Here is a 71,112-nt window from a genome sequence, read left to right on the forward strand (position 1 = left end):
TTTTTCTTTTCCTTTTTTTTTTTCTTTTTTTTTTTTTTGGGTGGATAAAAAATGATAGCCTCATTTGTTCGAAGATAATTTTTGTTCCTTTTATCAGTTTGAAATAACATGTTAAAAGTAAATTAATAATTTTCCATAAAATAATAGATGATAAAAATTTTTTTTCCTTTAACTTTTTGGGAAAATAAAATACGGCTGAGAGAGTATAAGTAAGACCTGGCTTTATAATTTTGAACAAAAATGTGATCTTTGATTATTAGAGGGGGAAAATTTGAAATATACATGGTCAAAGAAAAAAAATTGGAATTTATAAATATACTAAAATTCCCTAAAAAAATAAATATATAATTATATGTACTAAAATTATGGATCTAGCGATGAGAGCTGTTGTGTAATGCAAAATTGCAAACCATTTTGATTTTTTATCATGTTTGGAAACAAATAAACTCCTAGCTTCTTATTATATGTCTAGAATGTAGAATTACCCAACACAAGAACAGGTTCAAATTCAAACCCTCTCTCTCTCTCTTATAATCATTTTATTTTCTTTTTCTTTCAAAAACCCGTATCTATTTTAGCCTAAAAACCTTTTTTTTTTTTTAATCTTACATAACCACTTTTCAAAAATATCCACAATTAGATTATTTATTTTATCTTCTAAAAAAATATTAATTTTTCTATTTTACACAATCACTTTTCAAAAATATCCACAATCAAATTATTTATTCAACCTTCTAAAAAAATATTTTTTATTCTACGTTGTATTTTATTTAAATAATTATTCTTCATTCTTTTTTATTATTATCTTCATAGAGAGAGAGTATGCGGGAATTTGATGAGAAATGAGAGCAAGAAAAAGGAAGAAAATAAAATAAAATATTGATACAATATGAATGGTGCTTGTATATATATATATATATATATATAGTTATCATAACTACCATGTATTTTTATAAATTTTTGCATGATCATTTTTTGATGTGAATAAATTTTGAGTTTGATTGATTAAAATGTAGCCCTTATTATATATACTAGCCTCATCACACACGCAAATTTGCGCGTGTGATGAGATTTTTTTTTTTTTTTTTTTTGGGTCTAGTGTCATAATTTTCCTTTCAAAATTTTTTTTGGATAACTTTATTTTGAAGACATGGATTAGTGAAAGAGTGTCATATTTTGTAGGCATTTTAAATGGAATTGAAGATATATTTTTACCGAGTTTTCCTCAAATTTTTTCCCTATTAAATGTAATGTTTATGGGTATTTTTGAATTACAAAAAATACCATTACAAAAAGGGAAAATCCTCTTATATATATACTAGCCACATCACACGCATTTTGCATGTGCAATGAGGCTTTTTTTTTTTTTTTTTTAGGTCTGTATGTGGTGTTGAGGGTAATATCAAAGTGGATTGAGAGGTTTTTTTAATTTTTTGAAGAAGTTTGTTTTGAAGACATAGATTAGTAGGAGAGTCAAGAGTGTCATATTTTGTAGGCATTTTACTTGGAGTTTGAGATATATTTTTACCGGATTGTCCTCAAATTTTGTCTCTATTAAACATAGGGTCTAGTGGTATTTCTGAACCACGTAGATATCTTATACCATGTTTGTCACGACCCAAACTTGATACCTGGATTTATAACCATAATCAACATGCTAATATCAAACTTGAACTTGATATTAACAACAACAAACTAAACATTTTTCACAAAAGCTTTCTTTCTCTTTCTTTTCATTCTTATTTCTTTACTTTATTAATATAAATTTTTTCACTTTATATTTAGAGCATCTACACTATACACAAAGAACAACATAATCCACCGGTCATTCAAATTTCACACTTTCACATAATACATCTTTGATTATACTAAAATATACAACTCTCATCAGCAGATCCTAAAATACATAATACATAGCTAAATATCAAATTGCCAAAATAGGGTTGTACTTGTAAAACTAAAACCAGCTCATTCCAAAATTCGACCAAGGCTCCCTCTACTCCAGAATAATTTTTTTTTTACTAAAATAGTAAAAGCGGTAAGCTACACAGCTCAGTAAGGGTAAGTTACACAAGAATTGAATAAAAATGTATGTAAATCAAATTATTTCATTTTATAAATATTTAGATAAGAGAACATCTTTTCATACATAATATTTTATACTATTCATAATAATAATAAGTTATATATTTTTCATAAAAAAATAATTATTCTCATTTTAATTATCAGAATAATATTACAAAACCTTTCAAACTAAAATTCTTTCATTTCTTACAAATACACCAAACTTGACAATTTCATAAATTACTAATATATATATATATATATATAAACACTAATACGTGTGCTTTATTTAGATTTTTTTTTTTTTTTGAGAGAAAGTTTACACTAATTCTTCTTTTTTTGAGAGAGAGTGCTTTATTTAGATGATTGTGGCGTGGGGTGTGAAATTCTGAGATGGAATTTCAAAGGCGGGGATTGCTAAGGCACACGTAGTCATGTACTCCCGGTTGTAGCTAAACATAATTGTTTACGTATGTTATGAGTTGTGACGTCACTGATGAGTCATGAGCCTCGTGACCATAAATTAGGATTATCCAGAACGTTTGAATCCACTGGAACGATTTATTTATTTATTTATAAGATAAAATATTTACTCTAATCTAATCCAAACGTATATATGTATAAAATTTCTTCTTAGAGGCTTGTACTTCGATCTTTACCCTCATATCCTACAAATACTTATATTTATAGAATAATTATCGCACTAAAAATGTCCAATAATAGAACAATTTCATAGTCTGGTGTTAAATAAACTAAAAAAGGCATAAAATTTGGACCCCACAAGTGTGACCACGTCATCATTTGTTCATAACTTCATCCCATGCGAACATTTGGCCAATAAAGTGAGAGCACTTTTGATGAGAGGCCACTGTCCACACTTGCTAAGAATCTTGGAACAAGTTCACCGTTCACACCTGAAAATGCAAAGACAACAACATTGTAATTGAAATGGTTTATGGTTTCAAGTCATCTTTCTTTGACAATTTTTTTTTTTTTTTAGTTTTTCTTGAGTGATTCCATATGAATTTTAGGTTTTTTAGTATATCACTCTCCAAAGTAGATGCCAAAGTTTTGTACGTCCCGAAAGACCCAAACCTATGAGACAAGCACATGAGATACCGTCTCCTAATGATAGTAAATAAACTTCAATTATCAATATATTTTTTTTTTTTTTCGTTTTTAATTTATGGGAATCAATATGTTCTTTTGAGTTGTGATTAGATTACCAATCATATATTGCATAATAAATACACCAATATGACAGAATGATAATTCACATAAATTTAAAGGATGTAATTTAGTTTTTTAACCCAAAAATTAACGGAAACTTTAGAGCTTAACATCATGAAAACTTGCGACTGATATACACACGCAACATTTTGGCTTCAACAAACTTGGCCCCCTCCCCCAAATTGATGTTTTACTAATTTGCTTTAACCTTTAACAAATCCTAAAAAGTTCCTTGAAAAGGGTAAGTTACATATAGCACTATACGTGGTATTTCCCTTAAATATGAAGTTACGTGTATTTTATTTTGTGGCACTTACTTCTTATGTACTTTTGTAAAGTATTCTGATTCATTTTAAACAAAAAAATTGATGATGTGGCAAGTGGCAACATCACTGAGTGAGAAATAATAAAGAAAAATCAATATAATTGGGTAAATTTAAGCCATGCAAGATTGTAGATGAACGCTTCCCATATAATTGAGCTGGTGTTATATTACCTAAATAAACAAAATTATATGTGCACTTTCTCACATACAAACCTAAATCAACTCAATTAGCCCAAAACCCGATCTATTGTGATTGAGCTTCAAATCCTATCCCCCCAAATCCCCCCTAAATTCGTTGAACCACACCTAATCGTGTCCAATTTCTTAGCCTCTAACATTTTCCGCCATCCTTTAACCCTTGTTGTCCTTCTTTTAAATCATCAATCTAGTAGATTCTCACCATTGGTCACTTTTAATCTTCTAACATCCTCAACAAGCCAATTGATTTTTTGGTCAATCTAACTGTAGTCTCCAGTATTGCATTTCATTTAATAACTCAAGTTAAGAGCAGAGCCAAGACTTTCACTTATGAGAGGCAAATTATGATATTGACATACCAGTCAAGATAAATTCAAAGTAAATAGATACCGTATATACACATGCACGCACAAACATGCATACCGGCATATGTACACAAATTTTTGTTTTTAAAAAAGCATATAATTGTTGAAGAGAATATATCATCTTTACAACTCTAATGAGTATATATATATTGTACAATTTGCTATGAAAATCAGAACATGTAAAAGAAAATCCAACAAATATTTTGAAAACAATTCATAAATAACATTGTAACTTTGAAGGGCTAGTTATTTTTTAGGAAGCCACTTATGTTAACCAACAATATATAGAAAGTTAACAGATGTCTTAAGGGCATCATTTTATGAAATATTTATAAAAACTTTTTATTGGCAAATAAAAAATAATAATTAATTTTTATAGCTTTTTTATATTGATCATAAAAGTGGTATCAAAATGTTCTTAAATTGGTCAATTAACAAATGCCTTAAATGCACCTATTAACAACGTGCGTACGCGCGCGCGCACATAATATATATATGGGAAATGCTAACGAGTTCCTTTAGGGCACTGATTAAGAATCTAGTTATTTTATGGGAAAAAAATTAATATTTTGGTAGATTTTTTCATTTCTCATAAAAGTGATGTTAAAACTTTCCTAAAATGGATTGTTAATGAGTGTCCTAAGGCACTCGTTAGCATAACCCTATATATATATATATATATATATATATATATTCTCCCTTTTGGCGTCTCATTATATTAGCTCAAATTTTCAAGGGTGGAAGGAGAGGAAAATCGTACTTTTGAAAATACTAGACCTTTTAAACAAGTTTTATTTCTTTTTATTTTTTTGGCTAAAATGCAAAGTGCACCTTCTAAATTTGACTAAAATTCATTTCAGTAATCTAACTTTATTTTCGTTCAATTTAGTCTTCTAAATTTCAAATTTATTTAATTATATGTCCAATTTTGTTAAAAAAAATTGCCCTTGAAAATATTATTTTCACATTAAAAAAATCTATAAAATTAATAAAAATATTTTATAGATATTTTATGTTAGATTTTTTTTAAACGTAAATATTTTTTCATTAGTTAATTGCATACTTAACAATAATTTTTTTAACAAAATTGAACAAAACGTCTAAAAATTGAATAACTTTGAATAGATTTTAGCCTTTAGTGTAAAATACAAGTAGGACCTCCTATAATACCAATATGGGCATTGAAAAGTTCAGCAAAAAAAAATATATGGGCATTGAAAAGTGTTTCCACCTGCCCCGTTTAAGATAGAATTGTCTACTCACACACAATCACACATGGCAACATAACGCATTAACCACAAGCTGGTAAAGTGAGTCTTGCCCGGATCCCAACGATCTTTTGCATCTCCTGATCTCCCCGTTGATGTGAAAAGTGAGTCGTTGGGGTGCATTTGGAAGGAGCTAAATTTTTCAGTTATCTCTAATTTAAGTTTATTTTTTTTATTATTTATGAGTTTTTTTTTTTATACTATTTATAGGTTTCAATATACTATTTAGTTTATTTTTTAGAAATATACTACGTCTATAATATTTTCACAACAAATCATAAGTGATTAGTTGTTATTCGCTTGAATTTAAACCTAATACTAGAATTACTTTTTGGTCCCAAATAATAATAACCATTAACAACCTGTCACTTAAAATTTATTGTAAACATGTTGTGAATATATCATTTCTTTATTTTTTTTTACATTTTTTCTACACTTTTAACCCAAAAAAAAGGTTTCGGCTAAATATACTCTTCCAGCACTTAATGGGGTCGCAATTTGCCAATTTGCTATAGTATTTGATTGGCTGCCTCTATTTCCTATACTTTTAGTAGGCCTTTGTTTGTTATGGCAAAGACAAAAGAGCTTGTCAAAAGTGTGGCGGGCCAGGCCCATGTGAAACAATGTGATGGATCCAGTACTATTGTCTTCATTGGAATAATGTAACTATCTTTATAGGCAATAGTATTGCTCCAGAACCTACAAAATTATTTTTCTCGCTACGACCCCAAAAAAATAAATATTTAATTAAAAGGAATAGTAACAAGATTACGAGTCCTTAAACGGGACAAGCGGACAGATTCATGGGGAAGCTCCACAGGACAAAAAGGTTTGACAGATTACAAAAGAAACAAAGTCCATTTAGCGTAAGTATGGACATTCTCATTGCAGAATCTATTCACCCAAGAAGTCACCTCCCTCACCCACCTCCCCCCACACAAAAAAAAAAAAAAAAAAAAAAAAAAACACTAGATCTTCAAAAGCTTAATAAAGTCTTCAACATTTTAGTTTTTTTTTTTATAATGGAAATATTAACGTTGTCATGTTCACATAAATTTTTACTTATTTAGTTATTTTCGTATGTTTTCTAAAAAATTAAAAATTAAAACTTTGACGAGGTGATTGGTGGTGGTCATGTTCTCCACATGAAAATTTTGATTATTCTTTTTTTAATAAAGATAATGGGTGAAGAGAATATGAGATTAAAACCTCGAACACAATACACTACCAAAAAAAAAAAACTATTATTAAAGCATGTTTGGTTGACTGTAATAGGAACTGTAATGTAATAGTTATTTTTTAGTTTGATTATGTTTTTTTTTTTTTTTTTTGGTGGTGTATAATCATTTCTTATGAATAGTTATTCCTTAAAATGAAGAATAATCATTAATTTCTAAATGGTTGTAATAGATATTTCTTAATAGGTGTAATAATTTCTAAAATTAATATATTTCCAAATAAACAAATTTTTATATACACATAAAAATTATAAAAATAAAAAAAATCTTAAAAAATAATTCATTTATCTCTCAAATTAAAAAATTATTTTTAAGGAAATATAAGGGCATGTTTGGTAATTGTTTTTTCCCCTTATTTTCTATTTCTAAAAACAATTTTCTATTTTTGAGACTAAAAAACTTGTTTGGTAACCCAAAATAGTCAGAAAATAAAAACTATTCTCAAAACTCAATTTGTGAAAGAAACTGAAAACATGCAAAAGATTGTTTTCAGTTTCTAATATTCAAAAGTCAATGAAAATACGCATTTAATTTAATAAATCTGTCTCATTTAATGAGTTAACATTGGAGTTCAAATTCTAGTAATAACATATTTTAGTATTTTCTATATTTTTTTAATTTCAACTGATCAAACATGTTTTTGATTTCAAAAATACAAGAAAATTATTTTTTATTTATATTCCCAAAAACAAGTTTTTGAAAATAGAAAACAATAACTGTCACCAAATATAACCTAATTGTATATGGGTAAGATTTTCTTAAAATAAATCTTAAATTTTATTCTAATGTTACAACTCACAACCAAATTTATGAATAATTTTAGTTATTTCATTATAATACATCTATTACCAGTAATAAAAAATATCATTCATGTTATAATCCTCATTCAATGTATCAAACGTGCTCTAAGAGTATTAGCATCCAAATATGTAAAACCCCCAAAAATGTTATTTTATAACTCCCAAATACCAAAAACCATCAACATCCGAATGTTTATAGCTAAAGTTTTTACAACTGTACTATAGTAAATTCTTACTTACTATTGCAAGTAGTTTTAGTGCTTTTTTTTTATTGGTTTTTATTCTCTCTCTCTCAATTTGTCAAATTTGTAGCCTCCGACGGATTTGTTGGGATTTGTGGGTTTTGTTTGCAATGGTGGGTTTCGTTCGTAGTGGGGGTGGGTTTTGATCGCATTGGTGCTGGGTTGCAATTTGTGATGGTTAGGGGTTGCGGTTTATGGAATTAGGTGATGTGGATTTATTGAGTAGTGATAGGTGTGAGTGATGTGGGTTTGTTGAGTAGTGGGTGTAGGTGGTGTAGATTTTTTAGACGGCAGTAGGTGTGACTAATGTGGGTTTGGTGGTGTTGGCGGTGGTGAAAGAGGTTGCTAGATTGCTTCAGAGAGAGAGAGAGAGAGAGAGAGAGAGAGAGAGAGATTTATGAATAAATAAATGAATAGTGTTTGGCTAGATGTGATCAATAAGATATGGGATATAGGGTGAATTGTATAATAAGAAATGAGATATAGGATGAGTTGTAAAATTGTGTGTTAAAAATTAAAATAGATAAAGTAGTTTTTTAGAGTGTAAAGTGATAAATTTGTTAGAAACCTGAACACTAATGTTCTAAGGTATTATTTGAATCTCAAATTTGTTTATTGATAAGAAAATAACATGTGTGTGGGTTTCAATTAATTCAACTAGTAAAAACTCTTATTTCTCGAATAAGAGATACGAGATTCAAACTATGTCTATACCAAAATCCAATTGGTATATTGGTCTACTAATAAAGAGCAATTATCATAGAGTGAACATATTATATATATATATATATATATGTGAACACCCTAAATGTCTCACATAACCCCCACTCCCCTCCCAAAAAAAGAAAAAAGAAAACCTCTACACTATAAAGTATAAAATATATGAAAAATGGTTTTCTAGCTTTTATATACGGACTTGTGTGCTGTAAATATGTATCCAATGCCTACTTATGTAAAACTTACAAGTGTCTATTTGACAAGAGTTTTTTTCCTTTTTAATTTTAAATTATTTATTTAAATATAAAATTTTAAAAGTTCATATTTTTTAATGTACAATTATACTATAGTACAGTTGTTAGGAAAAATAAAAACCTACAAGTCTACAACAAGCACTCTAAATCATATCATATAAACTCATGAAACCTATAAATGTTTGAAAGCCAACGTGTGTACCTATAGGCAAGAGCATTGTGGTTTTAATTGGTTGGCACCTTTTGGTGTGTCTATCGCATTCATGGTTTAAATCCCTACTCCTCAATATAACAATCAAATTATCAAAAAAAAAAAAAAAAAAACTATGTGAAGCTTTTTATATTAAAATTTTGGTCATTTTCTCTTTCTTTCATCATCAATCATGACATAATGTTATATTCTTTCCTTAGAGTCATCATAATGTTATATTCAATTGAATGATTATAGAATTTTGGGATAACATTGTTAGTTGAAAGGTGAAACCCACCGTAAATTCTTCTCTCTCTCTCTTTCATCATCAATCATGACATAATGTAATATTCTTTTTTTTAGAGTCATCATAATGTTATATTCAATTGAATAGTTGTAGCTTCACCCAAAAAAAAAAAAAATTGAATAGTTATAGAATTTTGGGATAACATTATTAGTTGAAAGATGAAACCCACCGTAAATTCTAGTAGAATCATGATTTTTTTGCCATAATTTTTGTCATAACTCTTACTTTCACGTGTTAAATTGTGACTAACTACTTATCACTTTCACTTAAATCGATCATGCATTTTTTTCTCTATTACTCACAATCAACCACATGATTGTGACCAAAATCATGTCACAAAAGTTGTGTTTATAGTTTTTAATCTACAATATTGTCCAAAAAAAAAAAAGTACAATAATGAACAAAGTCCGAATTTTGTCATAATGGGATGTAAAACTCATGTTTTACAATATCCAATAGAAGATTGCCACATTAACCTTTTACTTAAAAGTCAATACATCCTATCACACTTAATAACATCTCAATAAATTCTCAATTAGGTTGGATTTTCTTATGGGTATTAGAATTTGAGATTAAATTCTATAAGGACGTGGTGAAAACTCAAGTCTTTCACCCTCCAATCCCAACATGCCACATTATCTTATCACATATTAAAGAATATGCATAACTATTCTTAATCAATTCTAATACTCATTTGAAAATCTGACCCAATTGGGAGTTTATTGAGATGTTATTAGGTGTGGGAGTATGTATTGAGTTTTATGTAAAAAACTAATGTGACGATCTTTTATTGGATTGTATAAAATATGAATTTTATACCTCATCCTTACCAAATTCGGACTCTCAAAATTAATTGTGTGTGGTTGTATCAATTTTTTTAATATAGATTAAATTTTATAAGGACGTGGTGTAAAACCTAAGTTTTACACAATGAATTTTAACATGCCACATCATCATATTACATATTAAAGAATAGGGACAACCACACTCAATGAATTTTAATACCCATCTAAAATTAAACTTAACTGGGGTTGAAAGTTTATTAAGATGTTATTATGTGAGTTATAAAAAAAAATATTCAATTTGTGATAAAATGATATGGAACCATGTCCTTCTAAAATTTAATCTCTAATCAAAAACCCTACCTACGAATGCAAATACAATACAAATCGCAAGCAGCACAAAACAAAAGATTACATATCCCATGCCAAAAGAAATTCTACACACAAGGCATGCAAAAAATAATAGAAGGAGGTTGGTCTTGTGGGTAGGGTAAGGAAACTAAGGGTAGAAAATCATTTGAATTAAATATTAGTTTTGACACACCATGTTGCAGAAGTGAAAGCATAAATTATAAAACACAATAACGTACATGAAGATTACGTGATTCAACCTAACGGCTTACATCGATAGAGGAAACCTTAAAAGACTACGTCAATAATATATTAAAGTGTAATATAAATCTTGTGTTACAATGAACCATAACTATGTATATATAGTAGACTAAACCCTAGACTAATAGACTTCTAGTACAAGTAGGAGACTTGGCTTGCACACAAAGTAGAATTAGGCTTGGACCTATGTTAATGGGGTAATATATCTCTAACAAATTATTGGAGAAGAAAACCAAGGGTGGCCTCCCTACTTTGAGCCATTTAAAATAAAATTAAAAAAGCTAGATGAAGATAAACCTTTTATGAGAGAGAAACCCAACCACAAAATGAAAGAGAAATGGGTTTGATGGAGAGAGAAATAGGCAAAGCATGGAAGGGCATGTAAACTTGAGCATCTTCAAGAATGAACTGTTAAATTAGTTCAAGTGAGGAAGGATTCAAAGTTTCTAATGTGGAAAACAATCTAAGCATATGAAACAATAAAGACAATTTAAATGGTTTATCTGAAAGTGGAAACCGGCAGGCATCTGAAATAGTTTATTTATTTTTCCATGTTTTAAGAGTTTCCACTATTAAGTTGTCATTTTTCTATGTTGTTTGTTGGCTCTATTTCGTGTCAATTTCTTTGTAATTACATGCAATTTTTTCTTGTATTTTGTGTGTTTTTATTGTAATTGGGTCGGGTTAGAAATTCATGAATAGCAACTGGAGAGTGCAACTCGCGAGATGACTCGCAAGACCAAGCAACCTATGAGTGGACATGTGGATTGCACATGTTGATTCAAATTTTAGTTAGAGTAGAGCAACTTGTGAGATGCTCACAAGATCAAGCAACCTGTAAGTGACTTGCGAGTGGCTTGGTACGGGAGAGAAATTTGTTATTTTAGATCACTTGTTGTACCTTTCTAACTTTACTATATATACCCTAATTTCCCTCATCTAGTTTAAGAGAATAGAGTGTGAGAATTATGTCTTTCATTGTGAGAGCTAAACACCTTAGTTTTTCTACACTTCTTCCTACAATTAAAATATGGGGGGTCTAAATCTACACCAACTAATTATGTTTGCACTTTAAAATGTGATTGGTTACTTATGTCTAATTCATTTTATCTCTAATTAACTAAAGGATTCCCTAAAGGTTCTCATGCTCAAAGGAATGAAAATATCTTAAACCAATGAAATGAACTCAAAAGTTTAATTGGTTATGTGTAAGGAAGGTGTTGGACATCTCACAACATCTATCCTAAGATCGTATTTCATTTGAAAACATCCCTAATTTTTTCACTATTTAAGTGGTTGCAGTTGGCTTTTGAAAACATTTTGAGAGTAAAGTATACATGCATATTTACTAGGAAAGATAAATTGCATTCTTGAATTAAATATTGCTTAACTAACTCCTTCTCCTTTAAAAGTATTTACATTTAGCAATTTAATCTTCATGCAACTCTCACACAAAAAAAGTCACCAAATCAAATGGTTAACCTTCAGAGGAGTGGAAATTTATTAGATACTCCAGGAGTATATTTCCTCCCTCTCACATTGGGAAAGGGGACTTTGTTCGCTTGATTTTGGTGTCCATGAGCCCAATTAATTTAAGCCATGGATAAAGTGTATCTTTTATTTTTGAAATCATTTTGAAAAAGGGGTTTTGATGGAAAAACAAGTTTTTGAAGAAGGAAATTTCATGTCTTTTTTAAGTTTTTGGAAAATGAGTTTTTAAGGTAAATTGAAGTTTTTATGGATTATTCTAGAGAATTGGAGATTTCACAGAGGTTTGAGAAAACATTTTTTTAAAAGGAAAAATTTCACGTGTTTTAGAAAATCATTTTTCAAGGGTAGAGTTTCAAATCCTTTGGAAAATCATTTTCAAATAAAATTTTCTTGTTGGAAAATCTCATGGTTTTTGGAAAACGTTTTTTTTTTTTTTTTTCAAAGAGAGAACCTCATTGATTATTGGAAAACAATTTTCAAAGGAAATGAAACCGCATGGATTTTGGAAAACACTTTTTCAAAGAGATTTTCCAACAAATTTCAAAGGAAATGGAATCTCATGAATTTTGGAAAGCACTTTTTCAAAAAGAAGATTTCATGAATTTCTTGGATATCATTTTTCAAGGGGGAATTTTATGGGCTTGATGAAAAACTTTTTCAATGATGTGAAATCCCATGATTTTTTAAAAAACATTTTCATCGAGTGTAAAATTTCATGTTCTTGGGAGGCTAATTTGAAAAATAGTTTTAGTTTTTTAAAACAGGTTTATAAAGCATTTTTAAAACAAACCATTTTGATGTTGGAGCAATGGAATTTACAATACTAGCTAGCAAGCTAGTATGTAAAGTTGTAAACCCATGAACAAAACTAAAAATCAATCCTGCCACGAAGGACTACATGCATAGCACTCCCTTGTAAGTTGTACCTACTACCTACCAATTAAAAACATATTCATCTAGAAAAATGCAAAATTATATACTTAATTAAGTGAATGTCATGTTTATAATAATTAAAAGTGAATGTCATGTTTATCTAATTCTGCAAAAAGAAAAAGAAAAAGAAAAAAGAATGTCATGTTTATCTAGAGATACGCAAAGTTATTTAGTTAACTCCAGAATCAAGATATATGATATAAATATTGCTTAATTAAAAGTCAATCAATTATCAAAGGCTAGAAAGACGGTCAGTGCTTGGGTTCTTTTATTATACACATTTCTAAACCCCAAATATAAGATACCCAAAAAAAAAAAAAAATCATTTTTCTTTTGGGATAATATAAACATTAGTAGTTAAGGAAGAGGGTAGAGCTTAGTCAACATTTTATATGCATTTGCATAGGATTCTCGAGCAATCTATTTAAAAGTTTAATCTAAGCTCATCAAGATTAACAACTGCTTCACAAAAAATTGTAGTTAGAATAATATTTATTTTTATTTTTTTGGCATTTATATTCGTATAAATTATTGTTTAGTAAGTAACCTGATGCTCACGGTTGCTTAACCTTATATTAAATAATAATTATGGGAGAATCGTCTAAATTAGCCATTAAAATAGGAGTGGTTTAGATCTTGAAGATGGTTTAAAAAGGTAAAACAAAAAGTTGCAGTGGGGATTGAATAAATATTTAATCTTATAAGATATTGTGGACTTGTATTTTTTTTTTATAAGATTGTAGACTTGTAATTGTACTGTGTATATGGCTTTGGCTGCCCCTCCATTTAGTATGTTTGGTGAATGAGTTAATACTGAGTTTACATTGGATCCATATTAAATTTGATTTTTCAATCATTTATCAAAATTTTATATTCAATCTGGAAAGATATTTTATAAGGTGCACTGCTTTACTGGGGACATGTCACTAAGAACAAGCCAAAAATGGTCAGAAAATTTGTGTTTCCAAAGTTACGCAGTACACAATAGCCTGCTCACATTGATATTGTGTTCAATAACAACAATTATTTCCATTTTCCACAAAAAAAAAAAAGCAACAGCAATTATTGCCTCTTGGCAGTTAATTCTGTGATAATATCAAAAGTATGATTATTACTGATGTGGGGTCCTTTGAATAATAGAGCTAATTTATAGGTGTGTGGTAGGAACCAGGCAGAGCTCATTCACAGCTCGTTTCTTAGGTAATAATAGGCTGTATTACCTTTTTTTTTTAATACCAAAAAAAAAAAAATTTGTATTAGCATGTAATTCTACTTTTTTTTGGATAAATTTTGTGCTGCATTTAAAAAAAAAAAAAATTTCTTGTGTATTTTTAATTATATGGCTTTTTATGAATCATATGACTTATTTAAAATAATTCATATGGATAATTTAGAAAAAAACTTTATCATTTGCAATTGATGGTTTTACTTCATAATTATTAGCCCTTGTCATTAAATCAAAACGTTAATGATTTTCTTTTTGGTGTAGATAAGATTCGAACTAAGATTCTTTATACAATAATAAGATGTTTTACTAATTGAATTAATTAGAACTCACAAAATTGTAGCATAATATGTTAAGAGTTAATACAATTAATTTTAAAACGTACTTATGAAAAAATAAAATACATTGTTGACTAATTTTTTTGTTAAAGTCCATTGTAAATCTACTCTTATAAATTAACCTTTTTTTTTTTTTTTTTGAGGCATTATAAGCTAACCCTTTTAATGGTTAAATCCGTAATTTAGTGATTTGTGATCAATGAAAGATGAAATTTGACTTGGCCATGATTAACGATTTAGGTGGCCAGAAATGAATCATACGGTTGGTATAATGTGATGTTTGGTGTATCATTATGTGGTTAGGCGGAGCAATTGGAATGTATTGAGTATTGACAATGATGAAAGCCATTTAATTGATAGTAAAAGAGTTTGGGTATTCCGTATTTCATAATCATTGCAGTGGGTGGAGTTTCGAGAGTAATGCAGATTTATTTATTTTTGGGTCTTTTTTTTTTTTTTTTTTGAGAAAAATTTATTTTTGGATATTTGTTTTTACTTCAAGATTCATGAATATGCGAGTTTCACTTAGCTACATTAGTAAAATATATTTTCTTCCAAATAATGGATATGGTTGGAATTCCACTCATACATAAAAAAAGAAGAACTAATTAGTATATATCTTAATTTTTGAAAAAAAAAAGTGTATATTTTAATTTGATAATAATTAATAAGCGAAGCATATGAAAATCCTATCGTACCTAAAAAAAAAACATTGCTATGAATTATTGTTTAGATCATATATTAAATAATTAATTGCCAACTATAAAATATACTAGTAACTTCAAATTTTATACATTTATATAAGTTGTTTTGATTTAAAAAAAAAATGTAATTGTACGTCGATAACATGATAAAATAAATGAAGATATGTGAAAATGTCCATTATGATCTATACAATCTCGCAATAACTTGAGAACCTAAAGGGAAATTTTAAATTTGAGAATGGAACATTCAATTGTATATATGTCATTGAATAAGTTAGATAATAATAGAAAAAAGAAAGAAGATTGTTTGCAATGGAATGGTCTAACCTTAACAGGTTGCTAAATTTTGGATATGAAATGTTTAAGATCGTACGATTTATATCACATTAGGATATTTAATTAATAGGACTGTGGTAGGATGGATTGGCAGGGAGCCAAGGACGATCCCTTCATAAAATTTGACATATTAATAATTTTGTAAGACCTTTTGCAATAGATCCATACTCTCTAAAATAAAAGTCCCTGTCTCTAATTGACATCTTAGTGTAAATAGTAAATACAAAAACATACAAGATAAATAAAAAATAAAAATAAAAATGTAAATGAAGATCTTGATACAATTGGACTGAGGCACAACCCTCGCTCTCTTTAAGGACTGCAAGTCCTCCTAGTTGGCAAAGCCCAAGAGCAGTGCAACAACCCTCCTCCCTTTATTTTCCATTAATACATTTAAGCCTAATAAATCACCACATTTATAAATAAATAACTCTTGCTCTCTTTAAGGAGATGCAAGCCATCTTGGTTGGCAAAGCCCAAGACTAGTGCAGCAGACCTTCTCCCTTCACCTTCCCCTGACGTGCGTATTTGACCCAATTTTTCCTCCAATACATTTAAGCCTAATAAATCACCACACTTATATAAAAAGAATGAGTCTCTCTTATTAATAATGTGGGATTCCAAATTTGATAATACTTACTCCTCATTTACCACATTAAATCTCGTATCTTTATATTAGATTTACTTACTTATTATTCTTTAAAATACTAAAATTAACCAGTTAATATTAAAATGCTACAATGCATATTATAATTTATAATAATTCTAATGGTCATCATACTTTGAATTATTCACTAAGACAACCAAAAACTCTATTCTCTTCCCTCTATCCATATGGTATATAAAAAACACATAAGGAAGCACTACAATTTAATGATTAATTAACTTATATTTAAATTTAATTGAATCCATGTTTTAAAATTTTAATCTCATGTTTCAAGTCAGGCAATGAGCTACAAATTTAGATTGAATTTACCCCTGATGATATAGCTCCTCTTGTTACTAGAAATTTGTTGTAATTTGTTTGCATTGAATAAATCTTGGCCTCAGGGTATGGATTTTCAAAAAAAAAAAAAAAAAAAACTCATGTTGATGGTATTGCTATAATGTTTTATAGTTAAAAACTTATTTATATTTCCAAGATAAGTACTTTTATGATTTATCTATTTAAATTTGTTTTGATTTATTTGGGTTATCATTCATAACTTCCCTTTAAAGAAGATTTATTATATATATGGTGATGATTCTTGACTACATTGCTTTGTTACAATGATTTTTCTTTTATTTAATTTTTTTTATTATGAAAAATATTACTTTACAATTCTCAATTAGATCTAGAATATCCTCCCATCAATTTTTTTTTTTAATGACAAGTATCCTCTCATTGATTTCACTTAGGATCTCGATTTTAACAACCATTAACCTAAACATTTTTATATGATTTCTTAAGGGAGGGACTAGGGAGAGTTTAAGGAAAGCAATTAAATTTTACAATAATTATGTAATCCACAAATCCAGTGATATCTAAAGAAAAAATAGATATTACTAGATCTACAATAAGTTTATCCTATGCGTATGTTTTTATTTTTTTTAATGATATCTTGTGTGTATGTTTTATATGTTCGTTTCAATTTTATTTATTTTTTACTTTATTTGGTTTGTTATAACATTTTAAATTTTAAATTTTCTAAATACAATTCACTTTATAACCCATTGAAAAAAAAATTATCATATAATTTTATAAACGGATGCATAAATATTTAAATAAAAAAATATTTTTAATATCTTACTAATTATAGTATATTCTTTGCCTTTCTATTTTCATAATTTATTTTTTATTTTTTATTATGGATTCAAAACTAAGGATAGATACATGTGTACAATGTACATACATGTACCTATTTGCTTTCCTGTTTGGTTTTTTCCGTCCTATAAATTTTTTCGTATTTCCCTCTTCCTCGATTCTCCCCCGACAGCATAAACGTGGGTCCCTTTAATCTTCAAAATAATCAGAGCCAGTATGGGAAAGAAAAGAAAAACACACTGTGCCAAATCGTACTAGCTTTCTCTCTCCTCTGCTCTCTCTCTCTCTCCTACCGCTTCTTCAAGCCCCACCAGTACCACACCCACCACCACCTCTAGGGTTTTCCATAGCCTAAACTTCGATTCCTTCCTCATTCCTCAGCTTTTATGACAGTATCTCACTCAATGTGTAAAAAAGAACACCCCCCCACCTCTTGTTTCAGGTACTTTTCCCTCTCTCTACGGTCCTCATTTCACTTTTTAGACACGTATATATTATAAATATATGTTTATGTTTCAGATTTTGGTTCCTTCAAACTTTACTCATCTGGGTTTTTCTTTATTTCCATTTACGTTTAGTTTAGTGTTTTTTTGTTTTTTTTGTTTTTGTTTTCGTGATTTGGTTGAAGTAGTATTGATGATTTGTTTTTTTTGGGTTCATTTTGATTTGCTTTAGTTTGTTAAATCAGTGATGTGTTTAAGCTTGACTGCCAGAAATTGAAAATTACAACTGGGTTATGCCTCACTTTGTTTCTGATCCATTAATTTGAACAAGTAAATCAATATCTAAGTACATGAAAATGTAAAGCTGTTTTTGCTACAAATGGGTCTACAACTGGGTTTTTTTAGCTGGGCGCATTCAAAATTACAACTAGGTTTTGTTTCTGATCCATTTATTTGGACAAATAATTGAATATCTGAGTATATAAAAAATGTAAAACAGTTCTTAGTATAAATGGGTCTACAACTGGGTTTTTTACTTGGCAAATTGTATTTAGATTTGTGATTTTTTTGGGAGCTAGCTCTACGACGTATTGACATTTAAATTGTGAACAGGACAGACTAAACATTGTAATTAGTATATTCTTGATCTGTAACACCAAAGTTGAATTTTTGTCTAACATTTTTGGTAAAAGACAAAGTTTTGGATGCCGTCCCCTTAGATTAAAGTGCCTAAAATAATTTATTATGTTAAGGTTACTGTAATTTTTATGAGGTGAGGTGACTTTCATGTGTCATCAGATAATTGATTGGATATTGTAGTGCTGCAGTGTTGTGCTTCCAAATCTAGAACCAACTACTTAAAAAGATCTCATTAAAGGCATTTTGTTGTTGATTAGTGGTTTATGCCACCAGTGATTGCAATTTCTGTCGTAGATATGAACAAAATGTACCTTTGCCTTTTATTTCAATTTATCTGATTGACTTTTGGTCAGCTGATGTTATCCAAACTTTGGTTGTCATTTCAGGGTTTAGATGTCATAATATGGAGCCAGTGAAAGAAGTGTAAAAACTATACAAATTGTGAACTTCTCTGATCTACAAACAGTCTAAAAATTACCTGTTCTGTTCTTTTTTCCATGAATTTCCTGTGTCTGAAGTGCTTCTTTAGAGACCTTTAAGGATAAATGTTGCAGGACTGAATTCCATCTTACTGTTTTTGGCATTACATTCAAGTGGCTTTAGTAGAGTAACCCTGTAATGGGTTCGTTTTCTGGTACTTGTGAAATTGTTGAAGCAAGTGAGGAGCTGAATCTAGGTGGTCAACATTCTAGGTCATATAATGACAAAGATCGGAAATTTCCTATGCTCAGACTTGGACGTAAGGATTCCATAGAAGGTGATATTAATCAACTTTTTGAGGCAATTAGTCTTAAACCTTTGTCCAAGGACTTGCGTCTTTCACAAGATGGAACAAGCCCTTTAAACAAAAGTGCCTTGAAAAGGCCAATTACAGTCGGTATGTCTAATTCACCGAGATTTGGGAATTCAGAACCTGTATCGCTGAAACAGGCATTAAGGGAGCTATGCATTTCCAAGGCATCAGAAATGGCTGCTATGAAACGGTTATCAAAGTCAACTGGTTCCCCAGGAGTCTCAGAAGCTGGAAGGATAAAGACATTGTACAATGCAGTTGTGGTTGAAGCTAGTGAATCTGGCCTATCCTTAGCTGAAGGTAAACGGAGTCTGGTCAAAATATCACTGGTGCCAGAAGAAAGCAAATCAAATTCTTTTGGGAAGATGCCTGAGCATTGTCAAATGCCCAACATGAAGTCACCAAGTCAAAGTTCCCATTCCTCTCCTAGATTTACTGCTGCAAAAACACAAAATAATGCTGGTAATATACAAAATGAGATTGTTTCTACATCAAGGATAGTTGGGGATCATACACCAAAGGTAGAGCTTGCACAGAAAGAGAAGCATGCATCTGCACCTTCTCCATCTTCTTCTAGTACTGCTGGCAACATATCAGAGCTGGTTGAAAAAGTTCCTGCCTCAATGAAGTTAGCAAATAAAGCAGCGGCACCTAAGCCTGGGCGGAAAGGCAGAATGCAAGCCGTACCTTCTTCTAGTTCAGTTGTTGGTGGTAGGGCGAGCAAGTTATCCAGGAATACCCCCCGCTCTGTCAAATCAGTTGTTAGGAACAAGACTTCTGTCAAGAAGAAACTAAAGCAGAATTCAAGCTCTGCTGCCTGCACTTCTACTGCATATGACAAAGTTAATAATGACTTGGATTCTAGTAAAGGTCAACTGGTTTGTGAGAGATGCCACTGTACTTTGAAGAATGAAAGTAACGAGTTCAAACAAGATCCTCTAATGTCCCACTCAGCCGGTCCAACCATTGAAGTAAGCCCAAATAATGTCCACTCTGGAGCAAGCAAGCCAGGCATCGCCTCAAACAGCATTAGTAAAAGCAGAGCTGTCGTTATCAAAGCAAAAAAGAACACAAAATCAAAAGAGAAGGGGGAATTTTCCCAAAGTTCAAAAAGTAGTCAAGGTGAGTATAGTAGTAGCACAAGTATCAGTGATGAGAGCAATGTGAGTGGGTCTAGTTGTGGTAACAGGCCTCACATGTCAAAGGATGTGAGGTGGGAAGCCATCCGTCATGCACGAATGCAGCAGGGAGTCCTGGGTTTGAGTCACTTCAATCTTTTAAAGAAGCTTGGTTGTGGTGACATTGGAACTGTATATCTTGCTGAGCTGATTGGTACAAATTGCCTATTTGCTATAAAGGTCATGGACAATGAATTTTTGGCTAGAAGGAATAAGATGCCAAGGGCTCAAACTGAAAGAGAAATATTGAGAATGCTGGATCATCCATTTCTCCCAACACTATATACCCAATTCACAGCAGATAATTTATCATGCTTAGTTATGGAGTATTGTCCAGGTGGAGATCTTCATGTCCTACGGCAGAAGCAGTTTGGCAGGAGTTTTCCTGAAGCAGCAGCTAGGTAAAATACTTAAATGATGGCCCATTTATATCAATTTTTGCCCCTTTTTACCTAACATTATGCACAATCAAGCACAAAATACAAAACCAGAGATAAAACCTAGAAACAATATTAAACCTAACATATTTGAATTAAGTATGCATAAGACTCTAATTGATGTGTGAATTTCTTGGATTTTTTTTACCATGTTTGTGTTGGATCATGCCTTTTGGAAGTTGAATTTAGTACGTAGGCTTTTATATTTCTTGTTCTTTGTTCGTGTGAAGGTTTTAGTGCTATTTTACATCACTTTAGCTATATATGAGATGTGAACTAGTTTGGTACATAAATTGCACCAGTGTGGATTTTCTAACATTAGAAAGTCTTCGTATATTTAATTTTGAGGTTATCTGAAGTTAATAAGCAAACAGTCGTGCTAGTCATCTAGTTCACTCTAATTGATCTATATAATAATTCATTTTCAATTATCATGTGGTTGTTTCATGCATATTTGTTGATTCAATATGATCAAGTATTTACAAAGAGATACTCTTTGAATGGCTTCTTGTTTTTGTTTTTGTTTGTTTGCTTGTTTTCCAGTGGAGTGCCATTAGACCTGTGGGCTACACAACAGGAGATAACCTTCTTTCTCAGTTGGGTTTGATCTTATATTTGTTTGACAACAAAAACTTTACTAGTTGGGCTGACTGACACCTACTGAATGACTTGTACTTGCTGCTCCTTGTGCACTTCTCTATATATACAGTTATAAAGTCAACCCAGCATGGATACATTTGTGTACTACATCGTAATCCATTATGAAATAATTTAGTTTGAATTGAAACTAAGCTAAGCTAATTTAGATAAAAATTAACAAGGCAAATATTTCATACCTCCACCTTCATCTGGCAGCCTGTCGCCCTTGTTGCATCTTGCTGACTTGTTTCTGCTTCCATCTTCAGCAAGCAACACCACTGCTGCTGCTCTCAGCTACCAACAGCACCTGCTTGTGTATTGACTTGGTACCTTCTGGTCCATCTATGAAACCACTCCATTTTGCCTTTTCCATCTTAATCATGTAAAAAAAAACTGATCGTACCAATTTTGCCACTACTGTCACCACAAACTGCAGTAAGCATCTTTATCTTATCAATGTCAGCTGTTCGCTGAATTGCCATCATTACCAAAGATATTCACAAATTGTCTCAACGATGCCTTGACTTTAAAAAGCTCTAAATCTTATTAACTCTTTTGTATTTTTGAACAAATTAAGTGGGGTATGTTGGAAACAGCAGGAAGCGGTGCAGATGACCTAAGGGTCATTAACTACTAAGTAACTCTTTAGTTTGTGTTAGATCCAAACTTCTGTTCCTCATCCTTAACATCAGTTTGTGTTGTGAATGGGAGCTTTGAAGAGCTCCAGCATTTGGATGTAAATCAAATTGGGCACCTGAACGTGTGTTTTATGTCCTCTGAGCCTACATTCTCAAGTCTTTCTGTACTCTTTTTTATGAACATTGAGATTGGTGCTGGAACTTATCTGATCTTAGCAAAATTAGGCCACTAGTACGTTAAAACTAATTTAAAGTTTTTGTGTGTGTGCAGGTTTTATGTTGCTGAAGTCCTCCTTGCTTTGGAGTACTTGCACATGCTTGGAGTTGTGTACCGGGATTTAAAACCAGAGAACATTCTTGTTAGGGAAGATGGTCACATTATGCTCACAGACTTTGACCTCTCACTCAGATGTACTGTGAGTCCAACTCTCTTGAAATCATCTTCATCTTCATCTACTGCAGATCCTGTAAGGATATCCGGCCCATGTACAGATTCTAGATGTGCTGAACCTTTCTGCATTGAACCATCCTGTCAAGTCCCCTGCTTCAGCCCTAGGTTTTTACCTGCTGCTGCAAAAACAAGGAAGTTAAAAGTTGACCCTGCAGTCAAGGTCAGATCGTTGCCACAGCTTGTGGCTGAGCCCACTGATGCACGATCCAATTCCTTTGTTGGTACCCATGAATATCTGGCTCCTGAGATAATTAAAGGAGAGGGTCACGGAGCTGCAGTTGATTGGTGGACGTTTGGTGTCTTTCTTTATGAGCTTCTATATGGTAGAACACCATTTAAAAGTGGTAATAATAATAATGACGAAACTTTAGCTAATGTAGTGTTGCAGAGTCTCAAATTCCCTGACAGCCCACTCGTCAGTTTCCAGGCAAGAGATCTCATCAGAGGGTTGTTGGTAAAGGAGCCAGAGAATCGGTTAGGATCCATGAAAGGGGCGGCTGAGATTAAGCAGCACCCCTTCTTTGAAGGCCTGAATTGGGCATTGATACGTTGCACCATTCCACCAGAGCTACCTGACCTTTGTGATTTTGGATTTGCAACCCCGGCTTCCCAGGAAACATCAAATAAGTATTTGGAATGTAAAGCTGCAGGAGAGCACCTGGAGTTTGAATTGTTTTAGAGAAAGCACTACTTTTGGGAAGAGATGCTCTCTAATTAGGTTAGTTCTTAATTTAGACCTCTCCTCCCCTGTTGTATCTAATATGTAGCCTAAAATGTAAATTTAGTTGAGAATGGTAAAAGCCTGTCATTTATGGTATAGAAAGTTGTAGCTGAGGATTTGATACATGGCTTCATGACTCATGAGATAGCCTGAGTTGCCTTGAGAAATACCACATTTTCAATCCAAGATTACCTCTAAAGATCCTATATGTTGCAATCTTTTTAGTTTATACTTTTGGGGGTCAGTGTATATATCAATCCCAAAAAAAAAAACCCTGGCCATATGGTACTTGCTTTTTTCTTTTTTTAATTTTTATTTTTATTTTTGGGTAAGTGGGGTAAACAGAAACTTGCATGCTTTCAACATTTTATTTTTCCCTATTTTTTTCTTCATAAAGCTCATCATTTTATACATACTTTTGGATTATTATATCATCTTTTGATTGAACATCCTGTCAGTTTATCTATGGAATGCATCGCCTGTGAATCTGTGATTGAGTAAGCCTAGAGACCAAAAACACATATTAAAAAAATTTGGATCCATTTCCGGAATATATTTGATTTCTAGTTGGCCTATGTATTGAAATCAATTCCTGTGAAAGAATTCAGAAATGTATTTGGTTGTAAATATTTACATATAATACAGCATCTAATTTGATTTTCTTGAGCAGTTCATTTTTTTTGACAAAAAGAAAAACCGATTATTGGATCTCTCTCTCTCTCTCTCCCATCTTGGGGTTATTTGTCCAAATCCCTAAAGAGAAGAAGCTGATGGCGAAGTTATTGCCAATAAAAATCAGTCTGTGAATGACCTTTGAATGGATATATACATGAGATAATTACTACTTCGGATTAATACCCCTGTCCTATCCCCACCGCTCTCTTCTACTTCCCGAGCCTATTCACAGACTGGCTTGGTGTTATCAGAGGTAACCTTAGTTACTCATTTCTCTTGTTTGCATGTTTTAAAAACTAAGTAGAGAGAAGGGGTGATCATGAATTGTATATGATCGTCACCTGGACTATATGGTTTTGTTGGAACAAAACATGGTACTTGCCGACTGGCTTGATGGTGTTAGAGGTAACCTTAGTTACTCATTTCTCTTGTTTGCACGTTTTAAAAATTAAGTTAAGTTGGGAGATGGGGTGACCTTGAATTGTTTTTGTTCGTCACCTAGGCGATGGTTTTGTTGGAACAAAACATGGGCTAACGAGCCTGGTAATACTCGCGGACTGACTGGCTTGGTGGTGTCAGAGGTAACCTAAGTTACTCATTTATCTTGTTTGCATGTTTTAAAAATTAAGTAGGGAGAAGGGGTGATTGTGAATTGTTTATGATCGTCACCTGGGCTATATGGTTTTGTTGGAACAGAACATGGGCTAATGAGCCTGATAAAATTCCACTGGATAGCATAGTGGGCATCCAACTACCAGGCTGAATATCAACTTGCAAGAGACACAAACAACGTCAGGGCAGATAGATAGACAAATCTACTGGAGTGCACCTCCCACGAGCTGGTACAAAGCAAATATTGATGCAGCTCTATTCAAGGAATCAGGGTGGGATGGGTGTGGATTTTAGGGACACCAACGGTTTGGTTTTGGCTGCTCTGTCTGAGGTTGTCAATGATGTTCATGATGGCGGAGACAATCGAAGCTTTGACATTCATAAGAGGTATAAAACTTGCAGCTGAAACGAGTTTCAATGCGATTATAGAAGGTGATTAGCTCCAAATTGTCAAAGCACTCCAAGACCCATCAGAAATTTTTTCTCTGCTGGGTACTATTATTGAAGATGCAAAAATGTCTGCTAGGGAGTTGAGTAGCTGGTCTTTGGGGCATGTTCATCAGGAAGGGAATAAAGCAGCTCACAATTTGGCATGCAGAGCTCAACCTTTGGGTCCTGAATTTGTATGTGCGGAAGAGACACCTAGTTTTTTTTTTTTTTTTTTTTTTGAGAAACCAAACCCGAAGGTCTGCTAAATTGAACGAAAACAGAGACTACAAAATATCATTAGAAACCAGAGGAGCTATTTCGCTAGGAATGGATTCTATCCAGACCTGAAGCTCATTACTAGACTTAGACATTCTAGCAAGATAATGGGCAACTAAATTGCCTAAACGTTTTACATGAACAAAGTTACATGAACGGAAGCTGCGAGCCAGAAGCAGGGAGTCCGACAAAACAAGGCCGAACTCTGGGTGATTCGTATCACCTCCACATAGCGCCGATGTTACAATTAAAGAGTCACCTTCAAAAGACGCATCGAAAATACTCAGTTCCAAAGCAAACAGGACAGCTCTTCTACATGCAAGAGCTTCAACCGTGGCAACAGCAAGGGGAAGGGGAATTCTCTCTGAAAGAGCCCCGATAACGATACCTTCAGCATCACGGATGACCACTCCCAACCCCGCCGCCCCCATTTCTTTAAATATCGCTCCGTCATAGTTCACTTTGTAGGACGGGGAGATGGGAGGGCGCCACCTGACACGCCCCACAGACACGGCAGGGGAATGGGGGTTTTTCAGAACCTGAGCAGCCGAGAAGTCATGAAGGAACTGGATGGCCTTGGGTCTGACTTCATGATAGCCAAAGGAGTTGTTCTGCAGGCGATCAGCATTTCTTTTCTCCCAAATCAGCCAGAAAATCACAGCAAGAAGATCCAGATTGGCACTACCACGAACTGAGAAAAACAACTCTAGGATATCTGCAAATTTAGATAGCTTATGCTTAAGAAGGTTTTTACTTAGGCCGTCAGCTTCCCAGATAATCCTAAGAGCAGGGCAGCCCCACAGAGCATGAATAGTATCCTCACATTCAGATTTACAGCCTGGACAAGAAACCGATTGGACCACATGCCTTTTCCAAAGATTGAATAGGGTTGGGATTGCCTCATTGGCTGCCTTCCACAACAGGTGCTTAACCTTGTGAGGGACTTGGAGGGACCAAATACCTTTCCACATTTGGCTACCCCTTGCTGAGTCCGAACAATTAGGAAGAGCTAGTCTCTCTTTTGAAGAAAGAAGCCTATAAGCACTGCGGGTGGAGAACACGCCCTGGTTTGATGGGAGCCAAACTTGTTTATTAGGGGTATTGTGAATGCCCAACGGAATGCCCAAGATGACTTCAGCTTCGTGGGCTAGGAATTCATTCTTAATCAGCTCCACGTTCCAGGAGTGAGATTCTTCATCAATCAATGCACTCACAGTAGAGAAAGGGCAAAGGGACGAGATAGGGGACACGATACAGCTGCTGTGCAAGCTTGGTAACCATTTATCACCCCTGATTTTTATGGACTTACCATCTCCAACACGCCAAACCGAGCCCAAATCAATAACCCGACGAGCTTGAGCAATGCTCTTCCAGGCGTAGGACCCCTTGCTTGAGCTGTTAGCCTCCATGATTGAGCAGTTCGGAAAGAATTTGGCCTTGAAAACCCTATAGAACAAGGAATCCTCATTATTTTTGAGGCGCCACACTTGTTTAGCAAGGAGGGAGTCGTTGAATCTGCTGAGTTCCCTAAAACCCATCCCTCCCTCATTTTTAGGAAGGCATAACTTCTCCCAACTGATCCAGTGAATTCTTTTCTGCTCACCACGGTAGCCCCACCAAAATTTTCTGATCAAGCATTCAATTTCATAGATAAGACCTTTCGGCATTTTGAAACATGACATGGTATAAGTGGGGATCACCTGAATTACCGCCTTGACTAAGATCTCCCTACCCGCTTGGGTCAATAATTTTTCTTTCCACCCCTTAAGCTTCTTCCATATCCTCTCTTTAATCATACTGAACGATTTCTTTTTTGCACGGCCAACCAAGGAAGGAAGGCCAAGATATTGCTCATATCGCTGGACAGCGGGAATAGCCAACAGAGTTATGATCTCAGACCGAATTTGGACGGGAGTATTGGAGCTGAAAAACAGGTTGGTTTTTCCCCGGTTAATGTTTTGACCAGAAGCCCTTTCATACTTCAGAAGAATATCTTGGATAGCCCTGCAGTCGGCTATGGAGGCACGGCAAAAAATTAAGCTATCGTCAGCAAAAAGCAGGTGGGAAATCCGGGGGCCAGCCGGGCAAAGGGATACGCCTCTCAACCGGCCAGACTCTTCAGCTTTTCTCAAAAGGCCATGCAGCCCTTCAGTGACTAGCAAAAATAGGTAAGGCGACAGCGGGTCACCTTGACGGAGGCCCCTCTGAGGAGAAATAATCCCTTGAGGTTGTCCATTTAGCAGAATAGAGTAGGATACAGATCTTATACACATTGAAATGAGAGCAATCCACCTACTGCTAAATCCCATTTTAGCCATGATTTTATCTAGGAGATCCCATTCGACCCGGTCGTAGGCTTTGCTCATATCGAGCTTCAGAGCCATCAGCCCTTGCTTACCAGAGCGCTTGGACTTTAGATAATGGAGAGTCTCGTGAGCTATCAGAATATTGTCGGTTATGAGGCGGCCTGGTAAGAAGGCGCTCTGAGATTCCGAAATCAGCTGAGGGAGAAACTTTTTTAGGCGGTTAGCCAGCACCTTTGAAATCAGTTTATACAGAGTATTGCACAGACTAATGGGCCTAAAATCCGTTACATGCCTAGGACATTTAATTTTTGGAATAAGAGTAAGGAAAGTGTGGTTAAGGGCATTTGGAAGGTTACCTGAGTTCAGCACACCCAAGACAGCATCGGAAACATCAGGGCCAATTTTTGACCAATATTGTTTGTAGAATAGGGGGGGGAAGCCCGTCTGGGCCAGGAGCTGTGTTTGCTTTCATTTGCCCAAGAGCGGCCTGGACTTCTGAAGCCATAAAAGGGCGGAGCAGGACCGCATTCATATCCTGGGAAACCCGGGACTCCACACCTTCAAGAACCTCATTGAACTCAGTAGGATAGGACGAGGAGAACAAAGAATAGTAGAAATCATTAAGAAGGTCCCCCACATTGTCCTCACCCTCCACCCAATTACCTTGGACATCTTCAAGACCAGAAATGAAATTTTTCTTGTTCCTCTCAGTTGCCCGGCAATGAAAATATTTCGAGTTTTGATCACCATATCTGAGCCAATCAGTTTTGGCTCTCTGAAACCACATGCACTCCTCTAAATCCAGCAAGTTGTTAATTTCCTCTCTGAGGACTTTGACCTGGCTATTACCCTGGCCAGAAATAGCTTGAGCTTCCGCCTTAGCCAGCAACTTCCTTTTGCGAATAAGGGTCCCCTTAATATTGCCAAACACATTTTTATTCTAGGAAAGCAGTTGGGATTGACAGTTACTAACCTTCTGGAGGACTTGACTCATAGGATCGCCAACTAAGCACACATCCCAGGCAGCGTGGACCACACTTTCACATCTCTCATCCTTCGTCCACATTTCTTCGAAACGGAAGGGCCTTTGAGGGCGGTAGAAACGGCAATGCACATCATCGGAGCATAACCAGATGGGTTTGTGGTCGGAAGAGAAGCCAGATAAATGGTGAAGCCGAATAGAAGGGAACATGAGCAGCCACTCCGTTGAGGCCACAGCTCTGTCTAACCTGACCCAAACCAGAGGACCATCGAACCTATTATTGCACCAGGTGAAGGGCAATCCAGAAAACCCAATGTCTTTGAAACCACAAAAATCAAGGCAATCTCTAAAGCCCTGCATCTGTTTATCCGACCTTAAAGGCCCCCCAGACTTCTCTTCCAGCCTGGTGATTTCGTTAAAATCACCAATACAAACCCAGGGGAGACTAGTTTGGGAGCTGAGGTGGCGAAGTAGGGTCCAAGAATCTTCCCGGTTGGCGGTCTCCGGGGCTCCGTAAAATCCCGTAAACCGCCAGGCGTCAACAATCCTTGGATTTACCACTGCATCAATGTGATGGGGGGAGAAGGTGCGAATATGAAGGTCAAGCTCATTCATCCAAAAAAGGGCTAGACCGCCACTGAGATTCCTCCTAGGGACAAGGAACATATTATCAAACTTTAGCCGGCAACGAAGCTTCTCCATGTACGACTTATTTTTTTTGGTTTCCATCAGGAAAACCAGATTGGGGCCTTTAGCTCTCACAAGGTCAGAAAGCTCTCGAACTCGCCGCCGGATCCCAAGCCCGCGGCAGTTCCAACTAAGACAATTCATGGTGATTGGCGTGGCTGAGCACCAGCCAACGCCAAAGGAGATTTTGCTTCATTAGAGACAACTGGGATGGACGCTCTGAGTTTTTTTGCATGGGGTTCAGAATCTTCAGAAACGGGCCTCACCCTATTTGAAATACCCATATTCTCATCTAAATAATTATTATTGGGCTGCCTAGCTAAACGAGTCCACGTACCTTGACTTGAAGACTTGGGCTTGTTATTAGGCCCAATTGTATTAGAGATGTCCTGGAGTGGGGGCCTTGAGCAACCAGCAGAAAAAGCAAAAGTATTATTCGGCCCATCTTCCTGCTTCGGCCCACAGTCACTCTCCAAAACAATGCATGCAGAGGGACTAAGCTTGGCAACTTCATACGCGGGAGAGTTCACGGGGGAAGTTTTTCCTGCATTAATTACATCCTCAGAGTGCTTCTCACACGGGGACACAAGATCCGCAGCCAATCCCAGTTCTCTGTCAATCAACCGCAATGTCTTTTCAAAACTTTCCGGGTTATTCTGCAAGGGCTTGGCGTGTACACTACTTTCAGGCGACTCAACCGGGTTAGCCTTTTTGGGGCAGGTGGTCTCGGTAGGTGCAACCTCGACTGCCGAGCCAGAATGCAGAGGAGTTGGACTTTTCAAAAGTGGCGGAGCTTTACTATGATTTGGAGGCGAAACACCTCCACGCTCCGGCACCGATGAAGAGTACCATGGTTTACGGCCAGCAAGATTCGTTTCAGCTCTCATCCATGGGCCAAACTGCCCTTTCTCTATTGAAGACTTATTCCTTTTGCTGAGCCACAACTCACACTCCCTGTCTTCGTGCAGCAGACTACCACACCAGTAGCAGAAATTAGGGAGTCTTTCGTAGCGGAAGGAAGCCCAACCAACTCCGACGCCATTCTCCCAAAGTTTCCTCCCCCTGCTCAAAGGCTTATTCACGTTTATGGCTACACGAACACGAAGGGAGCGGCCAATCGAAGCAAACTCATTAGTTTCTGAAACACAAATAACCCTGCCTAAGGATTTGCCTATGGACATTCCAAGTTCAGAAGTCATGCTTTTGATGGGGAGATTATGTATCTGAATCCAAAAGGCGCACTCATTGAAAGAGAGGGAAGAGATAGTTGTGGAGTCTTCGATCCTTTGGAAAAGAACCAAGTGCTTGTCAAAGGTCCATGGTTCGTACTCCATGACCCTTTCCAGATCAACATCATTTTCGAATTCAAAAACCAATTTATTATCACCCATCTCATGGGTTCGAAACGGTTTTCGAGTACGCCACAGCGGCCTGAAGGTCCTGATCACCGCCTCTTTGTTGATCGAACGGTGCGTTAGGAATTTACCTGCTAACAGCGAGCTAGAGATCCCAGATGACTTGGGTACCTCAAAACCCTGTTCTTCTTCCTTCGACAGAGAAAGTTTCTTCCACATACTTTCCACTTCCTCCATATGGGAAACCACACCAACCCAGAACCAGAAGGAAATATACGATCCAGGACCACCCTACCACTACCCAGGCGAAATGGGAAAGCTGAGGATACACAAACACCTAAACAGAGAAAGGGACGCACTATTCTACAGGTTCTAGAGAGAGCGCCGCTCAAACCCTATCACGAGAGAAACCTCAAAGAGACACCTAGTTGTAATGGCGATATCATTCAAACTGAATATTTGCAATGGCTGTTTTCTGCTATTGCTGATTAATGAAATTACATAATCCATTACTCAAATAATATATTAAAAAAAAAAAAAAGTAGGGAGAAGGGGAATAATTATCATTCCTTAGATGTTATCACAATTAAGTAGGAAATCATATAAATTGACAATTATAGCCATTTTTTATTATTATTATTATCTTGAGTTAAAGGAAAAAGTTAAAACTCTTTCGGTAATTTTAAATAAACAAATATAAATTGATACCATAGTAACAAAATTGATAATTTAAACGTTTTTAATATCAGCGGAAGCCCTCCTTCCCCTTTCTCTTTTTATTTTTATACAAACAAGATTATTTGGATTTGACCCCAAAATGGGAACAAAAAGTTTTGAATTTAGGATCTCATGGATATTATAAGGTCTTAGAAATCATTAACCAGACTCCTTTAGGTTCATGCCTTCCTTCTTAATACAAATTTTTATTTATTAGTTTTTGTTTTTGTTTATTTATTTCACATTTTATAGGTATAATTATATATTTTATTTTAAAAATAAAAAAATAATAAGACTAATGTAAACGACGCTAAATTTGATGCCGTTGGGCCGAGATATAAGTAACGAGTTAACGGTAGATATATGATGTCGTTGGATCGAGATAAAAGCAACGTTGGGTTTCAAGAAGAAGAAAAATGGATAGTGGCAAGTACCACACTACACCCACAACGACTCTCTAAATTTTCCTTTAACCAAGAAAACCAAACCAGCCTCACTGCGCAAATCTCTGAACCTGTAAATTCCAATTCCAGTTTTATGTTATGGAATTGTAATACTTGTTCTCCTCCATGGAATCAAGCTCCGACGATGACTTCGTTATCCTCACTTGCACAAACCCCAATCCGATCGAAGCAGAAGCAGAAGCAGAAGCAGAGTCAGAGTCCAAACACAAAAAAGAGATTCTCATTTCAACCAAAGATATCCTAAGCTGGGACTTGAGCACGATCCTCTGTTCCCAAACACTCCAAATTCACGCTAATCGGAATAGGCCAGTCTCTTCTCTTCTCTACTGTTTGGTTCTCGGGAAAGTGAGAGAAAATTTATAATTAAAAAAAAAAAACGAAATAGTCTATTTTCCTTTTCAAGAATTAAATTATAGTTGCTGATTACAGTGTGTTTGATTCCTTCTATGTGTAATCACAGGCTCATTGAACAATCTTCGTATTTTCGAGGCCTCCTCCGTGGCAGTTTTAGGTAATAGCTTTGAATTTTTTTTTTTTCACCGGTTATTACTATTAATAGGCTTGGTAATTTGGTTTGGTCTGATTATTTATTCTGTTAATGTATTACTGGCTAAGCCTTTGTTTGGTTGCCGAGAAAATTGAGTATAGAATGGAAAACACAGTTTTCAAACGACTCGTTGTAGTTAATCCTGTTGAGTGCAGAGTTTGGTTCATCATCGTGAACATGAAAGTAATATTTAAGATTTTTTGTGTTCATCATTGTGAACATAAATTAAATAATTATTAAATATATTTATATTTATATTTATATTTTCTATATAGTGTTAAGTATTTATTTTTCATATAATGTTAAATATATGTGAATTTAAAAGTAATAATGGATAATAATATGAATTCATGACTATTAAAGGATGATTAGAAATTAGAATACAAACCAAGAATAAGAGTATTTATTAATTTTCAAATGCATTTTACTATTAGAGCATGGATGCTCTATTTGTTTTGTGAAAGGGTATTCGATTCCTCTTGTTTCCGTGTCTAAAAGGATATGGCTTGGACACGCATGCGTTTCCTACGCGTGTCTAGTGTCTGACACAGTTATGGAACCCCAAATGAAGTGTCCATGCTTCATAAGAATAATCTTCTCTTTGAATAAAATTTATTACTTGTCAAAAAACAAAAATTAAAATTCAAGAAATTATGATTTCGTCTATTTATATGTTTTTTTTGGACAACTTAATGGAGCATAAGATGCAATAAGAGATGTGTCACAGTAATGGAAAGGGAGATTGGTTCTGTTTTTTGGTTTTACTGGGCTTGGTCGAGATAAATGTTATTTGTTGTCCTCTTGTGATCAACGTGTATCTTTAATCTCAAAACTCTTGAACTGAATTTATTTATTCTTTCTCATCACCTAAATCTTCTCCAGTGAATCACACCTGGATTGCATATCAATTCAGTGGAGCCTGGAAACATTTGTGGATGTTCTGAAGTGCATATATGGCTGCCCATTGCATATTACGCCAAATAATTTCATTCCTCTTTTTGAGGTAATCATTTACATGGTTTTGATATTTCTACTATTTCACCCTTAAAGGTACTACTATTGTTGCTAGTACCCTAATAATGATCTGCAATATGGATCAGGCAATATGTAATATACAGGATTAATATGGAAAGTAAACCTTTTTTGCGTTGGTTCTTTATTAAATTTGATTCTCAAAAGAAGGAAAAACATGATTTTGCTTTTAAAGATATTGTTCAATGTATCTTCCATTATATTGGATTACTCCTACAATCAAACTTTTAGTTGAGCAACACGTATAAGCCTGTCTATATTGTACCACTTTCCAATGATAAGCAGCATGTCACCTTCATGTTTCTAATGTTCATACCATAGTGATCCTGTTCCAAATAACATTTCACTTAGCCAATTCTCATCCTTGAAAATCTGCTCTGATTGCGTAACCAATACTAAGTGGTAGCATTAACATTTACATGTAGCACGCCTCATTTCTCATTGATTGGAGATTAGTTATTGTAACCCTAACTGAAAATGCTCAAAGTGATGTATGGGATCATTTTCCTTTGCCATGTATTAGCTAAAAACTACAAGCTGTGTTCTTCAAGTTTGAAACCAAGACAGCCATGTATGACTTTCTCAAATCAAACTTAATTATATATTCCTCTTTTAAAACTCTTGTGCTAATCTTCCAGGGTGCACTTTATTTTGGGGTGGAGATGCTTCTCTTGAAGTGTAAAACTTGGTTTTCTGAGGTATCTTCTTCTGAGGGGTCTGCGTCACTGCGATTACAATTGGATGATTTGATTCATATTTGGAAATTTGGTTTAGAGTGTGGTGAGGATCTCTCTGGTTTTTATACTATTAAAAATGATAAAACATGTAAAATCATGACTCTCATCGTTTAATTTTTGAAGTTAACATCATGGTTTTCACTCTAATAGATGGATTTGGAATTCATTGCAGCAAATGATTTTCTTCCGGAATTATGTGTGAGCTTTCTTGCAAGGAACTTTGTAAGTGCAAACCATTCTCTAGCTTTTACCTTTAAGCATCCACCGTATATACTCAGATTGTTTCTTTGTTAGAAATTTCTGCTTGATTAGATGGTTTGTTCAGTAATTATTCATGGTAGAGTATACTATACGCTCAAATTGTACTTGACTTTCTATGTTTCTTTTTGGTCTAATGCACGTGTTGTAGAGCATTTCATTTACTTCTTGTATTTGATTAGGTTATGTTTGTGTTTGAAATTTTTTTATAAATCTTTTAAGCACTCATTTCCTCATAATCTTTTATTATAAAAGAATCCTACTTAAACATTTAGTTTGCACAAGTTTGGTACTGAGTAACAGACGCTCTGAAACCCACTGTCCTCCATCTAGCTAGTGCTTTCTGGTATTTGTATAATGCCTTTCAGCAAGCAATATCTTGTGTGGATTTTCATGCTATGATATTGATGATCTTGTTTATTTGATTTAATTCTCCTTTTTTCTTAACTTTAATTTACACAGAATATAAATATGAAATTGTAGGTGAAAGAGTAAGTTGACTCAGTTCCTACTGGGTTATTTCTGGGCTGATTGTGCAGCATGCTGCATAATTGAAGCTATACACCCACAGAGGAAACTGATTAACCTAAATATAACACCATGTATAGCTGTCCTGTGTTTAGTTCTGATCATTCATGCAAAGCCCAAAAAAGGAGGGTTTCATTGACGATGGTGAGGAATGAGACAAGGAAGGCTAGAAGGACTGGAGGAAAGCCTAAAAGTATATGGGTCGGGTCAAAGAGAAAGGAAGTTGTTATCAAGGATTTTACAGTGAAGATGGTTTTAGACAGACATAGCTGAATGATGAAGGAAAGAAAAATATCATGAACCAAGGTAGATGTAATCAAAATTCTGATGGAGTTTGCTTCAGTTTGAGAAGAGACATAGTCTCTTGTTAGAGTGCCAAAGAAAATCCACATTAGTCAAATCTGCCAGTCTGCGAAGCTCCCTTATTGGCTATGTATACCAAATAAGCAGTCAGGGTCGAGTAAATATTTATAAGTGATTATTATTATTATTTTTTGATAAATACGTATAAGTGATTATTCACTTGAGCACTCTTCCTTATGTTGTATGTTTGGCTTAAGCATTGCTTGGTTTCTGGATGGCAATTCAAAAAGTTGTGATAATTTGATTTTACTTTGTGCAAGTAATTTGTTTTTACATTGTTGGAACCTCTTTCTGTTTAATGGAAGCTGATGATGGTGTGTTGTTTTGGGCAGATGTGGGCCATGTCTAGCAAACTTTTTGGAGATGTTCCATACCATTTGTTATTATCTTGCATAGAGCACCCCCATTTGACAGTTGACAGGTGGATCAGTTATTCTCTCAAATAGCTTAATTCAATGTTATATAATCTATTTGGGAATTCTGAAATCTCTCTGATCGTTTACAGTGAAATGCATCTTTCGGATGCACTTTTAGTTTGGGTTGATGCTAATGCCAAACAGTTGGAAAACTTCATCTTAACTAGCAAGGATTGTCACGGCATCTTTAGACAAGTAAGCTTTGATGCTTTAATGTTTAACTTGAGGACAATTAGACTTTTCTAGTGAAAGTCCCTCTCTTTTAGGAGATAAGTACAAGATTAGAGTGTGAGAGAATTTTTTTATTTAACTAAACTCAGGTCAAGTCCTTCTATTCCATTTCATAATTTATAGGTTAAATTCAATAAATGATGGAGCTATATATGAGATTGGAAAAGATTCTCCACATGCAAAGTGTGACAAATTTGACATACTGTCTAGTTTGTTACCTTAGTTTTTGGTAGATGGTGGAATGAAAGTGGTCTAATCATAACAGCAAATGATGACCTATTTTATCATTATAAAATAGGACCATTCGAATGGTGCTCTGAAATTTCCACTTTGATGGTGTTAGAACTTGGACAATTCTTTGTTTGATCTGCCCTGCATAATAGTGCCGGGAAATAAGATAATCTCTATCGAACCTGCTCCTAGGTTCCGGTAGTTAACAGTACAGATTGATATCAGTTGATATGATGGGGTGATCATACATATATTAAAGATTTAAAAAGGGAAGATAAATTAGTTAAAAACCACATATTAAAACCATGAAATGGGAATTTTTTTTTTATTGACATACAACTTATAGAAAATTATTACATATGCTACTGTTTTGATCTATCACAATCTTTTATGATAGATCAATGTGGCCTTTTATGTCTGCCCTGTATTGTCTATATTTTAATTGAAATTAAAATTAAAAAGTATGTCATCTCACATCTGCCTCTTCACTATAAGAGCTTTTTTGTCAGCTCTCTTATAAATTTTCTTGGCTAGTCTTATACATGTGATTTCATTATGACTCTAATTTTCTTAATCATCCATCTCTTCACTATAAGAGCTTTTTTATCAACTCTCTTATAAATTTTCTTGACTAGTCTTATACATGTGATTTCAGAATGGTTTTAATTTTCTTAAATCATCTTTTGGAATTATACTTTTTTTTTTTTTTTAATTTATTTATGAAATCAGAATGACCAGAATTAAGTTAGGATCAATCTGTCTATTTCTTGTCTGGAAATTAGCATTTTTATAATATTTTAGTAATTGTGATATTCTTGCTTTATACTTATTCATTGTTCTTGTTGAAAAGATCCGCGTTAGCCTTTTGCCATTGTGGTTTGCTGCAGGTATGCTCAATTTTCTGGATGTTTTTCTTAAAGCACTGGAAGATATTTACTCATGTTCTTCATCAAATTCATTAATGATACAAGTTGATTGGTTTCATAATTCAGGGAAAAGAAGGTCTTGCCATTTCTCTGAGCTTTCTAAGGAGAGTGTTGACTCAATTTTTAAACTAATGAGTGTTCCACCCATAAATTCCATGAATGGCTTAGGAGATGGTGACTTGCACAATCTCAGGGTTCGGCTGACAGAATATTCTAAGGTATTCTCTATACTAACTCTATAAGTGCTCTTTGAGCTTATGCAATGAGCTTTATGGGATTTGGTTGGCTTCTTATGTTGGTTGGGTTGAAAAATATAAGCTAGTAGGACAAAATAGAAATAAATCTTTGAGTGATTTTCTGATAAATAAGGCCAGTTACACATGGATAAGCTTTATCTTCTGAACTCAACTTCTTGAGAAAAGGTAGTGGTGGAAGTGAGGTCATTTTAATTTACCCCTTTCACTTCTGGTTATCATTCTTTAATTTGGGTACAGCAGATTATCAAGGGGTGTTTGGATAAAAGTATTAAAAGGGTATTTTAATTATTTTATTTACACAGGAAAGTGAGACTTTATTCTTTTGATACATGATATTCTTAAAGTCAGATCCTTTTTTTTTTTCTTGACAAATTGAGATTATTTTAAAAAAATCGCCTTCTGTACAAGATGCTACTAAAATTTGTATTAGAATTGGATTGTTATCATATGCAGTTTGTTTGGTGGGGAGTTAAAATTTAACATGGTGTTTGACTAAGAAATTGAAGATTTATATGTAGATGGAAGTCAAAGTGGTTGTGATAGCTTTTCTTTTTTTAGGTTGGTGGGGAGTTACAATTTAACATGGTGGGTGTTATCATATGCAGTTTTTTTTTTGGGTAAATTTTGCTGAAAAAATTATATTTTTTTAGTTACTGGAGATGTATAGTATAGAAACTGAACTATATTGAATTTTATCATCTGTCCTTTAATGATTTTAATAATTCTTTAACATATACCATAATCGCTAATATATATATTTGCTTTTTTAAAAATTATTATTATTACTTATTTTTTTATGGAAAGTAGGATCTTATGATCCTTGATCTGATCTATGAATCCCCTCCATTGATCATACATAGGATTCTGATTTTAACAGCCTTGGGTGTCTCTCCCCCACAATACATCCCCATGTACTCGGGTTGGCTACTTTTTTAATAATATTTTACATTACCTATCAAAAAAAAATCCTTGGGTGTCTCTAGAATGGAGGAATTCTTTATTTATGTGTATCAAATTCATGAAGGAAGTCATGTGGTTGAGTTTGCATAGATAGCCAATCTTGCCTACCGTTGGCTCCAATTGTTAAACTTGTCTCTGTCATATAGTTCATAATTGTATCACTTAATTTTTCCTCACAGAAACTGAACCTTTCAGGTTCTCTGTTATTTATATTTCCAATATCTGTAGTTTTATGTCACTAAGTTGATGTGCAGCCAATTCCACCTGCCTTAATTACGGTTGGGATGCACAATTTTCATTTCACCTGCACATTCTTCATTATTGTACCTATCAAAAAAAAATTTTTTTTTTTCTTCATTATTTTATGACTTAAATCTTTCCTCTTTTTGCAGAAGGTGAACCTTTCAGGTTGTCCACAGATAACCTTAGCGATTCTTCTCTTGTCTCTGCTTCCTTCTTCATATAGCATAGACCCCACCTTAAGAAAGAGTGTTAAAAATTTTACAATGAACTTTGGGCGTCTTGAGAGAGAACAATGTCCAATTTCAAAGGGTTTGCCGATGCTATCATTTGAATTGGTACAGGAGGTAGATATTTCCAAGTGTCCAAGGCTGCATCTTGAAGCGGCTATTACATGCTTCAGCAAGTCATTTCCTTCTATAAGAACATTAAAAGCAGCTTATCTTTTGAACTTCAAGACAACAACTTTGCATCAATTGGTGCAGAAATGCCCTCTGCTCTGTGAAGTTGACTTAACCATTGATATTAGTCCTCTTATACCAGCACAAGTTTCAGTTGCATCCTCAAGTGCAGCTATTGCTCCGCTACTATCAAACAAGTCTGTCAGTGTTAGAGAACATCCTGAGGATGTTTTATCATTAAAGAAGTCTGGACTATTATTGTCAAATATTACAAAACTCACGCTGGAGGGCCGAACTGATCTCTGTGGTGAGATTATGTCACTTTGCAAAATTCCACCAAAGAAATTTTTTCATATCCAGTTTGTGTGATTAGAAGTTGCACACTGATTCATTAAAAATCTTTATGGGTTAATGGGGTAGAGTTCGTCATTTTATGAAATCTTGTTTTGTGATTTCTCTTATGGAACAAGGGATCAATGGGATAGACTAGACCACAATATGTGCACAATGCAATTGATATGAGCACAAATTTTGTCATAGCAATTTTTTTATTTAAACCTGTAAACATCAACTAGAGAATGAATTGTACAATGAGTTGCAATGTCATCCTCGAAATATTTGAAAGGTATCAATTTTATCCTTCCATCTATCTTTCATAAAACTTATTCTAGGTCATGTACACTTGTTAGCTTTTTAACATGCCCATCTGCACTTTGGTTGTCATGTATGCCCCCTCTTTAACAATAGATGGATGGAAGGATGAAATTGATACCATTTAATTTTTTCAGTGACTAATTGCAACTTTTGGAATTGGAGGGATGGAAATTGAACTTTGACCAAATTAATGGGACGAAAAGAATATTTTCTTATTATTATTATTTTTTTTTATGAGTTTTGCTCCAAAGGGAGGGGGGGGGGGTGGTTGAAATAATGATCTCCACTTCATGAAATGTGGTCCCTGGCTGATAGTGATACCCCCTTGGGTTGGAGTTTTTTTTTTTTTTTTAATTATTATTATTATTATTTTTTTAATTATAATTTTTTTGAGAAGAGGGGGGTGGGGGGAATACACTACACTACCCTACTGACCATTTCTTTCAATGTTTATGCCAGACTTGGATCTCCAGTATATTTCAAAATTTTGTCCTTCCTTGCATGATCTGAACCTGAAAGGGTGTATATCGGTGACAGATGTTGGCATTTCAAATCTTATATGCAATTGTATGAAACTACATTCAATTGTAGTATGCGATACTTCTTTTGGGAAAAATTCAGTTCTAGCTCTTTGCTCTGGTATTTCTTCTAATTATGGTAACTCTTCGGCTGATGATGTGGGATGGAATTGTAATTCTTTGATATCTAATCTCCAAAAGCTGCATATTGGTGGCTGCAAGAGTGAGTGTTATTTCCTACATGTTATTCTCTCAGTTAAAAGTTCAGTCAGGATGGAACTATAATTGTTTTTATTTTCCTTTTTATTGGCTTTTTTTATTATTTAATATGTCTTTCTAAGGTGGTGGATCCTGAGTGGACAGGAAGTTTACCAAGGAAAACTCATGAAAAAAGATAAGGATTTAGGAAACAAAGGAAGAGAGAGAGAGAGAGAGAGACAGAGACAGAGAGAAGAAAATTGCATCAATTCTAAAAATTTAAATTATCTATAAAACTCAAAAAAGAACCAAAAGCTCTGAATGAAATCAATGAATAATTCACTGAAACTAAGGAATGCAGTGTCTTGAGAATGTGCTTGCTCCTTGCCCCAAACATCCTTTTAATCCTCTCAACCAAATTCTCCAAATTAAATAGGGTTCTTTTCAAACTATAATATTCCTTCCCCTACCAAAATTCCTGTGATTCTCCAATTCTTTCTGTAGAGAAAAATTAAGAGGAGGCCATAGCCTGTGCTCATCAAATACTCCATGGGAACAGCTGGTCACCAACATAATACATGATGAATTTAACTCAAACGAGTTAAGGACCATGGCCATAATCTGGCTATGTTTTCATTGAAGTAAACTTCCTTCATAGTTAAGATTTTTAATCCTTTACTGTCTAATTACTTAATTGTGGGAGGGAAAGGAATAAAATTGCAAAAAGAGCTTTAAATTTTTATGGTATGGCTTCTTTTTATATATTTATTTATTAACATTGGTGAAATTATGGAGCTCCATTCCAGGATTGATTGATAATGTAGTAAGGTACTAATGTAATTTTCTGCCTTTTCTGGCTTTAAATAAAAGCCTGAGTAGAAGTAACAATTAAGAGTGAGGGAAATCTGGTGCACTTGCTTGTCAACAAAGCTTTCTGTTAACAGCTCTGGGCTAGCTAAATTTTCCCTTTCTTGCCTTTTGCTTTCTTTGGGCTTCCAGCTTTTGTTATTTCATGAATTTTGATGTCTTTTTTTGCCACCTTGACCCTCAATCTATGTGGTCTTTTCAAAATCTTGAGGTGCCTATTACTTGAAAGAACTCACACCAGGAAAAATGCGATTGATTATGATTCAACAGAAGAAATGACCTTAGAAACTATAAAATGTTCAGATGGCATGTGTAATAACTGCATCTTTGAAGATAATGAGAGATTTTTAGATCTTTTAAAACATCTTCTTTTCGGTACTTTATTTCAGTGGGCTCATATTTGGGGTCTTACACAATGTATTTCAATTTCTGCTCTCTACAATTTGTTAGCTGTTAGCTTTAGCTCTTGAGCTTTATGTATTTTTTTCATGTCCATAGTGTTCCTCATGATGAACACGATGTTCATTTTTTTGATAAAAGTTCTATTATCTATTAAAAAAAAAAAAAATCCAAATCCAATCAATTGGGATTAGGGTTTTCATGTTCAGTTATTGTCATAGTTGGTTTAGAGAAAGTAGTTTATGAGTTATGATGCTTAAAGATGTACTTGAGACATATGTATAATATTTTTTTGTAGGTGTTGACGAAACATCTCTCTTAGAGCTTCTGTCTCAAACAAAAATGCTGAAGAGTCTTTGCTTGAGGGATACTCAGCTTGTTGACCAAGCTTTGCATTGTTTCTCAGGTTCTTCATTGGAGACGCTTGATATTTCTAATACCATGGTTAGTCATGATTTATGGAACCTGGTTTTTTCCCCATTTTCCCTTGGAGAGTATATGAATATTTTTGACTCTGCATTGTATATGTATTGTATTGTATATTCATCCTCATGTAAAGAATTACTCAGTCAATGACCATAAAATTTATGAATATTAGCTAGTTTGAATCTGAAAATAGAATTAGTAGATACAGCATGTCAAATACATCTGACCTAGGCAGCCTTAATCCCAAACTACGGAAAAATTGACCTACCAGATTATTCTAATTATTTTATTTTGGACTAGGAAACAAAATGGTTTTAATTGTCAACCTAATTGTTCCTTACTGTAAAATACATTGTATTCGTGCGAAGAAGAATCATGTCTAATGGTTTGTTGGGTCAGCTGGTCCAATAGAGCTACTATCTATCAGCCCCTCCAATCCAATCCATTAAATAGAGCATGCTGTCCTTGTGAAAGATGCATATCAAAAAAGAAGTGTGTTTGTTTTCTTGGCTTTAAGTTTGATTCTTCTTTTGGCACTAATGTGTTCTCTTTGTATTTCCGGTCTATGTAGACAATCAAGGTAAGGCTTTAGATGTGACAAACCCCAAAAAATTTGTAATGAATTTGAGTGAAGGAAGAGAGATATTAAGCTTCAGCATCTGACACCGCTGACCAAATAGAAAGATCATGTGTTTTTAAGTCTCCTTGTTCTTGCTGCTGCAACCATGGTGATGATGTACTAATTATTAAACATACTGTTTTTTTTTTTAACCCAGGGTTATTGTGCTTGTAAAATTTCAGGTTTCTGCAGCTGCATTAGCTCACGTAGTCCATGGAAATCCAGGTTTAAAGTGCTTGAATGCAAGGGGCTGCAGAAATATATTTCGACAGGAAAGTAACACCTCAGGGGGAGAAAATTATTACTTGTATAAAGATTTGTATCTTGAGTTAGGCAATTGCAAATTGGTAGAAATTTCTTTAGGATGGGGATTTTCTTATCTCTCTCTGGAAGCTCTCCAACCTGCGATTATGTCACTAAGGTCAATAACTGTGGGTTTAGGTGGATCATTAAGTGAAGATGCACTGAAACAACTACCTGCAGCTTGTCCTATGCTAGAGTCAGTAATTCTTCATTTTCAGGTATTAATTTTCTTTGAAATTCGAGATTCTTCTTTATAACAGAAATGGGGATTCTTCTACGTGATACTTGTTATTGAATAAGGGGATTGACACATGCAGTAGGTTCTGTTCACTACAAGGGCATGCTTCCCTGTCTGGGATAACTACTTCACAGTAATTATGCTCACTGTGTGTTCTGATTCTCTGGAGAAAAATTGATCAGACAATATTTCTGATATGATTGAAAGGCCAGTATGATCAATATTTCTTTTGTTCTTTTTCCTTTTCTTTCTCTGTAATCTTTCTCTGCCTTATGTTTTTCTGCATAAGGTAGTGTTCTTGAATATACATCCTTATTTCTTATCAAAAAAAAAAAAAAGGCCCTTTCTTGCACTTTTTTTCTTTTTTCAGAACAAGACAAACTTACTTTCTCTTGCATAATAGATTGTCTCATAACCTCTCATATGACTGAGATCAGTATAACTTATTAAGTAGCTTATTTACAATCTTCTTCCCTTTTTTTTTTTTTTTTTTTCCTTGCGAATTGAAATACACTTATTTATTCTGGCTGTGACTTTATTTCGTGATCTGGGATCTTTACAGGTCATCTCGGATACTGTCATAATGAACATCTTGGCATATTTGAGAAATTTGCGAGTGTTGGCATTGTGCTATTGCCTTGGTGATATATCTATGTTAAGCTTCAGCCTTTCTATGCAAAATCTGAGGAAGTTGAGGCTTGAAAGAGTAACCCCTTGGATGACCAATAATGATTTAGTTATTCTGACTCAGAATTGTGCAAACTTGGTTGAGCTTTCCTTGCTGGGATGTAAGCTTCTCAATTCAGGTCAGGAGTCGTTGTTTGTAAAGTATAATTTGCATTATTCTGCATAAATTTCATGTTCTTGAATCCTCTTACTGTTGTTTCATGATTTGAGTTCAAATATCAACAAGAAGCAAATGAGAGAGTATGAGACCCATCATTAATTGGTTCTTTTTATTGCTGCATGGTAGACATATCTCTTTTTCTCTATATTGTATCCATGCTTAGCGTATCTTTATAGCAGATTTGAAATAATGGTCATATTCATTTCTAGTTGTTGGATGGTAATTGATATGTCTACCTTATCTTTTGGCCTTTATCACAGATTCTCAAAAGATTATCTCACATGGATGCCCAGGCTTGATTTCTATCCATCTAGAGGTTTTTCATTCTCTCTTTACTTTTAAATGTATACTGAAATCCTTTTTTTTATTATGCTAAAATTTGATACAGATCCTTCCCACTAAAACGTTCTTAAGTGCTTCTGATGTAGATAAGTGGTGGTTAAAGCACCTGCTGTCTTCTTCATCTTCTTGCTCTTCTTGAGTTGCTGGACAAAAAAAACATGAAAAATAAAAATAAGGGAAAACAAAAAAGAAACGTTGGTCTTTATAGCCTTAGAAAACCTTGAATAAAGCTCTAACATTGGTTGTCAGATGCTTTTAGCTAAAATGCTTACTCTGTTTCGATAACAATTGATCTAAGCCACCCCATCTAGCTCTTTTCTTTTTTCTCATACGTATGATTTTGTCGTTGCATTATTATTTTCTGCTCTTTTAGTGCTCATGTATGTTTCCAAATGTGATGACATTTAGGAATGTGGAGAAGTCACAGCTAATGGGGTTTCTTCTCTACTCGATTGTGCAGCTATTGAAGATCTGTTGCTGCGTCATAATGTGAGCCTTCTTTTACCGCTCTTTTTCTTGCATCTTGGATACAGGTCTAGTTAATGTTCAGATGAATGGATCAAATTAATGTACTGTTACATTGGAACATGGTACACAAATATATCCATTGTTGATTGCTTGTTTTGGAGTTCCTCATCTATTGTTTATAGCTTTAGTTATATTATCCTTTTGTGTCTATGGTTTAGTTTGAATTGTAAAGAGCCCTGTTTAATATGGTGAAGATTGCGCAATGTGGTTGCTATAGGCTTTGTGATTGCATTGGCAGACCAGGAAATGAGCTAAATTTGTTAACTTTGTTCAGTTTATACATTATAAGAATTAAATTATTATAGCATTATAATTATGAATTGTCTGCAGTTGTGTGGGTCTTCTATAAGGACCAGATCATTGCTTTTGAAGTTTGAAAATAGCTAGTCATCATCCTACTAGATTTTCATCATAATTCTTTCAGGTGAATAGATACAGTTATGACTAGATAATGTACAAAATTGAGGCTGTAATTTGCCAAATCATAGATTCATTGGGATACAATTTGTATACATATTTTGTACCGTGACAATATTTTATGTTGAAGTTGGAACTTTATGATGTCAACTGTTGTCGATGTATATTTTTTTTCACCTCAAGTAGGATAAAGATAAATTTACTCTGTTTGGATAATTTGGATTCTAATTCCTGTTTATGAACCTTTGAGATTTATAACTGACTGACTGCTTATTTGCCGGGCTTGAATCTAATCAACATTATTCAGGGTCCTGGGATACAGAAAACCTTCATTTTTGATGCTGCTTCAAAGGTACTCTCATACTCTCATTACAGTGTCACTGTTCTCTACTGTTGTTTCTTTCTTGTCAGAGAAATCAATTTTAACAACTAATGTCATATTTTCTTCCTTTAATCATGATTACAGTTACCAATGCTTCGGAAGATATCTCTAGATGTGTGTGATGCAAGTGAAGGTGACTTTGACATTCCAGATGTAAGTTACAAAATGACTACCCTCTAGTGTGTACATTAATTAATCAAAGTAAAGAACTTCAGATATTGTGCATATTTAGTTTTTTTTTTTTTTTTTTACCCACAGCCAAGGATACTTTTTCAAATGTTTATGTAATTAGCAACATTAATCCTACCCTCTGGTTACCTTCCTTCCCTTTGAAGGTTCAGAACATCGTCAAGAAATAGAGCAGAAGGAATGAGACTCCCTCTCTCCCTCTCTCTCTCTCTTCTTGGCAAATTTAAACCTTGTATTGAACGCAAACCCACTCCATCATTCTACCATGTTATCCAATCCACGTGACCATAGGCTTACCTTTTGCCCAGTTGAATCAAGTGGACTCATCTATCAAAACCTCAAAGCATAGCAAGACCAAGACCATTTAGAGCAACAAAATTAGTGAGGCTACATTTTTGGATAATTCTAATACATACCTTTTCTCCTCCTTTTTTTCCTCTGAGCATTTATAGTCTTTAATTTGTGGTGATTAAGCTCTATTCTGTTATCCTGTTTTATCTGCTGCAGTATGCTGAAAAGTGCTTTTTGAGTACTGTGAAGATAGCAAGATGCAAGTCCCAGAGATGTAATTTTACCCTTTCAGCTCATAGAACGCCTGTGCACGAGGAAACACTAGTGCTGGTTTGGAACAGCAAGAATCTCTTGAGAACAGTGGTGAAGGAAAGACTCTAACTATTGACACTGATATGGAGCCTCCATTAAATAATTTGGTAATGTCACACGACTTCTCTTCAAGGCATAGAAAATGGGTATCACCAATGATTCACTTTTTGACACTACAATTGTACATTGTTACAAGAAGTTTGTTTCAGATGTTATATGTTAGGAATTTTTGTATACTGTATACTTGATGTCCTTGATACTTAAGCTGATTGCAGTTGTCCTTTGCATGAGCCATGAGGTGATGGTCCAAGAAAACAATATGAATTTTGTAGTTTGTTCATTGTAGATTCCCTAACATTTTGCTTGTAGATATATTTTTAACATGCGCCAATCATAAACAATTTCGTGGGACTACGTTTCCAAGCTGATGGAGAATGCAACATTTCTCAAACGTGCATTTCTCAAACATGCGCCAATCATAAACAATTTCGTGGGACTAAGTTTCCGAGCTGATGGAGAATGCAACATTTCTCAAACGTGCATTTGGAGAAGGTGATATGTTATTGAAAAAGAAATGAAGACATAACTTGGTCTTATATTAGATCAGGCATTATTAAAACTAGACGCAAATTCATGTGATACTTAGGAAAATGTAATATAATTATTTTATATGAATATAATGTAAAATTTGTATTTAAAACTATGTTCTATTTTTCAGTTTTAAATGGAACATATAAGATATTTTGCATACAAAGAAAATCAATAGGTATATATATATATATATATATATATGAATTTTAAGGTAATCTTGTGAATATTTATCACTTTATTGTTTTTTTTCAGACTCATATCTCTAATTTCTAATTTCTATTTTATTTGTATTTTTAACTAAAAAGTTTGGCCCAAATAGAATAAAATTTCATACTTTTCATTCAAATTTAAAAAAAAAAAAAAAAAAAAAATTCAACATACAAAAAGAATCAATTTAATGTCACTTAGTCCAAAGTGGACCAAATTGGATCTAAGTTGACAGAAATGGACCATAATGGATAGAATTAGATGGAACGGACCGTAGTGGAACGAATGGAGCCAAGTGGATTGAAATTGACCAAATGGACAGAATGGACTGAAGTAGACCGAATAAATCCAAGTGGATCGGAATTGAATGTAATAGGCAGAAGTGGTCCGAAATGGACCGATGTGGACTGAATAGAGCCAAGTGGATTGAAATTGACCAAATGGACCGAAGTTGACCGTAATGGATCATAATGGACAGAATTGGACGGAATGGACCGAAGTGGATCGAATAAAGCTGAGTGGATTGAAATTGAACGTAATAGACTGAAGTGGTCCGAAATGGACTGAATAGACCAAAATGGACAGAATGGAGCCAAATGGATTGAAATTGACCAAATGGACCTAAGTGACCGTAATGGACTGTAATGCACAAAATTGGATGGAATGGACCAAAGTTGACCGAATAGAGCCAAGTGGATCGAAATTGAATGTAATAGGCCGAAGTGGTCCAAAAAGGACTGAATTAGATTGAAATGCTAGGCTAATATAACTTAATAGAAGCATAGCAAACAATAAATACTATAGATTAAATGGACGGAATTTCAAAAACTTATTGTTTAAAAGCAAACTAATAAACTTGCAGGAGCCTTCAGCCAGGGCAGGTAGCTATTCTCATTCTTTTTACATTTGGAAAGGTAAACATACTCACAATAAGAGCTCCAGAAGCAGCCGCCAAAGCAAGAGGAATAGCAACTGAAGTGATCATATCGTATGGTCCCTTACAATACGTATGCTTGTGATCACTATACTTCTAAATGAGCTCCTCCCTGGCTGGATAAACATTCTTTACTTGTCATCCTCCATTTCAACTTTTAAGTTTTAACACGTGAGGTGCATTGTTGAAGTTAAGGTTAGGAAAATTGTCTTATGGACTAGTTGCTCCATGAACCCTCCCTCTTACAACATGTGGAATATACATATACCTAGGTTTCAAGCAATGCTACATACACAAAATTTCACAACGTTTTTCACAACAGTTGAGTTGACAAGTTTTTACAGGTTCTATTCTAGGCGTATAACTAACATCACTTTTTTACCCACCATTAACAATTTGTCACATCTACATATGTGAAATTTTTTTTGTATATATAGACTTTTTGGTAGGTTTCACATACTATGAGAGGATGGCTTCATGAACTACTCAATGAGATGCCTCCTCCAACAAATGGGCTTGGTAATGCATTTTCAAGTCCCAACTAACATGGTGCCTATGTCAGATACGGTTGGATTGAGCTTCGGCAAATTGCACTGTGCAAAAAAGAACACAAGTTCTACAACTCAGTACAATTTAGCACCACGCAAACAACTCCAAACATTTTATTAAAAGAAAAATAAAATCACCAAATTTTGGAAGATGATTTTGAACCAAGAACCCAGAATATTTTGGGCATGCACTAACAAACATATAAAAATATGTAATTCATTACCTAAAATTTGAGCTGAGCTTATAAAGTATGATTAGTAACAATTCAAGATAGCAAAAAAATTCATCTTTCATCTGTCAAGAGTCATAGATTGTATGTATAAAATGAACAACAACAGGCCAAACATATTATCCTACTAGAATAATACATTGCTGCATAGTGCGTGGTCAATCCAAATTTAGGAAAATAACATGCACTTAAGAAAAATTAGGACAAAAGAAAAAAATTTCATGAGGATTTTTAGAATAGCTCATGACCAAGAAATATAATTTCTAATTTATGTCAAAGAAAAAATGAAACTCCTAAAATTGCTCAAGAGGTAACAACTACAATAAAAACAAGAAGCAAGGCAATAACAAAAATCAAAGCAAAGGGGGGGAAAAAACAACAAGAAGACTACTACATTCACCCACTGTAATTTTTTACACTATTACATGAAAAGCCGATCCAACCACCATTCATTTGTTTCAAATCTAAACAAAAGCTATAAATCGTAATACATATTTACACCAAGGACACACATAGGCTCACCATCAAATAGAAATTCAATCATAGAATATTCAGCCGTACCCAAAGCACAGTAATAAGCTGTTATGGTTTTCAGTTGAGTTGTGGAAGTAATGCAAATTATTAAAAAAAAATGTACCCGAAGTGAATATAAATTAAATCCAAAAAGATCCAATTTCATTAAAGAAATTATAAATAACAAACTGAATGGGTGAGGTGTCAAAATAATTAGCCATTGGATTAAATGGAAGGCTGAGATTTGTGCTATTGCACGGGATGTAAAATCCATAAATATGGTTGGCGCCTTGTATATTCGCAATTCATGGCCACCGTTATTCAATCCACTCCCTCTCTCACTGCCACAACCACCAGCACCACCGCAACAGCCACTTCTTTTTACTCTTTCCCGCACTCTCTTCTCTCTTCCTCTCCGCCCCATAGCCCAATCTTCCACTTTCCCAAAACTCCACCATCACCACCATTCTCTTCACTCTCCAACTTCAAGCTTCGCAAAACTCATCACCACCGACCCCACTTATCCACTTCCCCAACCCAACCTCTTTCTTCAACACCAACCCTTTTGCCCTCTGAGTCTTCCCATGGCTCTTCTTCATCACCAAACGACGCACAAAACTCTCTCGTTGATACCTTATTTGATTTGCTTCGCCTCTCAGCTCGCTACAGCGATGCCCAGCTCGTGAACGCTGTCCACGCATGCACTCTCAAGCTCCAAGAGCACACCCATCTCAGCAATGCTCTCATTTCCGCATATCTCAAGCTGGGTCTTCTCTCTGAAGCTTACAATGTTTTCCTCGGCCTTTCGTGCCCCAATGTGGTGTCTTATACGGCGTTGATATCTGGGTTTTCGAAGTCGAATCGAGAACACGAGGCGGTGGAGCTTTTCTTTCGAATGAGGGATTCAGGTATTGAGCCTAACGAGTATACCTTTGTTGCAATTTTGACTGCCTGCATTCGGATTTTGGATTTACAACTGGGTTTACAAGTTCATGCTATGATAATTAAACCTGGGGTTTTGGAAGATTCTGTTTTTGTTTCGAATGCGCTTATGGGGTTGTATAGTAAATGTGGGTGTTTCTTATTTGTGCTCAAATTGTTCGATGAAATGCTGCACAGAGACATTGCGTCGTGGAATACTGTTATATCGTGTATGGTAAGTGAGTATATGTATGATAAGGCATTCGAATTGTTTCGTGATATGCAGAGAAATGATGGGCTTAGAGTTGACCATTTTACAGTTTCTACCCTTTTGACTGCCTGTACTGGCAGTGCTTCTATAATGAAAGGCCAAGAAGTGCATGCCCATGCAATAAAGGTAGGGCTGGAGGCAAATCTGAGTGTCAACAATGCGCTTATTGGGTTCTACACAAACTGTGGTGGGGGTGTGAAAGATGTGACAGCTTTGTTTGAGAGGATGCCCATAAGAGATATGATCACTTGGACGGAAGTGATTACAGCATATATGGACTTTGGTTTGGTGGAGTTGGCTGTGGAGGTATTTGATAAGATGCCAGAAAGGAATTCTTTTTCTTATAATGCTCTTTTGACAGGATTATGTCGAAATGGCCAAGGGTCAAGGACACTGGAATTATTTATAAAAATGGTGGAGGAAGGTGTAGACTTGACAGAATTCACTTTGACAAGTGTTCTTAGTGCTTGTGGATTGCTCATGGATCGCAAAATTAGTGAGCAGATTCATGGGTTCATTCTCAAGATTGGTTTTGGATCAAATGCTTGTATTGAAGCAGCGCTGCTTGATATGTGTACAAAGTGTGGAAAGATGGCAGATGCTGAAAAGATATTCAGACGGTGGTCATTTGACCAGGATACCTCTGTGATTTGGACATCAATGATATGTGGTTATGCTCGAAATGGGCAGCCAGATGAGGCAATTTCTCTATTCAACATTAGTCAATCCGAAGGAACAATGGTTGTGGATGAAGTTGCATCAACTTCAGTACTTGGTCTCTGTGGAAATATAGGATACCATAACATGGGAAAGCAAATACATTGCCACGCTCTCAAATCTGGTTTTTTATCTGATTTAATGGTTGGAAATGCCTTGCTTACCATGTATTCTAAGTGTTGGAACATGGACGATGCAATTAAGATATTCAATAATATGCCTACACACAACACAGTTTCATGGAATGGTTTGCTTGCTGGCCATCTTTTCCACAGACAGGGTGATGAGGCCTTGGCCCTCTGGTCAAAAATGAAGAAGATAGGCACAAAACCAGACAATGTTACCTTTGTTTTGACCATTTCAGCTTACAGGCACACTAGCTCCAATTTAGTTGATGATTGCCGTAGCCTGTTTTCATCATTGAAAAGCGTTTATGACATTGAGCCATCTTCAGACCATTATGCATCCTTGGTTGGAGTTTTGGGTTACTGGGGTCTACTGGAAGAAGCAGAGGAGATGATCAGTACAATGCCTTTTGAGCCCCATGTCTCTGTTTGGCGAGCCTTGCTTGATAGTTGTAGAATCCATTTAAATAAAACCGTTGGACAACGGGTTGCAAAGCGCATTCTTGCTCTCAAGCCGAAAGATCCATCCACCTACATACTTGTATCAAATCTGTATTCTGCATCTGGGAGATGGCATTGCTCTGAAATGGTTAGGGAGAATATGAGAGATATGGGCTTCCGGAAACACCCAGGTCGAAGTTGGATCATTTTTCAGAACAAGATACATTTTTTCTACGCAAGAGATAAATCCCATCCCCAGACAAAAGACATCTACAGTGGATTAGAAATTCTGATCTTAGAATGTCTAAAAGCTGGGTATGTGCCAGATACAAGCTTTGTTCTTCATGATGTAGAGGAGCATCAAAAGAAGGATTTCTTGTTCAATCACAGTGCAAAACTAGCAGCAACTTATGGGCTTCTGATGAGCAGGCCAGGAAAACCTATTCGGATTGTGAAGAACATCCTTCTTTGTGGGGACTGCCACACATTCTTGAAGCATGTTTCTGTTGTTACCAAGAGAGAAATATTTCTAAGAGATTCTTCAGGGTTTCATTGCTTTTCCAATGGCCAGTGCTCATGCAAAGATTACTGGTGATCCCCCTCATCTTGTATCTTACAACCTTTTAACTTCCATTCTTATTGTTGAGAAATACCAAGCCATTGTCAAAAAATTGTATATATATGTGTAATTTTCCATAGAAGAAATTCAGTAGAAATATTTGAGTAAATAGATCTTCAATTACTGACAATGGTCTTGTATATAACTTCATGCTTGGTGGGGGGGTGGGGGAATTGGAGTGATGTATTCTCTACCTGGCACATTTCCGTATCTGCCCAAAATGGACAGAAAAGGAGGAAACTATGAAACTTGAAAATATGATGATGATGGTGGTCTGGTTTGTAAATAATGTGGATAAAAGTACTAGCATACACTTATCAAAATCATGTCTGCCTCACCTTAGAGCCAATTCAACCCTCACTTTCATCGATCAGGTATCTCCACTTCATGAAATGTGGTCCCTAGCTGATAGTGATACCCCTTTGGGTTGGAGTTTTTTTTTTTTTTTTTTTAATTATAATTTTTTTGAGAAGAGGGGGGTGGGGGGAATACACTACCCTACTGACCATTTCTTTCAATGTTTATGCTAGACTTGGATCTCCAGTATATTTCAAAATTTTGTGCTTCCTTGCATGATCTGAACCTGAAAGGGTGTATATCGGTGACAGATGTTGGCATTTCAAATCTTATATGCAATTGTGTGAAACTAAATTCAATTGTAGTATGCGATACTTCTTTTGGGAAAAATTCAGTTCTAGCTCTTTGCTCTGGTATTTCTTCTAATTATGGTAACTCTTCGGCTGATGATTTGGGATGGAATCATAATTCTTTGATATCTAATCTCCAAAAGCTGCATATTGGTGGCTCCAAGAGTGAGTGTTATTTCCTACATGTTATTCTCTCTGTTAAAAATTCTGTCAGATTGGAAATATAATTGTTTTTATTTTCCTTTTATTGGCTTTTTTTTTAATATGTCTTTCTAAGGTGGTGGATCCTGAGTGGACAGGAAGTTTACCAAGGAAAACTCATGAAAAAAGATAAGGATTTAGGAAACAAAGGAGAGAGAGAGAGAGAGAGAGAGAGAGAGAGAGAGAGGAGAAAATTGCATCAATTCTAAAAATTTAAATTATCTATAAAACTCAAAAAAGAACCAAAAGCTCTGAATGAAATCAATGAATAATTCACTGAAACTCAGGAATGTAGTGTCTTGAGAATGTGCTTGCTCCTTGCCTCAAACATCCTTTTAATCCTCTCAACCAAATTCTCCACATTAAATAGGGTTCTTCAAACTATAATATTCCTTCCCCTACCAAAATTCCTGTGATTCACCAATTCTTTCTGTAGAGAACAATTAAGAGTAGGCCATAGGCTCTGCTCATCAAATACTCCATGGGAACAGCTGGTCACCCACATAATACCAGATGAATTTAACTCAAACGAGTTAAGGACCATGGCCATAATCTGGCTATATTTTCATTGAAGTAAACTTCCTTCATAGTCAAGATTTTTAATCCTTTACTGTCTAATTACATAATTGTGGGAGGGCAAGGAATAAAATTGCAAAAAGAGCTTTAAATTGTTATGGTATGGCCTCTTTTTATATATTTATTTATTTATTCATTAACATTGGTGAAGTTATGGAGTTCCATTCCAGGATTGATTGATAATGTAGTAAGGTACTGATGTAATTTTCTGCCTTTAAATAAAAGCCTGAATAGAACTATAGAAGTAACAATTAAGAGTGAGGGAAATCAGGCGCACTTGCTTGATGAAAGCCTGTACTTCAATTAACTCAAAAAAGCTTTCTCTTAACAGCTCTGGGTTAGTTAAATTCTCCCTTTCTTGCCTTTTGCTTTCTTTGGGCTTCCATATTTTGTAATTTCATGAATTTTGATGTCTTTTTTTGCCGCATTGAGGTGCCTATTACTTGAAAGAACTCACATCAGGAAAAATGTGATTGATTATCATTCAACAGAAGAAATGGCCTTAGAAACTATAAAATGTTCAGATGGCATGTGTAATAAATGTATCTTTGAAGATAATGAGAGATTTTTAGATCTTTTAAAACATCTTCTTTTCGGTACTTTATTTCAGTGGGGTTGTACACAATGTATTTCAATTTCTGCTGTCTACAATTTGTTAGCTGTTAGCTTTAGCTCTTGAGCTTTTTGTATCTTTTTCATGTCCATAGTGTTCATCATCATGAGCAATGTTCTTTTTTTCAATAAAAGTTCTATTATCTATCCAAAAAAAAAAAAAAAAAACCAAATCCAATCAATTGGGATTAGGGTTTTCATGTTCAGTTATTTTCATAGTTGGTTTAGAGAAAGTAGTTTAGGAGTTATGATGCTTAAAGATGTACTTGAGACATATTTATAATTTTTTTGTAGGTGTTGACGAAACATTTCTTTTAGAGCTTCTGTCTCAATCAAAAATGCTGAAGAGTCTTTGCTTGAGGGATACTCAGCTTGTTGACCAAGCTCTGCATTGTTTCTCAGGTTCTTCATTGGAGATGCTTGATATTTCTAATACCATGGTTTGTCATGATTTATGGAACCTGGTTTTTTCCCCATTTTCCCCTGGAGAGTATATGAATGCATTATATATTTTTGACTCTGTATTGTATATGTATTGTATTGTATATTCATCCTCATGTAAACAATTACTCAGTCAATGACCATAAAATTTACGAATATTAGCTAGTTTGAATCTGAAAATAGAATTAGTAGATACAGCATGTCAAATACATCTGACCTAGGCAGCCTTAATCCCAAACTACGGAAAAATTGACCTACCAGATTATTCTAATTATTTTATTTTGGACTAGGAAACAAAATGGTTTTAATTTTCAACCTAATTGTTCCCTACTGTAAAATACATCTTGTATTCGTGTGAAGAAGAATCATGTCTAATGGTTTGTTGGGTCAGCTGGTCCTATAGAGCTACTATCTATCAGCCCCTCCAATCCAATCCATTAAATAGAGCATGCTGTCCTTGTGAAAGATGCATATAAAAAAAGAAGTGAGTTTGTTTTCTTGGCTTTAAGTTTGATTCTTCTTTAGGCACTAATGTGTTCTCTTTGTATTTCCGGTCTATGTAGACAATCAAGGTAAGGCTTTAGATGCGACAAACCCCTAAAAATTTCTAATGAATTTGAGTGAAGGAAGAGAGATATTAAGCTTCAACATCTGACACCACTGACCAAATAGAAAGATCATGTGTTTTTAAGTCTCCTTGTTCTTGCTGCTGCAACCATGGTGATGATGTACTAATTATTAAACATCCTGTTTTTTTAACCCAGGGTTATTGTGCTTGTAAAATTTCAGGTTTCTGCAGCTGCATTTGCTCACGTAGTCCATTGAAATCCGGGTTTAAAGTGCTTGAATGCGAGGGGCTGCAGAAATATATTTCGACAGGAAAGTAACACCTCAGGGGGAGAAAATTATTACTTGTATAAAGATTTGTATCTTGAGTTAGGGAATTGCAAATTGGAAGAAATTACTTTAGGATGGGGATTTTCTTATCTCTCTCTGGAAGCTCTCCAACCTGTGATTATGTCACTAAGTTCAATAACTGTGGGTTTAGGTGGATCATTAGGTGAAGATGCACTGAAACAACTACCTGCCGCTTGTCCTATGCTAGAGTCAGTAATTCTTCATTTTCAGGTATTAATTTTCTTTGAAATTCGAGATTCTTCTTTATAACAAAAATGGGGATTCTTCTACGTGATACTTGTTATTGAATAAAGGGATTGACACATGCAGTAGGTTCTGTTCACTACAAGGGCATGCTTCCCTGTCTGGGATAACTACTTCACAGTAATTATGCTCACTATGTGTTCTGATTCTCTGGAGAAAAATTGATCTGACAATATTTCTGATATGGTTGAAACAGTACGACACATGGAGATATTCTTTTGTTTAGGACGATTGAAAGGCCCTTTCTTGCACTTTTTTTCTTTTTTGAGAACAAGACAAACTTACTTTCTCTTGCGTAATAGATTGTCTCATAACCTCTCATATGACTGAGATCAGTATAACTTATCAAGTAGCATATTTACAATCTTCTCTTTTTTTTCCTTGCGAATTGAAATACACTTATTTATTCTGGCTGTGACTTTATTTCGTGATCTGGGTTCTTTACAGGCCATCTCGGATACTTTCATAATGAACATCTTGGCATATTTGAGAAATTTGGGAGTGTTGGCATTGTGCTATTGCCTTGGTGATATATCTATGTTAAGCTTCAGCCTCTCTATGCAAAATCTGAGGAAATTGAGGCTTGAAAGAGAAACCCCTTGGATGACCAATAATGATTTAGTTATTCTGACTCAGAATTGTGCAAACTTGGTTGAGCTTTCCTTGCTGGGATGTAAGCTTCTCAATTCAGGTCAGGAGTCATTGTTTGTAAAGTATAATTTGCATTATTCTGCATAAATTTCATGTTCTTGAATCCTCTTATTGTTGTTTCATGATTCGAGTTCAAATATCAACAAGAAGCAAATGAGAGAGTATGAGACCCATCATTAATTGGTTCTTTTTATTGCTGCATGGTAGACATATCTCTTTTTCTCTATATTTTATCCATGCTTAGCGTATCTTTATAGCAGATTTGAAATAATGGTCATATTCATTTCTAGTTGTTGGATGATAATTGATATGTTTTACTACCTTATCTTTTGGCCTTTATCACAGATTCTCAAAAGATTATCTCACATGGATGCCCAGGCTTGATTTCTATCCATCTAGAGGTTTTTCACTCTCTTTTCTTTTAAATGTATACTGAAATCCTTTTTTTTTTTTTTATTATGCTAAAATTTGATACAGATCCTTCCAACTAAAACGTTCTTAAGTTCTTCTGATGTAGATGAGTGGTGGTTAAAGCACCTGCTGTCTTCTTCATCTTCTTGCTCATCTTGAGTTGCCGGACAAAAAAAACATGAAAAATAAAAATAAGGGAAAACAAGAAAGAAATGTTGGTCAATATAGCCTTAGAAAACCTTGAATAAAGCTCTAACATTGGTTGTCAGATGCTTTAAGCTAAAATGCTTAGTCTGTTTTGATAACAATTGATCTAAGCCACCCCGTCCACCTCTTTTTTTTTCTCTCATACGTATGATTTTGTCGTTGCATTATTATTTTCTGCTCTTTTAGTGCTCATGTATGTTTCCAAATGTGATGACATAATGTGCTGCGTCATAATGTGAGCCTTCTTTTACTGCTTTTTTTCTTGAATCTTGGATACAGGTCTAGTTAATGTTCAGATGAATGGATCTAATTAATGTACTGTTGCACATGCTCCCATTGGAACATGGTTCACAAACATATTCATTGTTGATTGCTTGTTTTGGAACTTCCTCGTCTATTGTTTATAGCTTTAGTTATATTATCCTTTTGTGTCTATGGTTTAGTTTGAATTATAAAGAGCCCTGTTTAATATGGTGAAGATTGCGCAATGTGGTTGCTATAGGCTTTGTGATTGCATTGGCAGACCAGGAAATGAGCTAAATTTGCTAACTTTGTTCAGTTTATGCATTATAAGAATTAAATTATTATAGCATTATAATTATGAATTATCTGCAGTTGTGTGGGTCTTCTATAAGGACCAGATCTTTGCTTTTGAAGTTTGAAAATAGCTAGTCATCAGCCTACTTAATTTTCATCATAATTCTTTCAGGTGAATAGATACAGTTATGACTAGATAATGTACAGAATTGAGGATGTGATTAGCCAAATCATAGATTCATTGGGGTACAATTTGTACACATAATTTGTACTGTGACAATATTTTATGTTGAATTTGGAACTTTATGATGTCAACTGTTGTCGATACATATATTTTTTCACCTCAAGTAGGATAAAGATAAATTTACTCTGTTTGGATAATTTGGATTCTAATTCCTGTTTATGAACCTTTGAGATTTATAACTGACTGACTGCTTATTCGCTGGGCTGGAATCTAACCAACATTATTCAGGGTCCTAGGATACAGAAAACCTTCATTTTTGATGCTGCTTCAAAGGTACTCTCATACTCTCATTACAGTGTCACTGTTTTCTACTGTTGTTTCTTTCTTGTCAGAGAAATCAAGTTTAACAACTAATGTCATATTTTCTTCCTTTAATCATGATTACAGTTACCAATGCTTCGGAAGATATCTCTAGATGTGTGTGATGCAAGTGAAGGTGACTTTACATTCCAGATGTAAGTTACAAAATGACTACCCTCTAGTGTGTACATTTATAAATCAATCTAAGTAAAGAACTTCAGATATTGTGCATATTTAGTTTTTTTTTTTTTTACCCACTGCCAAGGATACTTTTTCAAATGTATATATAATTAGCAGCATTAATCCTACCCTCTGGTTACCTTCCTTCCCTTTGAAGGTTCAGAACATTGTCAAGAAATAGAGCAGAAGGAATGAGACTCCCTCTCTCTCTCTCTCTCTCTCTCTTCTTGGCAAATTTAAACCTTGTATTGAACGCAAACTCACTCCATCATTCTACCATGTTATCCAATCCACGTGACCATAGACTTACCTTTTGCCCAGTTGAATCAAGTGGACTCAGCTATCAAAACCTCAAAGCATGGCAAGACCAAGACCAAGACCATTTAGAGCAACAAAATTAGTGAGGCTACAGTTTAGGATAATTCTAATACACACCCTTCCTTCTTTTTTCCTCTGAGCATTTAAAGTCTTTAATTTGTGGTGATTAAGCTCTATTCCGTTATCCTGTTTTATCTGCCTCAGTATGCTGAAAGGTGCTTCTTGAGTACTGTGAAGATAGCAAGATGCAAGCCCCAGAGATGTAATTTTAACCTTTTCGCTCATAGAACGCCCGTGCACAAGGAGACACTAGGTGCTGGTTTGGAACAGTGAGAATCTCTTGAGAACAGTGGTGATGGAAAGACTCTAAAGATTGACACTGATATGGAGCCTCCATTAAATAATTTGGTAAGGTCGCATTAATAATGGGTTAAGTTTGTGACACATACAAGACGACTTCTATTCAAGGCATAGAAAATGGGTATCACCAATGATTCACTTTGTGACACTATCTTGTGCTCTACAATTGTACATTGTTACAAGAAGTTTGTTTCAGATGTTATATGTTAGGAATTTTTGTATATTTTATACTTGATGTACTTGATACTAAAGCTGATTGCAGTTATCCTTTGCATGAGCCATGAGGTAATGGTCCAAGAAAACGATATGAATTTTTTAGTTTGTTCGTTGTAGATTCCCTAATATTTTGCTTGTAGATATATTTTTAACATGCACCAATCTTAAACAATTTCGTGGGACTAAATTTCCAAGCTGATGGAGAATGCAACATTTCTCAAACATGCATTTGGAGAAGGTGACATGTTATTGAAATGTTATCCAAAAGGAAATGAAGACGTAACTCAGTCATATTCTAGATCAGGCATTATTAAAACTAGTTGCAAATTCACGTGATACTTGGGAAAATGTAATATAATTTTATAAGAATATAATGTAAAATTTGTATTTAAAAGTATGTTCTATTTTTTAGTTTTAAATGGAACATATAAAATATTTTGCATACAACAAAAATCAATAGGAATATGTGTGTTTATATATATAAGATATAATTTAATACAAATATTTAAATTATATAATTATAATATTGTTTTATATAAATGAAGAAGATTTATGATTTTTTTTTAATAATACCATAATTGATTGACTAATTTGAACATATTTAAGAATATTAAAAAAAAAAAAAAAACAAAAACAAAAACGTACACCCCTTGTAGGGACACATTTTTCAGGCTAGGCCCAGGATACATGGATCCTTAGACCAGGGAGCCCGATACAATGAATTTTGTAGAGAGTGGACCAAAGAGTTGAGTTTTAATGTATGAACAATGACTAACACAATATCTCTCATGGGTCGAGTTTCATAGAGAAGATTTGGTCCTCGGCAGGATCCGAAGAGCTTTTTCTGGTGTCTCCCCTCTGTTGGCCCCCCCTTTTGTTCCTCTTTACTCCCCTTTTATAGTCGTTTTTCCCTCCTGACTGGGGTCCCCAGGGTAGGTATTTGTCCAATCCGCCCTTACCTCCAGTTATTGGGAATGGTTGTAAGGACAGAGAAGTATGGCTGTGTCAGGCACAAGGCACTGAGTACAATAAAGGTTGCCTTCTTTTGTACGCATTCGTTTTATCTGTCGTCTTTCTCCACTTTCGTGCTTTCCCTGCCCTATGGAACAGTCTGGAGTTTTGCTGTTGATGGTCTGTTAACTCTTTTGTCCTCGGCTCTATCCATCCGAGGAGGATTTCTCCGTGGCCAAGGAGGGGTTTTTCCATGGACTAGGCCCCTGGCCCAGTATAGATATTCAAACGGGCCTATTAGTCTTTTTTCCCCCCACACCCCTCATTCCATGTAACATGTTATATTAAGTTTAAAATATTATATAAGCTTAGAATTGTAGTTTCCCCCCCCCCCCCCAAATATAACTATAGTGCCTATATTATTGAAATTTGAATTTTAAGGTAATCTTGTGCATATTTAACACTTTATTGTTTTTTTTAGGGCTCGTATCTCTAATTTCCAATTTCAATTTTATTTGTATTTTTAACCTAAAACTAAAAAACTTGGCCCAAATAGAATAAAATTTCATACTTTTCATCCCAAAAAAAAAAAAAAAAAAAAAAAAACTGAAAATGCAACATACAAAAAGAATTAATTTAATGTCAATTAGTCCAAAATGGACCAAACAGACCAAAGTGGACCGAATGGATCGAAATTGATCAAATGGACCAAAGACCGAAATAGACTATAGTGGACAGAATTGGACGAAATGGACCGAAGTAGACGGAATAGAGCCAAGTGGATCGAAATTGAATATAATAGACCAAAGTGGTCTAAAATAGACCGAATAGAGCCAAGTGGAATGAAATTGACCAAATGGACCGAATTTGATCGTAATTGAACTTAATAGACCGAAGTGGTCCGAAATGGACCAGTATGGATCGAATGGAGTCAAGTGGATCGAAATTGATCGAAATGGACCATAATGAATAGAATTGGACGGAATGGACTGAAGTTGACCGAATAGATCCAAGTGGATCGAAATTGAACATAATAGACCAAAGTGGTTCGAAATGGACCGAATTAGACCGAAACACTAGGCTAATGTGACTTGATAGGACCCGCCAGTGCAGGTAGCTATTCTCATTCTTTCTTTCAATACCATGAGACTTGTTATAGATCCCTCGTACCTGAATAAAAGATTACATTTGGAAGGGTAAACAAACTCACAATAAGGAAGAGGAATAGCAACTGAAGTGATCATATCGTATGGTCCCTTGCAATCCTTATACTTGCGAATACTCTGCTTCTTAATGAGTTCCTCGCTGGATAAACATTCTGCACTTGTCATCCTACATTTCAACTTTTAAGTTTTAACACGTGAGGTGCATCTTGAAGTTAAGGTTAGGAAAATTGTCCTATGGACTAGTTGCTCCATGATGAACCCCCACTTAGAGCATGTGGAATACACACACACATATATATAGAGGTAGGTTTCAAGCAATGTTACATACACAAAATTTCACATTTTTCACAACAGTTGAGTTGACAAGCTTTTATAGTTCTTATTTAGACCTACTACTAACATCACTATAATACCCACCATTAACAATTTGTCACATTTAGGTATGTTAATTTTTTCTTTTTTTCTTTTTTGGTATATAGACTTTTTGGTAGGTTTCACATAGTATGAGAGAGGATGGCTTCATGAACTACTCAATGAAATGTCTCCTCCAACTAGCCGGCTTGGTAATGCATTTCCAAGTCCGAATATATGGTGCCTATGTCAGAAAAGGTTAGATTGAGCTCCGGCAAATTGCACTGTGCAATTAACCCCCTCCTTTTCATAACAATTTTTTACTACTTTTACTTTTTTTTATTTAATGGTTGAGATTTAAAATTGTTTTTTTTGTAATTTTAAATTTTAGTCACTCATAACAATTGCATTAGGTACAATACTGAGCTACAGCACCTGATCCCAATCTTGCAACTTACAGCACACTGAAAATTATAGTATAGAGATTCATTTTAAAATAAAAAATAAAAACCTAAAGAGAATCCTTATCAACCAAATTGACAAACACATGTTAATACTTGCAATAATACAATCGTACAATATTATTATTATAAAAAAAAAAAAAAGGAAGCTAAATCGTTGTGTCAAACAAATATTTAATGGCTGGATATCTAAAATAAATTTTTTTTTTTTTTTAAATCTTTAACGTTTTATAGAGAGTGGTGTAAAAATATAAACGAAGTGAGAGAAACGATTCCCGATGGGCCTAGATAGTCTCGGGCTCATTATTTATTGAGTGGGCCCATATCCAACCCGGTCCAGCACATCCCAGCCCAGCCCACACTTTTACTGTCACTATTATAAAACGATGTCGGTTCAAAAAAGCTTATCAGAGTTTTCTTTTAAACAAGAATTCGGACCCATCATCATCACAACTCGACCGTGTGGACTCGTTGATCCTCTTCTTTACTCTCTCCCTAAATTGCTTCAAACCCTAACCCTAGCTTATTCAATTTGCAGGTACGTTCAATTTTTGTGTTTCTTTCGACAATTTTACTTCAGTAACTTTGAATTTCTAGCTTATCAATAGCTCTTAGCCTGTAATTTCTTTGAAAAAGTGTGATTTTTTATAGATTATGTATGAGGAAACTAAAGTTTTGATCTTTAGTGAGTACCAATTCTGGGTTGTAAAAATTTGTGGGGGGCAATTTATGTGGGTAATGTGTTTGTGATATTGTTCATCAAAGTGGGGTTTTGTGGAGGCATAGATGGCTTGGGATTGATATTTGAAGTAATGGGTGTGAGAAATTAGGTCTAGTTTTAAGAGGCCCTGCAATTTTTTTGAAGTAATTGTTTATAGTTTTTGGTTGAAGATTCTATATCCTTAAAAGGAATACCTTAGCGAGATAAATTTTGGGTTTTTGAGTATTTTAGTTTTGCAGGGAAATGTAGTAGGAATATTCATACTTGCTCTGTAGGTCATTGGTTTGGAGACAGAACTAGTTCATTAGCTAATGAAAAAATAAATGTAAAAAATTGGTTAGATTTGTCGGTTCAACCGCCAAATTTGTTTACATTCATGCAGTATGTGTTGGTTTAGACCAGTTTAGAATTAGATCCTATAAAGGTTACCATTTTTCAAACTCGATTGACATTAAATTATTCTTTGAAACTTTAGTTTTAGCCATCAAATAATCATGGCTTAAAGATTCACTTGGACAAATCACTTTAATGTCACTCTTTGACGTAGATGATGTAATATTATTACTAGTTTTATTTTATATGAAGCAGTTTCACTACGCACCATGTGGTCTCACTTCACATTACTACCCAAGTAGGTTGATATCTGCTTCCCTAAAAAAAAAAAATCTTGTCAGTCTGGAAATTTGTTTTGCCATGTCTATTAGTAGATAGATTCACTCATTAGCATCACTTTGACCTGTCCTGAGAATGTCTGGTTGGTGTTTTGTTTCTCTTTCTTTTTAGTAACTACTGAGTGATATACACTACGAGTGCACCTTATGACCATCTGTCCTCCTACTGTCCCCATTTCCCTTCGTAAGTATGAGAAGCTTATTATGTAGAATTTGATGGTGGTCTGATTTGTTTGGAAAATGCGTCATGAGCTGAGAGTATTTACATACTGTTAAAATACTATTTTACATGGAATGCCTTTTATTAAAAATGTTTCAGGGGATAGAAAGTAGTTTTTGGTGGGCACTAGACAAGCTTTCTCTGCTTAAGATCAAAATTTTCCCCCTAATTATCATTCCTGGACACCCTCTTCAAATAACTTGTTACCATTAGAATTTGATCACTTGAAACATCTTAGTATCTTTTTATTTATTGTAGGAGGCATCAAATAATGTTTCATAAGAGAGACTGGCAAAAGCCATCAGTTCTAAACTTGTTATTTAGTTCCCTGTTTGATGTGCTTTCTTATAACATTGTGCTTTGGGATGTAAGCTATACCATGGTAGTTGAAATATGTGATTGTCTCAAAATGTCAACCATGTTTAAACACCTGATTTAGATGCACTTATATGTCTCACTTGTGTAAAATTCTTTATAATTTCAGCTTGTATTTCTAAGTTAAATTGGGTATTTTATTATTTTCTTTTTCAAACGACATTGTTTTATAGTTGCAACCTTCCGAACATTCAGTTGATTATGTAGTTTGAAAATTTCTTCTTTTAGAGAATTTTAGATTGATTGTTGCACACTCCACTTGGTCTGTTTATCCCACGGGAATTTTGTCTGACAAGATTTGTAGATTCAACTGTTAGTCTCTGTTGTATACCAAAGGAAGTGAGCTTCTTGTGCTCGCCACATTTAGATGTATCAATGCCGCTAAGATATATTTTTCCTTGAATATATGGGAAACATTGTTTTATGTTAAAGTATCCTAGTAATTCTTCATGATCCACCCTGTAGATGAGGATATGAGAACATTGGTGAAGCATTAAATCTCCAAAATTGATTTTGAGTTTGAGTTGGATATTCAAAGATGTGCTGATTGTTTTGTGTATATATAATTTTTTATTATTGCAGACTTGTTAGAATTATGTGACTTATCTGATCAAGTTCATTTTTCCTTTTGGGAGATGTTATTTAGGAATTCCTAGAGCAAAGGTTTGGAAATTTGTATCAATTTAACTATTAATCATATTTTGCTACTTTGACAGGTAGAACAATGCCAAAGGTGAAAACAAACCGTGTTAAATACCCAGAGGGATGGGAACTAATTGAGCCTACTCTTCGTGATTTGCAAGGAAAGATGAGAGAAGGTTAATATCTTCCCATATGGTAACATGGTAATTTTTTTTTCCCACAAAGTTCACTGAACTTTATGAAACTAACAATGTTATGTCCTTTATTTTTTGAGCAGCTGAGAATGATCCCCATGATGGTAAGAGAAAATGCGAGGCATTATGGCCTATTTTCAAATTAGCACATCAGAAGAGTCGGTACATTTTTGACCTTTACCACCGGAGGAAGGAAATATCCAAGGAATTGTACGAGTTCTGTTTGGATCAAGGATATGCTGACCGCAATCTAATTGCAAAATGGAAAAAGGTTTGTCTGAAAATTGCTCGTATATGGATTTAGGACTGATGAATGTGTTTAGCTTCTTTTCTGGGTGTGTTTGGAACAGACATGGTGACACATCCAATACGTGGGAGCTAGTCCTATTTGCTGAAGCAAAAGTTTATACACGCTCAATTATTAGAGTTAAAACAATATAACTAAGAATCTGAGTAGGGAAAACATGCAAGATGGTTAGAATCATACTATAATTCTTATGTTATTGTGAATATCTGGTGAATTGTGTGAATACCATGTGATTTTTAAAATTATTTGTTATAATTTGTGCAGTGGTTGATATGAAATGTTGTAGTGTAGGACTTCTTTGAAAGATCAAGGAAATGTTTCCATGAAATCATATTATTTTCCTGTGTTTCATCTAGGAAACTTGTTCTATAATGTTTCATCTGTTCTTCATTATTTAATTACTTCGCACTATGTTAACTTTGTTCTTCTGTTTAAATCGCAGCCGGGTTATGAACGTCTCTGCTGCTTAAGATGCATCCAACCAAGGGATCACAATTTTGCCACCACGTGTGTGTGCCGAGTGCCAAAGCACCTGAGAGAGGAGAAGGTTATAGAGTGTGTACATTGCGGTTGCGGGGGCTGTGCAAGTGGGGATTAATTCTTCTCTTTCTCACAGATCTTGGTGCCTTGTAATCTTTCAACTGTGTAAACCATCTATTGGTTTCAATTATCCTGAACTGGGCCTTTGCTGTGACAAATTATTGTTATAATTAAGTATGGTTTGGAAATCTGACTCAAAATTTCAAGTTTGCCGTTGTGTACTCTGTATGATCCTTCCCACCATCAAATGTTTGATTCTGCTAATCAAATTAACTTTTACTGTACGTTTAAAAGATATAACCTTTTAAAGTGAAAGACTGCTAAATTGAGTTAAAAATAATAATAAAATAAAAATAAAACTTTTTAAAGATTTTTTTAGATGTAATTTTAGGAACTACTATGGATTTTTTTTTTTAATTGAAAAAAGGTTGTTATATATACATATGCTTCAATAAATAAATATATATATATATATATATATATAAATTAATAGGTATCTTGGTCTAATAATAAAAAATAATTATCATAAGCAAATGTGATAGGTTAAAATTATATTTTAAAAAATAGAAAAAAAGTCCATCCCTCAGCAAATAAAAGTGAAGCAAATCTCGATCAAGAGTGAGCAATTGGGCCCTATAGAAGCAAACATTTCATCCATGGATGATAGAACTGCTCTAACTTCTATGCCCATCAAGGAATTCTCTATGAGAGTAGCTTTAAAGTGTAATTATCTACTAGTGGTGGTATCGAATTCTGTCAATAACATACCATGTTGATCAGGCAACCAACAAGAAAATCATTGTGTGAGTGCAAAATCGAGTGTCTACCCACTGGTTTTTTTGTTGCTTTTTTCTATGTGCTTGGTTCGTGGAAAATGAAAGTCTAACAGAAATGAGAAAACATGTTATGTTGTCTACAAAACAAGTCAAAAGAAAAAAGACAATATTTTCTTTCATTTGTGTAACCACCATCATTTCATTACTTTGGAAGAAGGATTCTTTCTATTTCAAATCTTCATCATGAGTTTAGAAGGATTCTTTCCATTTTAAATCTTCATCATGAGTTTAGAAGGATTCTTTACATTTTAAATCTTGTTCATTTCATGGTCTAGATTAAAACTTACAAATCTAGAAATGTACAATCTGTCACTTAAATCCTTAAAAAATAAATTATGAACTATGAATTTTTTTTGGAGAAATTATGAACTATGAAATTGATAAAATTGATTGTTCATAAAATTGATTCTTTTAAGTAAATATAACTCAAGCTTAGATTTTTTTTTTTTTTTTCGTTTAATATTTTAACTAAACAGTCCCTAACCAAATTAAATGATTATGCCAGATTTGCAAGCTAAGTTTGATGTAGTGTCCAAATTTGTCATTTTAAGCCAACGTGCAAAATATACATGCCAACTAAAATCCAAGTATTTTATGTGAAAATGAAAAAGAAAAGAAAATAAAGATCACTAAAAAGGGGAGCAGAAAATAAATACCGATGACACTGTAAATTTTGGAGAAATAAAAATCTCTCGAGGACAAGGAACCAGATACCACAAATTTCTTCTCTTTGTTTTCCTTTCATTGTCTCCATGTAACAAAAAAAAGAAAAAAAAAGGCTAAAAAACAAAAAACATCTGTATCATATTTAATTGTCTTTGAAAAAACGACAACATTTGTTTTTTACTAGTCAATGCAATTAAGTGTTTGAATTTAATTAGAAAAACTAATATACTACATAGTCTACATCTAAGGCACTATATCTAAGTTTTACCATTATAAAAAATGTGACTTTTTAAAATAAAGATTTTATCTATATAGCATTATAACTTCAATGTAATATAACATTTTGGATCTTGGATAATTCAAAAGTGAAAATCTAGTACCACAACTTATCTCACGACTTCTTTGTCACAATTGTGATTTATTAATGTGTAAATAATAAAGAAAAAATTGTAGGTCTATGTATAAGTGATAAAAAATCACTATTCACTTATAGTCTGTCACATCAAAGTTGTGGCTAAAAATTATAAAATAGTTTATGGTACTCTACACTATTAAAAAACGTTTTTATTTGGAACCAATCACACTAACACGGTCTCCGGAGTTCTGGGAAATCTTTTTTGTAGAAGGGAATAATTAATTTCTTGGTGGCCACATTTTGATATTAAAAAAAAAAAACTCTAGGTTTTGCTGTTTTGGCTTAGTTGGCGATTCTTGGTTTTTCCCTTTTTATTTCATTATTTCGGGATTGCTCACATTCAAATTGGCTAGAGACTGCCCAACTTTCAAATCACAGTCACACTATAATAAAATATAACTGAGATTTGCTGTACACAAAATTTTTGCTGCAATAGGATTTTATTTATAGGGTTGTATATTTCCCCATAACTATGTTACATAAGTTGTTAGACAATTGTGTTTTTTTTTTTGGGTAAACCGGAATTTCATTAAACAAACTAAGAAGGATTACAAGAGCGGGGTAAATAACACCCCAAGCGTCCGCTAAAAGCTAATACAAAATACAAGAAAGAGGATTAGAATGTAAATTAAGTATGCTCGGAAATTTAAGGCTCCATTTGATACGTAAGTTTAAACATTTGTTTTAAGTTTTTAAATAATATTATTTATATTTTCACATATTTTTTCACTCACATATATTTCTAAAAAAACTAAAAACTGTTATTTAAACACACGCATTTCTTAGCTAAAATGTCGGCACAATGGCTCCCGGTGTACGTGGGAGATGTGAACTTCTTCAAAAGATTGGAGGAAGGACCCGCACTCAGAAATGAGAGTAATGTGAGGATGATGGGAGGCAGCAGTATCAATATGGGAATTAACAATGTTCAAAACAACTTGTGCGTCAGTTTCAAATTAAATCCGTTACATATTATATGAAATCATTTCCCGTATTTGGGGTCTACCTTGCTGCTTTTTCAACCAAACGATTTGGACTGCTTGACTATGAATAATATAATTGGTATAAAAATAAAAATAAAAAGTCGACACTCAACAGCAACAAAATCTAATACTATAATTTAATAAAAATTATTTTTATTTTTGTGGACGTGGATGTCTAGACTGTTTGATGCGATTACACTCAAAATTTGGATAATAATGGATCATTGGCTAGCTATCGTACTCAAGAGTCACGAGAAGGCAGGTTGTGTAGCTAGTTTGCATGTAGTCAAACTCAAATGTCCCTTTCTGTATGACACAGACTATAACTATCCAGGGACCCAAAAAAAATACTATAACTATCCATTGAATATGACGTATATATGATTTATTATGGGAAAATCTTATAACACATCCAGATGAAAAATAATTATTTAGCCTTTAAGTTTTTAATTATTTAGTCAAATAACTCTCTTTTCAAATAATATAGCAAAATATTAATAGTTCTGTTTTAGAACTTGATATTATTGATGTCGAGTTTTGCAAAATATAGACATTTTGTTACATAGTTTGATAATAAGGCTTTTTAGCTACATAGTTAAAAAAATAAAAACTATATAGACACTCCCTTTTGAAATCGTGTTTTAGCAATACCATCTCACAATTATAATTGGAACAATTTCAAATAGTGTGTGTACAGTGTGACTATCGTTTATTACTCACTAGCATGTAACCTATGCAAATACATAGATACATTAAAATTAAACACAATTTTTATTATAAAAAATAAATAATTAGTCAAAATTTTTTTTTAAGTAAACATAATTAATCACATATTAAAATTCTTATCTAAATTTAATACTACCTATGATCTTTTTTTTTTTCTAATTTTTAATAAGAAAGGACGTGTGATGATTTTTATTGAGTATATGTGATTGGTTTTTTTTTTTTTAAATTTTATAATTCATTAATATTAGATTTTTAATATTTTGTACTCATTAACTCACTTGATTTAAAATATAAAAATTTAAGTTAAAGCACAAACTTAAATGGATAATTATGGTATAGTCCCCACATAAATTTAGACATATAACGCAAAATTGAATTCTAATTGAATTTTATCTGATCTTTACCTGTTATTTATATATATATATATATATATATATAGATGAGCAAATGAGCTTAAAACTTTTTTTTTTTTTTTCCCCTGAGAAAATGAGCTTAAAACTAACATCTTTGAAGCATCCAATAAAAATATATAATGGTCAACATTGGCGTGCAATTGTGTTTTGTTGGCTTCTGTCTTTTGATGCACTAACTCTTCTACATATTTTTAAATATGAATAGATAATTTACTTTTTAAAGCAGATAAAGTTGATTTTCAGCTCACCGCATAACCCGTGCCATCACGCATATTGACATTAGTCCATAATAACACATGCGATACGCAACCTTTTTTTTTTTTTTTTTTTTTTTAAGAGTAGTTTTAATACTAAGTAAAATATTATAATTTTTATCATAATTATTCTACATGTTATATTGTGATTGACTACTTATTATTTTCACATGAACCTACCATTTTTTCTTTATTATTCATAATCTATCACGTGAATAATTGTGGCACCTTATATGGTCTTAAAATTTTTGTTTTATTTATTGGTAATTTGGATTTGAACTTCTTTATCCATTAATTATATATATATATATATATTTATATTTATATATATTCTACATCAATATTTTATTAGTATTTTACCTTTTATCAATAATTTGTAAATAATTAATTTTTTTTTTCTTAACAAGTAACAACCCCCTAAAACAAACAATATGTACTAATCTCACTTGAAAACGAGTTTTGTATAAATATAATAGATAATTCATACTTCTTAACTTTCTAAATCGAATATTTCATTTT

General features: G+C 34.0%; 7 protein-coding genes across 15 annotated transcripts; 5 read left to right on the top strand and 2 right to left on the bottom strand.

Moving 5' to 3' along the window:
- Positions 1-17,582: 17,582 nt before the first annotated feature.
- LOC115952794 (serine/threonine-protein kinase D6PKL1-like) lies at positions 17,583-23,561 on the top strand. 2 transcript variants are annotated; one of them, XM_031070069.1, is made up of 4 exons: positions 17,583-17,865; positions 18,892-20,877; positions 21,819-21,878; positions 22,462-23,561. In XM_031070069.1, the coding sequence occupies exons 2-4, from the start codon at positions 19,124-19,126 to the stop codon at positions 23,318-23,320; spliced, it is 2,673 nt and encodes an 890-aa protein (XP_030925929.1). In that variant the 5' UTR covers positions 17,583-17,865; positions 18,892-19,123; the 3' UTR covers positions 23,321-23,561. The 2 variants fall into 2 exon arrangements, with proteins under 2 accessions (XP_030925929.1, XP_030925930.1); XM_031070070.1 differs by lacking the exon at positions 21,819-21,878 and having other exon boundaries at positions 17,584-17,865.
- A 1,801-nt stretch (positions 23,562-25,362) lies between these two features.
- On the bottom strand, positions 25,363-29,473 carry LOC115952038. The gene is made up of 3 exons (XM_031069132.1): positions 28,634-29,473; positions 28,111-28,573; positions 25,363-28,016 (listed from the first exon to the last, which is right to left on the bottom strand). The coding sequence occupies exons 1-3, from the start codon at positions 29,471-29,473 to the stop codon at positions 25,363-25,365; spliced, it is 3,957 nt and encodes a 1,318-aa protein (XP_030924992.1).
- Positions 29,470-30,921, bottom strand: LOC115952039. The gene has a single exon (XM_031069133.1). It carries the CDS (start codon positions 30,919-30,921, stop codon positions 29,470-29,472), a length of 1,452 nt encoding a protein of 483 aa, XP_030924993.1.
- Positions 30,922-31,788: 867 nt separating this feature from the next.
- On the top strand, positions 31,789-46,877 carry LOC115952955 (BTB/POZ domain-containing protein FBL11-like). 8 transcript variants are annotated; one of them, XM_031070331.1, is made up of 19 exons: positions 31,793-32,170; positions 32,326-32,376; positions 33,295-33,415; positions 34,083-34,224; positions 34,354-34,403; positions 35,663-35,751; positions 35,836-35,941; positions 37,059-37,095; positions 37,201-37,352; positions 38,744-39,299; positions 40,106-40,387; positions 41,927-42,072; positions 42,856-43,194; positions 43,777-44,020; positions 44,322-44,377; positions 44,812-44,892; positions 45,656-45,700; positions 45,815-45,883; positions 46,427-46,877. In XM_031070331.1, the coding sequence occupies exons 1-19, from the start codon at positions 31,971-31,973 to the stop codon at positions 46,589-46,591; spliced, it is 2,931 nt and encodes a 976-aa protein (XP_030926191.1). In that variant the 5' UTR covers positions 31,793-31,970; the 3' UTR covers positions 46,592-46,877. The 8 variants fall into 8 exon arrangements, 7 of the variants coding, with proteins under 7 accessions (XP_030926195.1, XP_030926196.1, XP_030926192.1 ...); XM_031070332.1 differs by having other exon boundaries at positions 31,791-32,170; positions 37,059-37,352; positions 44,864-44,892; XM_031070330.1 differs by having other exon boundaries at positions 37,059-37,352.
- A 2,975-nt stretch (positions 46,878-49,852) lies between these two features.
- LOC115952957 (pentatricopeptide repeat-containing protein At5g03800-like) lies at positions 49,853-52,962 on the top strand. The gene has a single exon (XM_031070337.1). The coding sequence runs from the start codon at positions 49,853-49,855 to the stop codon at positions 52,613-52,615; it is 2,763 nt and encodes a 920-aa protein (XP_030926197.1). The 3' UTR covers positions 52,616-52,962.
- Positions 52,963-56,000: 3,038 nt separating this feature from the next.
- Positions 56,001-59,806, top strand: LOC115952958 (BTB/POZ domain-containing protein FBL11-like). Its single transcript, XM_031070340.1, has 6 exons — positions 56,001-56,244; positions 56,725-56,968; positions 57,274-57,329; positions 58,556-58,600; positions 58,715-58,782; positions 59,330-59,806. The coding sequence occupies exons 1-6, from the start codon at positions 56,134-56,136 to the stop codon at positions 59,349-59,351; spliced, it is 546 nt and encodes a 181-aa protein (XP_030926200.1). The 5' UTR covers positions 56,001-56,133; the 3' UTR covers positions 59,352-59,806.
- Positions 59,807-63,042: 3,236 nt separating this feature from the next.
- On the top strand, positions 63,043-66,510 carry LOC115951365 (protein BUD31 homolog 2). The gene is made up of 4 exons (XM_031068583.1): positions 63,043-63,168; positions 65,334-65,435; positions 65,537-65,724; positions 66,203-66,510. The coding sequence occupies exons 2-4, from the start codon at positions 65,342-65,344 to the stop codon at positions 66,356-66,358; spliced, it is 438 nt and encodes a 145-aa protein (XP_030924443.1). The 5' UTR covers positions 63,043-63,168; positions 65,334-65,341; the 3' UTR covers positions 66,359-66,510.
- The last annotated feature ends 4,602 nt before the right edge of the window (positions 66,511-71,112 follow it).

This window comes from Quercus lobata, chromosome 7 (assembly GCF_001633185.2).
Source record: "Quercus lobata isolate SW786 chromosome 7, ValleyOak3.0 Primary Assembly, whole genome shotgun sequence".
Taxonomy (NCBI): Eukaryota; Viridiplantae; Streptophyta; class Magnoliopsida; order Fagales; family Fagaceae; genus Quercus; species Quercus lobata.

Bases quoted from the DNA above. Each gene is read 5' to 3' on its own strand.
- LOC115952957 (XM_031070337.1), top strand. From the start codon at position 49,853: ATGGCCACCGTTATTCAATCCACTCCCTCTCTCACTGCCACAACCACC.
- LOC115952958 (XM_031070340.1), top strand. From the start codon at position 56,134: ATGTCACTAAGTTCAATAACTGTGGGTTTAGGTGGATCATTAGGTGAA. The intron at 56,969-57,273 runs GTCAGGAGTCAT...CCTTTATCACAG, and splicing joins ATGTAAGCTTCTCAATTCAG to ATTCTCAAAAGATTATCTCA. The intron at 58,783-59,329 runs GTAAGTTACAAA...TATCTGCCTCAG, and splicing joins GGTGACTTTACATTCCAGAT to TATGCTGAAAGGTGCTTCTT.
- LOC115952955 (XM_031070330.1), top strand. From the start codon at position 31,971: ATGGAATCAAGCTCCGACGATGACTTCGTTATCCTCACTTGCACAAAC. The intron at 39,300-40,105 runs GTGAGATTATGT...TGTTTATGCCAG, and splicing joins GGGCCGAACTGATCTCTGTG to ACTTGGATCTCCAGTATATT. The intron at 44,021-44,321 runs GTCAGGAGTCGT...CCTTTATCACAG, and splicing joins ATGTAAGCTTCTCAATTCAG to ATTCTCAAAAGATTATCTCA.
- LOC115952794 (XM_031070069.1), top strand. From the start codon at position 19,124: ATGGGTTCGTTTTCTGGTACTTGTGAAATTGTTGAAGCAAGTGAGGAG. The intron at 20,878-21,818 runs GTAAAATACTTA...TTCCATCTTCAG, and splicing joins TTTCCTGAAGCAGCAGCTAG to CAAGCAACACCACTGCTGCT. The intron at 21,879-22,461 runs GTACCTTCTGGT...GTGTGTGTGCAG, and splicing joins CCTGCTTGTGTATTGACTTG to GTTTTATGTTGCTGAAGTCC.
- LOC115952038 (XM_031069132.1), bottom strand. From the start codon at position 29,473: ATGAATTGTCTTAGTTGGAACTGCCGCGGGCTTGGGATCCGGCGGCGA. The intron at 28,574-28,633 runs GTTAGTAACTGT...GGCAATATTAAG, and splicing joins TGAGTCAAGTCCTCCAGAAG to GGGACCCTTATTCGCAAAAG. The intron at 28,017-28,110 runs GCCCAGACGGGC...TGCTGAACTCAG, and splicing joins GAAAGCAAACACAGCTCCTG to GTAACCTTCCAAATGCCCTT.
- LOC115952039 (XM_031069133.1), bottom strand. From the start codon at position 30,921: ATGGAGGAAGTGGAAAGTATGTGGAAGAAACTTTCTCTGTCGAAGGAA.
- LOC115951365 (XM_031068583.1), top strand. From the start codon at position 65,342: ATGCCAAAGGTGAAAACAAACCGTGTTAAATACCCAGAGGGATGGGAA. The intron at 65,436-65,536 runs GTTAATATCTTC...TTTTTTGAGCAG, and splicing joins GCAAGGAAAGATGAGAGAAG to CTGAGAATGATCCCCATGAT. The intron at 65,725-66,202 runs GTTTGTCTGAAA...TTTAAATCGCAG, and splicing joins TAATTGCAAAATGGAAAAAG to CCGGGTTATGAACGTCTCTG.